This window comes from Melanerpes formicivorus, unplaced genomic scaffold (assembly GCF_026170545.1).
Source record: "Melanerpes formicivorus ecotype bairdi unplaced genomic scaffold, bMelFor1.0.p_v2 SCAF_21, whole genome shotgun sequence".
Lineage (NCBI taxonomy): Eukaryota > Metazoa > Chordata > Aves > Piciformes > Picidae > Melanerpes > Melanerpes formicivorus.
The window spans coordinates 41,101-110,847 of NW_027142373.1; the positions used below are offsets into that span (position 1 = coordinate 41,101).

Below are 69,747 nucleotides of genomic sequence, written 5' to 3' on the forward strand. Positions count from 1 at the left end.
GCAAGTGAAACTCAAGTCACTCTCCACAGAACTGACACTAAACCAGAATAAGACAGAGAGTCTGGGACCTGCAGAATGCCCTCATATTGCTCTTGTCATTGAGAAGCCTTTAAACTCGGTTGAAATTCTCCAAGCACCGCTCTGTGTGCAGGACTCTGTCTCCTAAGCTCTTTTCCACTCTTGGCACCTTTGAATCTGGAAGGGCAAAGCTCCATGGTGATGCTCAGTCAGCTCAGAGCCCTGTGTAGCTGATGAGGCTTCTGCTCCTTTGTCCTTACAGGTGTCCAGACCCTTGTGAGGACTCTTTGGTGCATGCAGCACGCTCCTCAGGCAGCCCTGTGCTCAGCCTCCTGGCACCACCACTGAAATTCCTCATAGTCAGCAGAAAGCAGAGATTTACAACAGCTGATGTGGCGATCTGGGGGCAAAGGGGGAGAATGAATCTCCCAGAGGAAGCTTCACTTGACAACGTCTCCTTCCTACACTTCCTAACAGGGACTCGCCGCGGGATGACCAAGGGTGGAAAAATGTTGCTAACGTCCCAGGACAAGAGTTATGCTTATTTGCTGGGCTTCCATCCACCCTGGGGAGTTCTGGCTCGTGACATCACCCCATTGTTCCTGCTGGTGCCAAGAACAGGCTGGGGTCCCGTCCCCTCAATGGTTAAAGCACTTTTCCTGTTTGCGCCTTCCTCGCTTGCGAGCAGCGCGGGGCAGGAACGCCGCACGGACGTCTCCTCGCTGGAGCTGCTTTGTCCCTTTCGTCATGTCTGCCTGGAACTCCTGACAATGAGGTGAACAATGTCCTCCTAGGGGCAGAAACAAAAGGGAAAAAATAACTGCAGGAGGCAAAGCCCATCTTTGGCATCTAGGACCCTGCGTCCGCCTTTGTTCCTGCCCTGGAAGCTGTGTTTGTGCAGCACGGGGCCCGGCCCTCTGCTCCCAGCCTGCTGTTTTGCTTTGTGATTTTTATTGTGCTGATAGTGCCAGGAGGGTTGGCCCTGGGAAGCAGTGGCCCCTGCTCCTTATCAGGGGAGCAGGGACACTTGCAGGAGCTGAGCAGCTTCTCGGCGTCCATAAAGTCAAGTTGCACCACTGCTGCCAGGTCAAGTCGAGCCACCACTCCTAGTCCAACTGCAGTCCCCCAGGCCATGGTGTGAAGGAGGATTGAACATTCCGGGGAACAGGGCTGGGGAGGAGCAGCTGAGGGAACTCAGGATTTTAGTGTGGAGAAAAGGAGGCTGAAAGGAGAACTTCTGGCTCTCTACAGTTCTCTGAAAGGAGATTGTCAAGAGGTGCAGGTGGTTCTCTGGGGCTAGCTCAAATTGAAGCACTGCTGCCAGGTCAAGGTGAGCCACTACTCCTAGCCCAAGTGCAGTCCTCCAGCACATGGTGTGAAGGAGGATTGAACATTCTGGAGAACAGGGCTGGGGAGGAGCAGCTGAGGGAGTTGGGGTTGTTCAGCCTGGAGAAGAGGAGGCTGAGGGGAGACCTCCTTGCTCTCTACAGCACCCTGAAAGGAGGCTGTAGCCTGATGGGGGTCGGACTCTTCTTCCAAGGAACAAATGACAGGATGAGAGGAAATGGGTTCAAGGTGCACCAGGGGAGGGTCAGGTTGGAAATTAGAAGAAGTTTCTCCACTGAAAGGGTTCTCCAAGCCTGGCACAGGCTGCCCAAGCAGGTGGTTGAATCCCCATCCCTGGAAGTGTTTCAAAGAGGCAGAGAAGTGGTGCTGAGGCCCATGGTTCTGCACCAGCCTTGGTAGAGCTACATAATGGTTGGACTCCATGATCTTAAAGGTCTTTCCCAACCAAAACAAGTCTTTGATTCTAGGACTCTAAGCAGCTGCTCTTGAACCCACCATAGTCAGAGATCAGAAGAACAGTGTGGGGATGGCTGGTGCTGAGGCAGCCGCTTCACCCTGTGTCTGGACGCTCTTCTTCACAAGCCTGAAGGCAAATGACTTTTTAGTAAGCCATTGTTGTGCTCACAGAGCATTTCTGCAGCTCTGGGCAAGGCTCTCAGAGCATGATCAGTCCAAAGCAGCTCTGGTCAATGCAATCCCAACCTCACCTCTTAGAATCATAGAATCATAGAATTGTCAGGGTTGGAAGGGACCTCAAGGATCAGCCAGTTCCAATCCCCCTGCCATGGGCAGGGACACCTCACACTACAGCAGGTTGCTCACAGCCACATCCAGCCTGGCTGCAAACACCTCCAGGGATGAGGCTTCCACCACCTCCCTGGGCAACCTGTGCCAGGCTCTCACCACCCTCATGGGGAACAACTTCTTCCTAACATCCAATCTGAATCTACCCTCCTCCAGCTTGGATCCATTCCCCTCCAGTCCTCTCACTCCCTGACACCCTCAAAATTCCCTCCCCAGCTTTCTTGTAGCCTCCTTCAGATACTGCAAGGCCACCATTAGGTCTCCTGGGAGCCTTCTCCTCTCCAGACTGAACAGCCCCAACTCCCTCAGTCTACACTCATAGCAGAGCAGCTCCAGCCCTCTGCTCATCCTCGTGGCCCTTCTCTGGACACCTTCCAGCACCTCCAGATCCTTCCTGGAACAGAAGTTCCAGAACTGGCCCCAGAGCTCCAGCTGTGGTCTCAGCAGAGCAGAGCAGAGGGGGAGAACTCTTCTCTGCAGGGTTCCTACATCCCTGCTACAAATGGAGACTTTTGTCCAATCCTTTAAGATCTTTGAGACACTGGTGCCAAACATCCATACCTGTGCTGGTCAGGTTTGTGCCTGCCCAACACAGAAGGGTATTTCCTGGAGGAAAAAAACTTAGCTTCAGCAGGCATCTGTGAACAAGAGGGTGTAACACTTGCTCCATTTTCCGTGAGAGTGAAAATCTCTGTGGGATTTATGAGCAGTGAAGAAAACAAGTGAGAAACCTAGGAGGAAAGGTCTGGTTTGTAGAGATGGTTTTGCAGCTGCCATTAAAGGCAGGCAGGGTTGGGATTGCATTGACCAGGTCTGCTTTCAACTGCTCATGCTCTGATAGCTTTGCCCCTAGCTGGTATCTGAGCACTTGGCTTCCTCTAGCAGTGCACCAAAACTTTACAAACAGTCAGGAGTAGCTTCAGGCACTTCTTGGAAATAGAAGCTAGGTGACAAAGCTGTGGCCACAAAAGCAGCCTGGTAAAGGAAACAGCTTGAACCCAAATCCCCAAACCCTCACATTAACCTGAGACACTTCTTCCTTCCTGGAGACATGAGAGGTCTTCAGATGACAAAGTTCTCTGCTTGATCCTTTCAGCCAGTGAACCCTGGAAAGCCATACAGCTGTGGCTCTGCCTCATCACTCATGCAGGTAACTGCAGACACCTTTGCTGAGAGGGAGCCTCTGCTTTATGCCAAGTGATGCCATTGATTCCCCAGCCCTCCCTCTGGGCAGGAGGCGCTTGCTGCGTTACCTTCCCCACGTCGAGGATATCTTCTTTCAGCCTGCAGTGACCAGAGCGAGGGTCACAGAAACAGGAGCTGAGGGAGGGTAATGATATCATCGAGCTGGCATCTGGAATGTCACACAGGATCCCAGCTCTGACATAACTCTGAAACTTGGCACAGCTGGAGCATGGGCTGGGACAGGTAATGCTGCTCTTGTACTTCCCCATGCTCCTCAGGGTGATTGTTGCATCAGTGCAGAGGTTAAAGCCTTCCCTCTGCTTGTTTGCCTTGCACACTGCAGCTTCATTTTATCACTTGCATCACTGATTTTATTGTTTTAAAAGACAACTTTCACAGTTGCTGATTTTCTCTGCCAAACAGCCTCTACACTGCAATTTTAGCTCCAGGCCCACTTGTACTTTTTCCATCTCCTGTGGCCTCCTGTGCCCCCTTGCTTCACACAGCTCTGGACACTACCTGTGCTCTCATAGAGGTCTATTCTAACCCAAACAATTCTATGACTCTAAGATCACCCAGTCCAACCTTCAACCCAACCCCACCATGGCCATCAAACCCTGTCCCCAAGGGCCATGGCCACAGGTTTCTTGAACACCTCCAGGGATGGGGACTCCACACCTCCCTAGGCAGCCTTTATTATTAGAATAAACCAAACCAGGTTGGAAGAGACCTTCAAGATCATCGTGTCCAACCCATCAACCAATCCAACCCACCCAAACAGCTAACCCATGGCACCAAGCACCCCATCAAGTCTCCTTCTGAACACCTTCAATGACGGCGACTCCACCACCTCCCCTGTGCCAATCCCTGACCACCTTTGCAGCCAAGAAATCTTTCCTCATCTCCAATCTAATAGGTGGAGTCCCTGTCCCTGGAGATGTTCAGTAAAGGCTTGGATGTGGCTCTTGGAGCCATGGTTTAGTTGTCAGGAGGTGTTAGGTATTAGGTAATAGGTTGGACTTGATGATCTCTGAGGTCTTTTCCACCTCCCTGGGCAGCACATTGCAGTTGCCAATTACCCTTTCTGTGAAGAACTTTCTCCTCACCTCCAGCCTAAACTTCCCCTGGTGCATCTTGAGACTGTGTCCTCTTGTTCTGGTGCTGGGTGCCTGGGAGAAGAGACCAACCCCCACCTGGCTACAACCTCCCTTCAGGTAGTTGTAGAGGGCAAGAAGGTCTCTCCTGAGCCTCCTCTTCTCCAGGCTAAACACCCCCAGATGGGTGAGATGAAGCTGCTTCGCCTCCTGCACACCAGGAGGTGACTTCTGTGTTTCACACACTTTGCACACTAAAAGAAGTGCAGGTTTTGTTGACTGTGCCAGCAGTGACGTTGAAGCAAAGCCAGACAGCTTTAATGCAAGACATTTTAATTGCTCAATCTGTCAAAAAAAACAACCCTTTGGAATTATTTGATAAAAATATAAGGGGGTGAGGGTGGGGGTGGGGAGGAGAGCAAGCAGCAACTTTCTTTTGACATTTGTACTTTCTTGACTTGAGTGAAAATGTTACTGAAATGTAACCTGCCTTGAATTCGACCCAGGTTGCCCAGCTTAAATCAGCCTTCCCGTGCAGTTCACCTTCACCTGCTGAACTGCAGCTTCATCCATCCTTTTTTCACCGTGCCTGGAACAGCAGCCTGGGGGATGTGCCCGGGTCTGGGACTGATCCCCACGCGTGGAGCCTGCGGGGCTCCCGCGGCCGCAGACGCTGCCTGCACCCCTCCCGCTCCATCTGCCGGCAGCCACCGCAAACTGCCTCCCAAACCGGCTCCGGGTTTGGGTCCTTTGCTCCGAGAAGGACGTTGAGGGGATGGAGCAGATCCAGAGAAGGGCAACAAGGCTGGCGAAGGGGCTGGAAAACAGGGCTGGGGAGGAGCAGCTGAGGGACCTGGGGGCGTTTAGTGTGGAGAAGAGGTGGTGAGGGGAGACCTCATTGCTCTCTACAGCTCCCTGAAAGTTTGCAGTGCAATGGGGCTTGGTCTTTTTTCCCCTAGGAATGAGAGTTAGAATGAGAGGAAATGGCCTAAAGTTGCTGGAGGTGATTAAGGTTGGACAGCAGAAAAAATTTCTTCCCCAAAAGCATTGTCAACCCCTGGATCAGGCTGCCCAGGGCAGTGGTGGAGTCCTCATCCCTGGAAGGTTTCAGAGCCATGGAGACATGGTGCTGAGGGACATGGATTGGTGGTGACCTGGCAGTGATGGGCTATTGGTTGGACTGGATGATCTTAAAGTCTTTTCCAACCTAAATGATTCTGTGATTCCACACCTTCTGCCTTCACCTGTTGCTGGAAGGCTCTGAGCCTGGCCCCAGCCATGCAGCAGCCCCCACTCAAGACCCCCAGGAAAGAGACCACCTGCCCTCCTGGAGCATCTCATGCACCATACCCCTGCCCATGCTGCATCCACTCCCTGACACCTCCTGGCAACGCCATCCCCAGCCTCACTCCATGCTCCCTGCCCCTTCCCAGGGGGTGGAAGTGCCCAGTGTTCCCTGCGGGATGGGTGGCAGCAGGGCCAGGGAGGAAGGCTTGCTCCAGAGTGGGGGTCTGCCTGGGGTGGAGGTCTGCTCTGCCCTGAGGAGGGGGAGATCTCCCCGGAGGGGTGAAGTCTGCTCGGGCCCAGGGATAAGATGATCTGCCCCGGGGGGGTGAGGTCTTCTCTGCTCCAGGAGAAAAGGTTTGCCCTGGAGGGGTTGTTCTGCCCGGGGAAGGGTAGACCTGCCCGGAGAAGGTCAGCCGGGGGCCAGGAGCTCTGCCCCGAAGTATGAAGGTTTTGGGCCGGGGCTGGGGGTATGCGAGCACCTCCCCGCCGTGCCCGTGCCCGTGCCCGGTTGTTTCCCCGCTGCACGCTGCGGGGCGGAGCGGGGCCGTGACGCGGCGGCTCCGGGGCTATAAAGCACCTGCCAGGAGCCCGCCGGCTCCAGAGGCACCGCGGCGGCGGCTGGGGAAGCACCGCGCAGAGCTCAGAGGCGGCAGAACAGGGCGAAAGAAAAGAGAAAAAGCCAAACAGCCCAAGCCCCCAACTCCCGCAGCTCCAGCCGCCACCATGCCCAGCCCTGCCACCGGCACCGTGCTGCTGGCGCTCGCCCTCTGCGTCCTCCTGGGAGATGGTGAGCCCCGGGCTGGCAGCGCCTTCGGACTCCAGGGGAGGGTCTGTCCCGGCCGAGGATCCCCCTCTGCTGGAGGTTTGGGGGCTGCGTGGAGTTGCCCACGGGATGCCCCTAAGGCTGGCTGCGGGTTGGGGCTTTGCACGGTGCTCGTGCACCGGGAGCAGCCCCGGGGCTGTGCGAGTCCCCCATGAGCCACAATCAGCAGCTCCTGGAGTGCTGCTGCCCTGCTGAAATCATTGGAGGGCTCCCCGGGAGTGCCCTCATAGGTGACGGACCGACGGGCACTGCAGAGCCCTGCACCGACCCTCGACTCATCCCTTCCTCCTTCTGCTGCAGGTATGGGACATCATCCCTTGGAGACCCACCTGGCTGCCCACCCCAGGACCAAACGATGCTCCTGCAACAGCTGGCTGGATAAGGAATGCATTTACTTCTGTCACCTGGACATCATCTGGGTCAACACACCAGGGTGAGCATGGATGGAGCTTTCTGGAGGGGTGGGGGGGGCTCTGTGGGTGAGTAAATGACTCTGCTTTCTGCTGGAGGATGGGCTGAGGTTAGAGAAAGGTGCAAAAAGGTCCCAGTCCTGTGAAGCTCTTGCAGCACTTGCTCTGAAGAGTGTTGCAAGTTCACTCCTTCCCAGGGTCCAGCAAGGGACAAGCTGTGCCCCTGCTCGGGACATTCAGTGTAACCCACACGAGGAGCAGGGTGAAGGCTCAGGGTGCTGCTTCCTTTGTGCTTGGCTGAGGTTTGTATCTCTCTGCAAGCCAAAAGCAACACCAAGATGTTATAGCTGCAAGTCAGAAAGTTCCTTTAGCCGCTTGCAAACTGTAACCCAGGCTGCTGGGTGCCAGTATTGTTAATGAGACAGTGGTGGGCTGGCACTAACCTCCTGTGGCTGCCAAGTCCTGCCCTCAAGAATGCTGGAGCAGCTCTGGGAGCAGTTTCAGACCAATGGCCATCACAGTGCAGCACAGCACATGCACTCAGGTGTGGTTATAATCACGCTTCCCAACGTGCAATTACAACTCGCTGCTTGCTCAGAGAAGAGTTTGCTGCCAGTTGCTGCCAATCCCAAACCCTCTGGGAGAGTAGATTGTGATCAAAGATGGAGTGGGAATGTGCTAATGGCTCCCAGAGCCTGCTGTGATCAGAAGAACCTGTTATGGCCCCGGGACATCTTGATTTGTGCCATGTCCTGTGTGCTGGGTGGGGAGGGAGACTCCTGACATCTCTGTGCTCCACAAACTGCTGCTGGTGGCAGACTGGGGCAGCTGCGCTCCTCCTGCTCTTTGCCAGGCAGCTGAAGTGCCAGCTCACCCAGCCCATCTGGCGACCCTTGCACGGGCACCTGGGCTGCTGTGAGGAGAGGAAATTCCACTTGCAAGCCAGCACACCGTGGCAATCTCCCTGGGAGGGGTAGGGTGGGGAAAACAGGAGGTGGGAGAGGAGCTGGGGTTTAAAGGCTTAGATGTATCAGTGGCCTTTTCACCTTATAGCTATAGATGAGTCTTTTATTATCCTGGCACCGGCTTGGCCGCCTCCCAGGGCTGTGTTGTAAAGCTGTGGGCCAATAAAAAGTTAGCTGCAGAGCTGATTTCTTTTGTTTTGAGCAGGCACACCGCTCCCTACGGCCTGGGAAGTCCACCGAGGCGGCGCAGGAGAGCGCTCGGCAGGTGCGAGTGCTCGCACTCCAGGGACAGCATCTGTGCCACCTTCTGCCAGGCACAGCCTGGGTAAGTCCAGGGAGGGTCCTGGGGATGTCCTCTGGGGGTGTGAGCAGACAGAGCTGAGGAGCTGGAGTGATCCACAGCCTCCCTGGGGGTGGCTGCGCAGCTATTTGCCAACAGCTGGAACTTGTCTAGTGGCTTTTGTACCCCTCCCAGGAGGCCCTGGCAAAGTGTCACTGGGGTGGTTTTGTTGTACAATAGACTCTTTACAGCTGATATGAAGCAATGTTACCTTCACCCCTCCTGCTGCCAGGAGGCTTAGCAAGAGCTGAGTGCACTGGTGGGAAGGGAGGAGTTGGCAGCACGCTGGGAGAGGGACAAGTGGGGGGTGTGAAGCTTTGGGACACCAGTGTCTCCTGTGTGGCACAGGTAGGAGAGGCTGCAGGGGAGTAGGATGGCTGTGAGCTGGAACTTGGATGGCCTGTATCTTCTGCATAAGCTCTTTCAAGTGCCTGTGGGCTCCCAGCTGCCTCACTTCACCCAGTGGCACAGAGGACCTGTGGGGATATGGGAGCAATGGCCCTGCAGGGACCTGTCATTGGTTTCATAGCAGGGCAGTAGTTACAATCCCCAGTCATTAAATGTGTCTGTGAATAGAGCCAGGTCTGACAAAAGAGGGGAACAGCAGAAGTGAGCTATGAATAGCTCTCAAATAGCTGCAATTAACCCTTCAAAACCCCACATTCAACTGTCATAGTCTGTCACTGGTGACATTAGAGCAGCACTCCCCCTGCTACCTACCACAGCATGGCTGGATGTGAGTTGTTCATGCATCTCCTCTTGCTCATTAGGTACCTCCAAAATCTGAGGCTCCCAGTGAGCTCTGGAGCATCAATGAAGTCTCCACAGAGCAGTGGTGTGAGGCCTTCCCATCACGGGCTGCTGAGAGCTCTCAGGTGAGTGCCACCTAAACCACCTCGGAATGTCCTTCATCAGCACTTCATAGTCTGTGGTTGTGACCCCAGTTGCTACTTGGATTTGACCTGCCTTGCCCCTCTTATCTTGCTTTAATCTAGCAGACTTGACTCTTTCTGCTCTCTGTAGAATAGAAAGCTGAGAGCTGAGGGAATCAGAGCTGCTCAGAAGCCTGCTGTCCTTCCAAAACCAGAGGATTATTACATAGAATGGAACTCCTGATTGGAGTGGGAAGTTCCTCTGGTGCAGGGCAGACAGATAGGTGTTATGAAAGGAGGTGAAGGTCAGCAGCATGTAGGAAAATGCCTGATCAGAACACCCATCCAGGTGGGTTTTGAATGTCTCCAGAGAAACTTTGGACCAACGGGAATAACTTTTCTCCAATCACATTGCTGGGTTGTGGAACTCATTGATGGAAGAAGCCATGGGCTCCAAGAGTGTAAATGAAACCATGGGCTCCAAGAATGTAAATGAATTAGAGCTGGCAACCTGAAGGGGTTTCTTCTCCTGATGGCAGTTAAATCAGATGCAGTGACAACACTTTCTGAAAGGCACATCTGGGGAAGCATCACTTGGGCCATGCTCTGCTGCAGGACTCCTCGAATCCTGCTGGTGGAAAGGGGACACTGGGGCTGGACAGACATCTGCTGTGGCTGCACAGACATCTGCTGTGGCTGCAGCTAGAAATCCCCCTTCTTCCTTCCTCCATAACTCATGGAGTGGTGGATAGATAGCTTGGCAAGGGGTAGGTAAATATCATGCTATGGGCTGTGACTGAGTAGTGGGAAGGTGGCCTGGAGAATGACCACCTCCTGTTGCCTCTCCTGTTGACAGGGACCTTGCTGTCTCCAGCCTGCGGCTCAGCAAGCGCCAGCACCGTTCCCGGGGGAGCACACAGCCAACGGTTCTGCCCTGGGAGAAGAACATCTGGAAGAAGAAGAGATAAAGGAGCAGGTGCACACCAAGTTCACCAGAAGGATCTGGAGTCCCGTGGGTGCCACTGACGCCGCTGTCAGTAGTTAGAGCTGAAGGAAAGGCCACGAGTGGAAGGGGGAAGGAGTGGAAGTCTCCATGCTCCTGGCGTGAAGCAGTGCTGCAGGCACTCCAGAGACTGATGTAAAGGGAAACCTCTCTCTATACAGTCACAGATGTGCTGTGGAGCTGAGTTGTGCCTTCTTGGATCAGGCAAGGGGCTTGCTGGAGGAGCATGAGCTGAGCTCTGCACCAGAGTGCTAGGCAGAGGGGGCAGCCTGTGCTGGGGGCTTGTTTCATGTACAAACTGGTTGGCTCCACACAGTTCTGGACCTGGCAGTCTGGAGTCCATGTCACTGGCCTGGGCTGCTCTGCCTTGGAGTCATCTTTGAGTATGTTCCCAGCTTGGCCCCAGTCAGAAGTGGCTTGGCTGATGGTTGTAGAGGTGGGGGGAAAGATGCCTTCAGTGTGAGCCACCTTGGCATTTTGTTCTCTCCCTTGTCAGACAGTGCAATGGGAGTGTGAATGAGATTCCCCTGGTCAAACAGCTCCCAGCTTCTATTAAAAGGTAGACATCACCTAGAAGCTTGAAAGCCAGCTGAGTAGACAGTGGCATTCTCTGACTGAGACACTGACTGAGGAGCCAGGCTGAAGTGGCTCTTGCTCAGGTGGAGGACCACTTGCTCACCCTGGAGCTTGCATCAGAGCTAAGCACGACCTGGCCATCAGGGCAGGGGTTGGGAGGTTGGAGTGGAGCTGTGTATCTGCAGGAACTCTGTGCATACAGCTCCATGTAGTCCAGGTCAGGGACCCCCACTGCCTCTGATGCAAGGCTGAGCTGCTTGTCTGGGTGAGCTCAGTGCTGTGAACCTGTCTCATCTCCTTGGCCATACCCTTTGCAGGGTAGAGCACTTCCAGCTCTTAGCCTAATATCCCAGCTTGCTTCCAGCTCTGCCAGAAAGGAGAGGCCATGGGCAGAGAAGATGGGTGGTGGTCATATAGCACACAAAGGCTTGCTTGCTGCTGTGCTTCGATCAGGTCTCTGGGATCATAAATGACAATGGACAGCATCTCACTATGAGAAGTGAAACCTGAGCAGATGTTGGATTAGGCAAGGAGCAGCCAGGTGGGATTGCTGTGGAGGAAAGGGTTGGTGAGAGGAGAGTACAGCACTGTCTGCACAGCTGTAGGAGAAGGGCTTGGATTGAATTCCAGTGCCGGATTCCTGACTGCTTCCCCAGGCAGGGAGCAGCAGGGAGCTGCTGGCCCGGAGGAGGGAAGGTGTAAATGGATAAAACACTGAGCCCAGGAACTGCTCTTGCAGGCAAACACAAACTCAAGGCTCTGGAGCTGTAGGAGCTGTATGAGAAATGCACTTTTATTTGCCTGGGCGGATAAACTTCTGTTGTCAGCCGTGGCTGCAGCTGTCATCTGGTTAGTGCAGGCAGATCGTTGCTCTCCTGGAGCCGCTGCTGGGTCCCTCTTGCTGCCCAAGCCAGTATTACACAGGAGCGTTTAAAAAGGCTGCTTGAAGTCGGTGGTGGACCAAAAACCTGTGGCTGTTGCCAGTGTAGTCCCATCGGACACACAAAACACCTCCTGGGGGTTCTTTGCTTTAAGCCCTAGGAGGGTGCAGAATGAGACCAGTCGATTGTATGGTAGATGAAAGGGCAGACTGAGCATTTGGTCCCCAAAGCTGCAGAGAATAGATAGATAGATATATATTAATGTCACCTATATAGAGATTTGACCTTCTGAAGGTTGGAGTCATTCTCAAAACCCAAAAAGGGAACGAAAATCTTGAGGAGGGAAAGAAACTTTGCACATGGTTTAATGTGAGCCTAGCAACTGAAACCAGAACTACTGCTGTAAAGTACAAAGTGTATCTCCTTGTGTGGACAACCTCCCTCTTCAAGTGACTTTCTGCACACCATGCCATATGTAGCATCCTGAAATCTGTGTATTTATTTAAATCTATTGATTATTGGTTGGTTGGTTTTGCTTTTGTTCTCAGACTAAGGTGCAAGATTTAATTTGTAATAAATAATGACAAAAGTCAATGCCCTTCCTCTGTTTTTTCTGTCTTATGGGGGGTGGTGGTGGTGGTGGTGCATGAAGAGAAAGCAATCCAGCTGGCCAGAAGCACTCTGAAAGGGAGATGGACAGCAGAGCTGGGGGAGGGGAGGGGGGGAGGGGGGAGGCAGTAGGGACTGAATTGAAATTTGCTGAAGGACTGAAGTGAATCCTCAGAGGATCACAGAATGGTTTGAGTTGGAAGGGAGCAGGTGAGGGTCTGTGGTTGCTCTGTCCCTGTGATGCTGACACTCGCTCACAGAGCTGTGAAGAGAATTTGGGGTAAAGGATCAACCACAAGAAGACTCCAACAAGATCCTTTGGACAAGGGCTCAGGCTGGCCTGAGCATCATAGAATGGGTTGGGTTGGAAGGGACCTCAAAGGTCAACTAGTTCCAACCCCCTGCCATGGGCAAGGACACCTCCCACCAGCCCAGGTTGCTCAAGGCCTCATCCAGCCTGGCCCTGAGCACCTCCAGGGAGGGGACAGCCACAGCCTGCCTGGGCAACCTGTGCCAGTGTCTCCCCACCCTCACTCTAAACAATTTCTTCCTCATCTCTACTCTGTCTGCTGCCTTCAAGCTTCAATCCATTTCCTCTTGTCCTATCACTTCTGGGGAGCCTAATCTCCCCTCTCCCAGATCAAAGCCCTTGTCCCTCACCTTGTCAATCCAAGCCTTTGTCAGAAGTCCCTCCCTAGCTCTCCTGCAGCCCCTTCAACTACTGGCAGGCAGTTAGAAGATATCTCACCTGACTTAAACATTCCTTCACTTAGAATATTATTATTAGGTTATTAACTTTGCACTGCCCTTTTAGTTGTTCCTGTATAGAGGAGCAATACCTTGGTTCCCTTCTAGATGTCTGTGGGAGCACAGATAAGGAATTAACCCCACCTTGTACTTAGGGTGGGGAGACACTGGCACAGGTTGCCCAGGGAGCCTGTGGCTGCCCTCTCCCTGGAGGTGTTCAAAGCCAGGCTGGATGAGGCCTTGAGCAACCTGGGCTGGTGGGAGGTGTCCCTGCCCATGGCAGGGGGATTGGAACTGGATGAGCTTTAAGATCCCTTCCAACCCAACCCATTCTATGATGCTCAGGCCAGCCTGAGCCCTTGTCCAAAGGATCTTGTTGAAGTTTTCTCGTGGTTGATCCTTCACCTCAAATTCTCTGCACAGCTCTGTGACTGAGTGTCAGCATCACAGGGACAGAGCAACCACAGACCCTCACCTGCATCCCCCAACTTACAGATCTGAGGTTTGCTGAGCGCTTTTAATCCCTTTGAATTACAGTTCCAAAGCCATCACCCATTTGAAGGTGGCCATTTCATGAAGACCACACCATGGATAATTCTGGTGCAGTCAACTCAGTGGATCTCATGGTGCAGCTGTGAGAAGGGAGTGAAAAAGAAAGCTGAGTGGTAAAGCTGGCGCCATGCTTGCTGCACACCCAGAAACCACAGCACTTCTTTATGGCTTCCTGAGAACAGCAGCCCAGAGAGCAGCAGCCCCAACCCTTCCCATTGCCCAGCTTGGCTGAGCTATGCCTCCCATGGTCAAGTCTCCACCCTGTGATCTGATGCTAGAGGTGAGAATTGGATTCCTTGAGATGTTTCTATGCCAGTCAGTCATAGTTTCTATGGCATTAATGATAAAGGTCTGTGATAAAATGACCTTGAATCACAGGTACAAGGGGAAAAAAGATGCCCTGAAACACTGCAGGTTTTCTTTGTGCCATGTCCAAGGTACAGGTCCCCTCTTTCCTGCTCACCCTTCCTCCAGATGAGGTCTGGAAATGTTACCTGTTTGGGGCAATCTCCATGGTGTCCAGCCTGGATTGGTTTCAGGTGGGGTGGATGAGGAAGCTGAGGGCTGTTAGAAATTCATACAATTTCCCAGGGAAGATTTCCCCATTGTCTGGAATGTCTGTTGAGCTAGCCTTGGGCCCAGCCTCTTATTTGTCTTTCTTAAGTCACAGAACAACTATGGCCTTAGTCAGAGCTTGGGCTCAGAGAACAAAGCATCCTTGCCCTGGGCAGCTTGATTACCCCGGAAAACAGCACAAAGGGAGCATCACATCTGCTGGAGGTGGGACCAGCAGAAATCTTCTCCAGCCCTGCCACAGCGTGTGGGATGGAAGCCAGACATCATAAAATCACAGAATCATTTTGGTTGGAAAAGACTGTTAAGACCATGGAGCCCAACCACTCTCTACCTCTACCAAGGCTGGGGCTAAGCCATGGCCCTCAGCACCACATCTCTGCCTCATTGAAACGCCTCCAGGGATGGGGATTCAGCCACCTCCCTGGGCAACCTGTGCCAGACTTTGAGAACCCTTTCAGGGAAGAAGTTTCTTCTAATGTCCAACCTAACCCTCCCCTGGAGCAGCTTCAGGACATTTCTTCTCATCCTATCACCTCCCCTAGGGAGAAGAGACCAACCCCCAACATCCAAACAGAGAGAGAGAAAAACTTTGAGCCCTTTGGGGGTGGGTTGATAATTGATTAGGTATTTTTCCAAGCTTAAGATCAATGAGCAGAGGAAAACTTGACCTGAATGATGGAAGATCTTCCAAGGCACTCGAGTCACATTCCCCTGGAGAAACATTGGGCTCACCAGTAGGTAGGTCAAGAAGGCCAATGGGATCCCACTTGGTGCACCCAATGGGTTCTCCTCCCCCTCTGCTCTGCCCTAGTGAGGCCCCACCTGGAATACTTCATCCAGTTCTGGGCTCCTCAATTCAGGAGGGACAGGGATCTGCTGGAGAGAGTCCAAGGGAAGGCTACAAGGATGCTGAAGGGACTGGAGCCCTGCCTGGGGAGGAGAGGCTGAGAGCCCTGGGGCTTCTTAGCCAGGAAAGGAGAATATCTGAGGGCTGGGGGTCAGGAGGGAGGGGACAGCCTCTGTTCAGTTGTGCCCTGGGATAGGACAAGGGGCAATGGGTATTATCTACAGCACAGGAGGTTCCACCTCAACATGAGGAGGAACTTCTTCACTTCCAGTATTTCCTTCTGTAGTACTCACAGGATCAGAGGATGTCAGGAGTTAGAAGGGACCCAAGGAAATCATCCAATCCAACCCCCTTCCAGAGCAGAACCATAGAATCCAACTCAGGTCACCCAGGAACACATCCAGATGGGGCTGGAAAGGCTCCAGAGAAGGAGACTCCACAGCTTCTCTGGGCAGCCTGCTCCAGGGCTCTGTCACCCTCACTGTAGAGAAGTTTCTCCTCATGTTGAGGTGAAATGTTCTATGTTCAAGCTTGAACCTGTTGCTCCTTGTCTTATTATTGCTGTGCACCACCAAAAAGAGCTTGGCCCCCTCCATTTGACCCCCACCCCTCAGATATTGATAGACATTCATTATATCTCTTCTCAACCTTCTCCAGACTAAACAGCCCCAGGGCTCTCAGTCTCTCTTCACAGGGGAGGTGCTCAAGTCCCCTAATCACCCTTGTGACTCTCCCTTGGACCCTCCAGCAGGTCCCTGTCCCTCTGGAACTGGGGAGCCCAAAACTGGACACAGTATTCCAGGTGTGGTCTCAGCAGGGCAGAGCAGAGGGAGAAAAGAACTTTCCTAGCCCTGCTGGACACACTGGAATCCATCCTGTGGGAATCAAGCCTCAGGTTTAGCCCCTAATCACTTCCTTTAAAAGATGAGGCAGGCAGAGGTGGCATGTAGGGTGAAGGACGTCTCCATCCGTCACACCTTCCTCTGGCACTCAGCAGGAGCATTATACAGCCCATGAGAATGCTTGAATTCCTTTTCTCAAGCCCACATATTCTCACTGATGAGTAACTGGGTGTCTCTCACTCATTTAACTCCTGGAAGGCCTTTGAGGAGCCCTCTCAGCCGTTCCCTCCTCAAAAGGCAGCAGCATGCCTCTCTGTGAAGCACTGCTCCACCAGGGTGCCCTGCAAAGCCCTCCCTGGCCTCCCTTGGGGACAGTGCTAGAGTTGATTTAACAACCTGCAAAAGACAAACTCTGCCCCCTTTGGTCCTCATCCCACCTCTCCCCTCTGGCACTGGCTGGTGCTGGAGTAAACCCTGGTGAGAAAACTGAACTGGGAGAAATCCAGCTGAGGAGATGTGAGGGAGGAGGTGTCTGGTGGTGTAGTGACTTAAAGATGAAGCCCTGTGAACAGCTCAACATCAGTCTGAGACTGAAATGTGGGAGGCCACCAGGACCATTTAGCCTTTCCCATAGAAATGGCTCTCAGTGACTTTGATTTCCCATCTCAGGTGGCAGCAGGAGGCTTGTGAGGGGGTGGAAGCTGCAGCAGAACCTTTGAATGGGCACAGTCAGGTGAAGTCATCACTTCAAAGCTGTGCTCAGTAGCTGTCCAGATGCCCCACCCTGGCAATGAGCTCCAGGTAAGTACATCCTTGATCGCACAAGGAGCTTGGGGAAGCATGGGAGGTGTGAGCACCCTCATCAGCACACTGTAAGAGAGGAGCTGAAGCCTTCAACTCACCCTGCAGCCAAACCAGGCAGCCCAGCACAGCCATGTCCCACCATGAGGTACACCTTCTCCAGGAGCATGAGGCTGGTGGTTGCTTTGCCAGGCTCCTGGTGTAGGTCTGATGGAAGCAGTGCAGTGGAGAGGTGTCCTCCCTTTTGCCCTCTGCTGTGATCTCAGAGGGTGCTGCTGAGGTGAGGAGCACAGAGGGCATGACTACCTGTGCTCTGATTTCTTTCTCCAGTTGTGGTGGTGAATCACAGAACCACAGAATGGTTTGGGTTGGAAGGGACCCTAAAGATCCTCCAGTGCCAACCCCCTGTCATGGGCAGGGACACCTCCCACCAGCACAGGGTGCTCAAGCCCTCATCCAGCCTGGCCCTGAGCACCTCCAGGGAGGGGACATCCACAGTGTCCCTGGGCAACCTGTGCCAGTGTCTTCCCAGCCTCACTCTAAAGAATTTCTTCCTCATCTCCAGTCTCAATCTCCTCTCTCCCAGATCAAAGCCATTGTCCTTTGTCCTGGCATTCTCAGTCCTTGTCAGAAGTCCCTCCCCATCTCTCCTGGAGCCCTTCAGGTACTGGAAGGCTGCTCTGAGGTCTCCCTGGAGCCTTCTCTTCTCCAGGCTGAACAGCCCCAACTGTCTCAGGAGGTCAGGGAGGTTTCCACTGACTGAGTTACAAAGTCTGCACTGGGAGTCACTTTCCCCTGGCACTTAGGGAGCCATCAAGAGGTACAGCTCAGTGTGCAGCTGCTGTGGTGTGGAGGACAGGGGATGAACACCTTGCTGAGCAGCTCTGCCTCAGGTTTTGACAGGACAACACCTGGAATGCTGCATTCCAAAGGGAAGAATGACAAAGCAGTTGAGGAAGACTTGCACAAACTCTTGTCTGTGATGGGGTTGTTCTGGCAGCATACCTCAGAGCGCTGAGAGTCCACCAGAGGCTAGAAAATCCCTGTCCTTTGCCTTTCAAAGGCTTGGAACCTCCCTTCAGCACATCCAGGCTTTAATTTTATGGTGCTCCTTATAGAAGATTATTTGCACTATTTGTTAAGCACTCCCATAAGTCACCCTGATGGCTTTTGTTGTTGTTGCTTTTGTTGCTGGGGTGGTGGTTGTTGTTGTTGCCATTTTCAGTGCATCCCATGAAAAAACCTCCAAGACTTCATTTCAGGAGCAAGACCCATAACAGTTTAGACCCAATCTGAACTGGTGAGGAAGCCTCTCCCTGGAGCTTTGATGGCAAATATGAGGAATGCCTCTGCCACTTTGTTATTAAAACAGAACCATCTCCCTCCAGCTCCATCCCAGGGGGAGGAGGAGGAGGAGGAGGAGGGAGCACACATGGAGCAATTAAGAAAAATGTCTTTGACCTTCAGCAACTTAATCAGCTGCCAGTGTTCCTCCTAATAGTGTGCTAATGGTTAAGTTCTTCTGGCTGCCATAAAAAGTGCTATAACTGGAGGCTACAATAAAGTGCTGATCAACCCATCAAGTGAGTCAATCCAAAAGCAATATCTGTCTTTGTAATGACTATAATAAAAGCTCTGCCAAAGCCAGGGGATGACGTGAATCAGAAAGGCTGCTTAATTATGCTGGGCTGCAGGGCTGCCTGAATGTGCCACACTTCTGCAGGCCTGCTCCTGGGGGGACATTCCTGCTCCTGGGGGACATTCCTGCTCCTGGGGGACATTCCTGCTCCTGCCCAGGAAAGGCCAACTTCAACTGCATCGGGGCCAGCGCTCCAAGGAAATGCCCAAAGAGGCTCAGGCAGGTGACATCTCCCCCCCAAACCATCCTGCCCTTTTAGAATCACAGAGCCAGAGAATTGTTTGGGTTGGAAAAGCTCTCTGAGAGCATCCAGGCCAACCATCCACCCAGTCCCACCATGGCCTCCAAACCCTGGCCCCAAGCGCCATGGCTGCAGGTTTCTGGAGCACCTCCAGGGATGGAGACTCCACCACCTCCCTGGGCAGCCTCTGACAATCCCTGAGCGCTCTTGTAGCAGAGAAAGTTTTCCTCCTCTCCAACCTAAGCCACCCCTGGCAAAATTTCAGGCCATTTCCTCTCCTTCTATCACTTGATACTGGGGAGAAGAGCCCAACCCCCAGCTCACTGCAGCCTCCTTTCAGAGAGGCAGAAGGTCTCCCTTCAGTCTCCTTTTCTCCAGGTGAACCACCCCAGCTCCCTCAGCTGCTCCTCCCCAGTCCTGGTCTCCAGACCCTTCCCCAGCTTTGTTGCCCTTCTCTGGACCTGCTCCAGCCTCTCAATGTTCTTTTTGTTGTGAGGGCCCAAAACTGAACCCAGGCTTTGAGGTGTGGCCTCACAGGTGCCCAGTCCAGGGGCATGATCCTTTCTCTGCTCCTGCTGGCCACACCATTGCTGATGCAGGCCAGGATGCTTTTTGGCCTTTTGGCCACCTGGGCACATCTTGACTCATCTTCAGCTCTCCAAAGTCTTTTTTTTTTTTTGCTGGGCAACTTTTCAGGCACTCTGCTCCAAGCCTGGAGCATTCATGGGGTGCAGAGCATTTGGTTCAGAGCAGGCTGTTGAATTTGGACTGGGGTTGTTCATCTCAGCAGTAACTGCACCGACAAAAAGCAGGGTGGAGGCATCACTGCCATTCCCTTTTCAAAAGGTTGGGGCTGGGAAGAGGAGGAAAGGTGAAGGGAGGGGCTGTGAGGGCTCCTCATAGAGTTTAGATGGGTGAGAGACACCCAATTACTCCTACAAAACTGTGATGGATCCTGGTGTTAAAGATGCTCTAATGAATGTCATGGGGTTGGAACAGGGAGGAGATTCACTGAAGCACCCAACACAGCATCATGGGATGAGTTGTTTCAAGTGATGCAGTAAGCAAAGGGATAGATGTAAAGGAGCAGAGAGCACCTTGGGAGAGGGGAAAGGACTGGATGAATCAGAGAGACCCTCCCTGGAGCTGAGGAGCTGACAGAGGTTGGAGAGCATCTCAGAGTATCTACCACGAAGGGGGCAATGATCAGGTGCCCTTCAGTGGTACCTCACAGGGTAAAGGAGCAGAGGGACTGGAACAGCCTCCCACATATGCTGCCTTTCCTTCATCTCCCAGAGAGCTGAGGGCACTCAGAACCTACAGGCATCTCTTGCAGGGTGGAGCACGACCCACACTGGGCTTTCTCTCTGCCCTCCATGGCCTATACAAAGGCACAAGTGAATAATGGAGTGAGCAGGCAGTGGGTAATCCACCATCAGGATCTCAAAGGTCCTTACTTTGGGAATTTAGATTAGAGATGAGGAAAAATTTCTTTGCTGCAAGAGTGCTCAGGGATTGGCACAGGCTGCCCAGGGAGGTGGTGGAGTCCCCATCCTTGGAGGTGTTCCAGAAACCTTGAGGTGTTCCAGAAACCTTGAGGTGTTCCTCGAGGTCTCTTCCAACCTTGGCTATACTGTGATACTGTGAAACCTCTGGCCATGGCACCTGGGGAGAGGGTTTGATGGCCATGGCGGTGTTGGGTTGATGTTTGGACTGGGTGATCTCAGAGGGTCTTATCAACCAACCCAATTCCATGAGTCCATGATTCTATGATTTCTTTGTCCACTGACAGGCATAGTGGCTTCCAGGAGCTGAGGCACCTGCTGCTGTGGCTGGAAGGAGGGCAGCTCCTTTCCTCCCGAACACAGGCGGTGTTGTGGGATCCCTTTGAGCACAAAGCTGCTCTCCAGGATGCGAAGGGGCAGGAACCCAGCTGACAAACCCAGCGTGGAGCTGCTGGAAAACACACCACAGCCTTTCAAGGAACGGGGGAGCAGATTCCTCCTCCAGCAGCAAGGAAAACAGGATGCAGGCCACATTCCTCCGCACATAGACAAGGCTCTCCGCAGCAGCACAAACACATTTGCTCAGGCCCAATTAAACCCTGGCTTTATATCACCTTGCTGCTGATAAGGGGCTGATTAATGAAAGAATTGTCTTTTCATTTTGATGGGTTTTTTTCCTTTCAATTTTCACTCAGGTCTCTGTTGCCTAATTGTTTGGGGGTGGGGGGGGGAGGGCTGGGTTTATTTTTCCTTCTTCCCCTTCTCCCCTCTCTGGTTTCCAAGGCGCTTTCGAGGAGGGCTGCTGATTGTGCTGGAAGCTGCATGGGAACACTTAGTCTTTTCCTGGTTTTGTTTTGTTGGGGGCTAACTGCTGCCACTGGGACCAGCAGGTCCACCAGACAAATCACCTCTGAGGATAAGAGGCACAATCCTGCCCCGGTGCCTGGCGATAAACAAGCGCAGCTCCCTGTGTTTGCTCAGGACGCAGCGAGCAGCAGAACAATGATTCGGTGCCTTTTGAGCCGCTGTTGTTTCCTCCGGAGCGCAGACTTCCCTGGCCCGGCCTCAGGTGCTGCATAGCAACAGCTCAGCAAAACAAAAGCCAACCACGGGCAAGGCAGGAGAAAAAATATGCTCCTGGTGGGCAGGGAGCGGCTCAGCAGCTTCCCAGCGGCGGCGGTGCTGGGGGTGCTGGCACCGCTGCCCAAGCTTCCCGCGCTGCGCCTGCCTGCGTGCCAGGGGAACTGGCCAAACATCCTTGGAAGTGATGGAATCACGGAGGCATACAGGTTGGAAAAGTCCTCTAGGAGCCTCGAGTCCAACCTCCTACCCAACACCTCCGTGGTCACAAGCCCAGGTCTTCAACAGCTCCAGGGACAGGGACTCCACCACCTCCCTGGTGCCAGTGCCACCTCCTCCCGTTCCAGTCCCTGACCACTCTTGCAGCAAAGAAATCTTTCCTAGCATCAAACCTAAATCATCTCTGATTCTATGATTCTATACCTCCCCTGATGCAGCTTGAGTCCATTTCCTCTTCTCCTGTTACTTCCTTGGGAGAAGAGACCAACAGTGTCTTCACTGCAACCTCCCTTCAGGAAGAGCAATGAGGACTCCTCTCAGCCTCCTCTTCCCCAGACTAAACACCCCCCAGCTCCCTCAGCCTCTCCTCACCACTCCTGCTCTCCAAACCCCTCACCTCAGCAGTAGTTTACTTGCCCTTCTACTCCCAGGTAAAGCTGTACAAGAGGTAACTTCTGCTCCAAGCCCATGGGGGACAGTGGGATGATGTCCAGATGTCAGAGTGTAAATGAAGAGATGGAGACTCGATTTAAAAGTGTGGGGATTTTGGCCATCAAAATGCTTTGGTTCTCTGTCCCCCGTGGGGCAGTGTCAGGTGGGAATGGCTCCATCACCATGTTTGTTGTCACAGGATCAACACAGTCCCAGAGGGCTGGAAAACCTCTCTATGGAGACGGGCTGGGAGAGATGAGGATGTTCAGCCTGGAGAAGGCTCCAGGAAGGTCTTAGAGCTGCATTTCAATATCTGCAGGGGACCTTCAGGAAGGGTAGGTAGGGACTGTTCAGAAGGGGCTGTGGGGATAGGATGAGAGGCAGTGGTTTGAAACTGAAGCAGGGCAGAGTTAGGTTGGAGCTCAGGAGGAAGTTCTTTTCTATGAGTTAGTGAAATACTGGAACAGGTAGCCCAGGGATGTGGCTGAGGTCCAGTCCCTGGAGACTTTCAAGGTCGAACTTGATGTGGCCCTGAGCAACCTGCTCCAGGTGGAGAGGTCCCTGCTGACTGAGCAGGGTTGGACAGGTAACCTTCAAGGGTCCCTTCCAACCTAATGCATTCTGTGATTCCTTTCTATGATTCTGTAAGGGTGGGGGTTGGAAGGGACCCCTGGAAATCATCCAGTCCAACCCCATTGCAGGCTCACCTAGAGCAGGTTGCCCAGGACTGTGTCCAGGTATCCAGAGAATAGGACTCCACAACCTCTCAGGGCAGCCTGCTCCAGGGCTCCATCCTCTAAGATGCAGAGCCCTGCAGAGAGGCCATCAGGGAGCCACTCTTCTGCTCCTGCCTCAGGGCTGGTGCACACAAGAGGTCAGACTCTGCAGACCCTGTCTCCTACAGGGCTGACACCAACACCTAGCAAGGACAATGGTACTCAGCATCTTGAGCATCTCTCCTGCCTGTTCTGGAGCAGTTCAGCTCTGCCTTGTCCCTGGGGAAGCTCTGGAGGAGGTGGTGTTGAAATGACTGATAGAGCAGGACTGCCTGAGACCATGAGCTCCTCTCCTAGACATGCCAGCAGAGGGGAAGCAGAGCCAAGGAGCTTGGAGGGACAGGATGTGAAGGAGCCCAGCAAAATCAGCAGCTGATAAAGCAAATGGAAATTGTGAACAAAGAAGGAATCAGCCAGTCTGGGCTGGTGGGGCTGAAGATGTCTGAGGTAAGAGGGGAAATGCTCTGCTGAGAGGTCCTGTCCAGCTCAGGGCAGGCTGCCTCACAATCTGGTCTCTCTGGAGGAAACTTCCAGACCTCCCCACGTCCCTGTGCCCACCAGGGCACCTACTGCTTGGTGAAGCATCAGTTCTGTACCTGCTGTGTGCAGGGGGTGTGTGACCAGCCCAGAGCACCACAGTTTCTCAGTGGTGTGATGCTGCCCTGCTGATTGCTCCCCCGTGGTCACTGGGGGATGGCTGCCCTCCTCCAGTTCCAAATCAGAGAATGATTAAGAGTTGGAAGGGACCTCCAGAGATCATCCAGTCCACCTTCCCTGCCAGAGCAGGATCACACATGAACACATCCAGGGAGGTCTTGAAGGTCTCCAGAGAAAGGGACTTCACAACCTCTCTGGACAGCCTGCTCCAAGGCTCCACCACCTTTATAGGAACGAAGTTTCTCCTCAGAAAGGGGCTTGAGTCCACCCAAAGCTCTCCTTCCCTCCCTTTGCTGTCACTAACACAAACCAAGGGTGCAGGAGACCACGAGAAAGCAGCACAAACAGCAAAGCAGTTTGATGGCTGTTTGCCCTTCCCTGAGCATCTGCATGGAGCTGCTCAGATTCCCTCATCCAGGGGAATGCAGGCATCTGATGGTGCTTGCAAGAGAAAAAGGAGACAGAGAGCCAGAGAATGCAGAGATGGAGCTGGGAACCTTGCACTGATTGTGGAGCAAAGCAGGAGTCACTGCAAGGTGTAGACCTGGGGAAGGTTCTCACCAGACCTCAGAGATGCTAGGGAGTGGGGGGTGCTCAGAGATGATCAGAGAGATCATATCTCCCATGAAGACAGGCTGGCAGAGTTGGGGCTGTTCAGCCTGGAGAAGAGAAGGCTCCAGGGAGACCTTAGAGCTGCATTTCAGTATTTGCAGGGGACCTCCAGGTGGGCTGGGGAGGGACTGTTCAGAAGGGGCTGTGGGGATGGGACAAAGGGCAATGGTTTGAAACTGGAGCAGGACAGAGATAGGTTGGGCATCAGGAGGAAGTTCTGCACAGTGAGGGGAACAGGTTGCCCAGAGACTGCATCCCTGGAGACATTCAAGGGCAGACTTGAGGTGGCCATGAGCAACCTGATTTATTTGGAGGTTTCCCTGCTGACTGTAGGGAGCTTGGACTAGATGACCTTTGAGAGTCCCTTCCAACCCAATGCATTCTCTGATTCTCTGATGCTAAGATGATGTTCTGGGCTGCCCCCCATTTCCAAGGGGTTCTGCAGAGAGACAGCTGCAGAGGTATCCATTCAGGTGATCAAGTGCTGCAAGCAGCATCTCCAAGAGCACTGAACAACTCCAATGGGTAGCAAACATTTAGCTGTAGAATCAAAGCAGCACAGAACTGCTGAGGTTGGAAGAGACCTTTGAGCTCATCCAGTCCAACCACTCACCCTGAGCTCACATCCCACCACAGCTGCTGAGCCACCACCACTAACCCACATCCCTCAGCACCACTAACCCACATCCCTCAGCACCACATCCACACAGCTTTTAAATACCTGCAGGGCAGGTGACTCCATCCTGCTCTCCAGTCCCTGCTGCACCTACTCCTCTCTGGATGACAAGTGTTATTCCCAGCCTGCAGGCAAGCTATAAATATCAAAACACAGGCAGCCTACCTGCACATTAGCAACAACATTTAAATCTCACTCTAGAGGCTAATTGGCTGCAATTCAAAGGTGACACAGAGAGAGCTGCCCTTGAAGAAAGCACCAGATGCTGAGGTGTTGTTCCAACTTGCCCACACTCTCCTGCTCTCTGCTCTCTGCTCCCCCTAACCTAAGATCCACCACAGCTCAGGCAGCAGGGCTTTGGGCACTCAGCACACCCAGACTGCCAAGGCTGAAGGTCTTCACCAGTGGTGTTTCTTTTCACAGGATCAGAGGGTGTTAGGGGTTGGAAGGGACCTCTGGAGGTCATCCAGACCAACTCCCCTGCCAGAGCAGGACCACAGAATCCAGCACAGGTCACACAGGAACACATCCAGACAGGGCTGGAAAGCCTCCAGAGGAGACCCCACAACCTCTCTGGGCAGCCTGCTCCAGGGCTCTGTGACCCTCACAGTGAAGAAGTTCCTCCTCATCTTGAGGTGGAACCTCCTGTGCTGGAGTTTATATCCATTGCTTCTTGTCCTATCCCAGGGTACAACTGAGCAGAGCCTGTGCCCTCCCTCTTGACCCCCAGCCATCAGATATTGATAGATATTGATCAGATCCTTCTCAGCCTTCTCCTCTCCAGACTAAGCAGCCCCAGGGCTCTCAGCCTCTCCCCATAGGGCACGTTTGCATGCTGCATGCAAGCAGATGTCCAGCTGGACCAGAGCTGCAGGTTCCTCCCTGGGAAGTGGGATCCCTCCCCAAGCCCAGGATGCAGCACTCAGTGTTACAACTTGTATTTGACATCTCCCTTAGATGCCCAGTTCCTGGAGTCATGATGTGACGCGAGGCTCCATTCCTTTCAGAGAGATGAAAGCTTGCTGCTAGCTCCTCTGTTGAAAAGCAGACTTCAAACATGACAATTCCTGGCTCAGCATCAAAAAAGCAATTAAAGAAGACCTACACAGCCAGAGGTTGAAGTCAGTGTTACACTGAAGTCATTTTCATGCAGAATTGGCATCCTTTACGTTTCTAAACTCGGTGAGAAAGTGCTGGGCTCACCCCTCCAGGGCTGTGACCAGGAAAGAGGAGCTGAGCTGCACTTAGCACCTGAAACTTCTGCTGTCTCCTTCACCTGACTGCAATTCATTTCTCCCCTGCCCCCAGAAGTCCATAACTGTCCTCAAGTTTTATGGCTGTGTGTTGTGGAGTCACAGCCCCCAGGACTCTCCATTTGTTCCCTGCTGCAGCCCTCCAGCTCATCTCTCAAGCTCTGAGGAACAGCTGGAGGAACTGGCAGAGTTTAGTGTGGGGAAGAGGAGGCTGAGGGAGACCTCATTGCTCTCTGCAGCTCCCTGAGAGGAGGCTGCAGGGAGGTGTGGGTTGGGCTCTTCTCACATGCAACAAGTGCCAGGACGAGAGGAAACAGCCTCAAGATCAAGGGGAGCTTCATGCTGGAGATTAGGAGAAATTTCTTCCCCACAAGGGTTCTCAGGCACTGTCCCAGGCTGCCCAGGGAGGTGCTGGAGTCACCTGGAGGTGTTTAGAAGCAGTGTGGATGTGGGTTAGTGGCGGTGGCTCAGCAGCAGTGGTGGAACTCTGTGAGCTCAGGTGAGCATTTGGACTGGATGAGCTCAAAGGTCTCTTCCAGCCTCAACAGTTCTGTGACTACAGGCAAATGATTTGTAGCCATTGGAGCTGTTCAGTGCTCTCTGACATCCTGCTTGCAGCACTTAATCACCTGAATGGATAACTCTGCAGCTGCCTCTCTGCAGAACCCCTTGGAAATGGGGGGCAGCCCAGAACATCATCTTAGCATCAGAGAATGCATTAGGTTGGAAGGGACTCTCAAAGGTCATCTAGTCCAAGCTCCCTGCAGTCAGCAGGGACACCTCCAACTAAATCAGGTTGCTCATGACCTTGAATGTTTGCAGGGATGGAGCCTCCATCACCTTGCTAGGCAGCCTGGGAATTCTTGTACTCTCTGGGGTGTACTTCAAATGTGTCCTGAGGTAGCCTCTGCTAGCAGAGAGAGCAAGGGAGGCCCTGTGGGTTCTGCTGCCCTGGTCCTTGAAGAAGCCACCTGTGGCTGGCATCCAGAAGGTGATTTGTTCAGGTCCTTCCACCCTCTTCAGCTCCAAGTCAAAGGTTTAAATGAACCTCCAGACCCAGCATGTTAAAAGAGCTTTCCCTGGCTTGGCTGGGGTGGCCTGGGGATGGGGGCTGATAGTGGAGCCTGCAGCACAGGCAGTGTGAGTTCCCTGAGCTGATGGTGGAGTCTGCAGCACGGGCAGTGTGAGTTCCCTGAGCTGATGGTGGAGCCTGCAGCACAGGCAGTGTGAGTTCCCTGAGCTGATGGTGGAGCCTGCAGCACAGGCAGTGTGAGTTCCCTGAGCTGATGGTGGAGCCTGCAGCACAGGCAGTGTGAGTTCCCTGAGCTGATGGTGGAGCCTGCAGCACAGGCAGTGTGAGTTCCCTGAGCTGTCTGTGGCTCCTGGCACTGCTCCAGCAGAAGGCATATGTGAGGTTCAGTGCTGCACTGCTGCATGGGAGGTGGGGGTGGAAATCCTGAGCCCTGTTTGGCACTTTGGCCCCTGACTCAGCAAAGTGGAGAGAGGCACCTTGGGTGGGACTGATGACCCTCTGTGATTTGATGACCTGGGTGCAGAGCTCATAGAATCATTAAGGTTGGAAGAGACCTCTAAGATCATCCAGTCCAAGCACAAACCCCACACCACCATGCCCTCTAAAGCATGCCCTGAAGTGCCACGGCCACAGGTTTTGAACACTTCTAGGGGTGGTGACTCCACCACTTCCCTGGACAGCTTGTTCCAATCCCTGAGCAATGCTCAGTCTGTAGGAGATGCCCAGATGGAGACAGTGTGAGTGTTCTGCATGGGCCAGGTTTGAGGCCACTTGCTGGATCTGGACCCTGAAATGTCTGTCTGTGGTTCTTTACCCAGCCTATGCCTTTCACTGCTGAACTGGGCTCCTCCTTGTGTCTTCTCTAGCATCACAAGACCCTGGTTAGATCATTGACTGACTGAAGGAGCTGGGAGCCCTGAGCTTCCAGACAATCCTCCACTTAAAGGTCTTCAAACTTCCCTCTCTGAAGGGCTTAGCCATGCAAAGGGAAATGTTCTAGGTGGGAGGGTTTTCTGCTTCTCCTGTTGAGCTGAGACTCTTCTTGGATTCAAGTCCTGAGCTGTAATGACTGAAGGCTGCCACAGGCTGGAGAACCAGGGCCAGAGCTGCCTTTTTTCTGCAGCCCAGATGGCCTTGGGTTGTGAAGACCTGGGGAAAGCTGCTGATCACAGGCAGGAGGTGTGTAGGGAGATTTCCACCTGAAGCCTTTATCCTCTGGGATATCTCAGGGCCCTGAGATCAAGCAAAGCCTTCCATGATCACATTCTATAGTCCCCTACCTATTACCACCCATCACTATTTGCCAACCTTCAGGATTTAACTGCTTGTCTTTACCAGGAGCACAGAGGTTGGTCAAGGCTGGCTGGACACACTAAACCTGAACCCCCTCCTCCTCCTCAGCCTCACAGACAGATCCATCAGCTGCTTTGTGCTCACCTGGCTCTTGGGTCCATGTCTTCAGAAGCAGAAGAGGGCTGCTGCTGCTGGCAGGGTGGGGAAGCCTGGTGCTACTGTGCTGGAGGTGCTTCTGAAACTGATGAAAGGGCAGTTTGAAACCAGGCCTTGGTTAGGAGTGCAATCAGCCAGGAATGAGGTGAGAGCAGGAGATCCTTCTGCTGACCTACCTGTGACACTGCCTGAGAAAGCTGTCTGGAATTTGGAGCAATTCTGCAAGCAAGGGATGGTGTTTCAAGGAAACTTATTATGGTTTACTATCAGCCAAGCTCTGTAACTCTTGTCCTGCTTCGAGACTGTGAATCATTAACCTGCTTTGCCTTGAAGCAGCATGGAGCAGGTTGATGCCTTTGCATTTGGTACTTCAAAAGCCAAGCAACCTGCTCCATAGGGTGAAGTCAGCCTGCTGCTGCTGCTGGCAGCTCACTGAAATGGGCCTCAGCAGAACAAGGTCCTTGAGGTTTGCATTTCTTGCAGATCTCAGTTTGAACATCATTTGCAAGCAGTAATGAACTGCTCGTGGTGGAAAATGAACCAATCATGGCTGGGAAGGGCTGAGAGCAGCCTTGAGGAGAAGGCCTTGGGGGTGTCAGGTGGTGACAAACTCCCCAGCAGCCAGCAATGGTCACTGGCAGCCCAGCAGGCAGCTGTGTGCTGAGCTGCAGCCAGAGCAGGGAGAGCAGCAGCACAGGGAGGGGATTCTGCCTCTCTGCTCTGCTCAGCCCCCACCTGCAGCACTGCCTCCAGCTCTGGGGCCCCCAGCACAAGAAGGACCTGGAGCTGCTGGAGAGGATCCAGAGGAGGCCACAAAGATGATCAGAGGATGGAGAATGTCTTCTATGGGGACAGGCTGAGAGAGTTGAGGCTGTTCAGCCTGGAGAAGAGAAGGCTCCAGGGAGACCTCAGAGCAGCCTTCCAGGACCTGAAGGGCTCCGGGAGAGCTGGGGAGGGACTTTTGCCAATGGCTGGGAGTGCCAGGATGAGGGACAATGGCTTTGAGCTGGGAGAGGGGAGATTGAGACTGGAGATGAGGAAGAAATTATTGAGCCTGAGGGTGGGGAAACCCTGGAACAGGTTGTCTGGGGAAGTTGTGGATGTCTCCTCCCTGGAGTTTTTCAAGGTCTTGAGCACCCTGGGCTGGTGGGAGGTGTCCCTGCCCACAGTAGGGCATTGGAACTAGATGGATTCTAAGGCCCCTTCCAACTCAAGCCATTCTGATTCTATGTGTCAGCTGTGGAGTAAAGAGCAAGGTTCTGAGTTACCCATTTGGAGAAGAGGAGGGATCTGAAGAGCCCCCTTTGGTAATCCATTAGTTTGCTCAGGCAAGTCCTTGTGACCTGCTGAAGTCTGAGATTTCAGGAGCAGTCTCCACAGTGCTGAGGGCTCTGATGCCAGCAAAGCAGTCTGAGGTCAAACAAGAACAGCTGTGGCTTTGGAACAGACCCACTTGACTGGCAAGGTTTGTCTGTAGGAAGGAAATGAGCTTTGGGAAAAGGAGTTTGCTCTTTGATGGTCTGAGAGCTGAAGAGCTGACTTGGTGCCACGAGGAGCTCCTTGAGCACAAGGAGATGTTTTACAAGAGCTGCTCCTCACCCTTGTTGACAAAACACACTGGGGCTGTGCCTTGGGTTTTTGTGTGGGACAGGGTGGAGGTAGGCAGCCCCTCCTGGAGGAGCTGACACAGTGCTGTTGAGCTAATCTCCTGCTTCAGGGCTGATCTCCAGCTTGACTTTCACTCCTGGGTTATGAGTCCTGCTTGTGGGTTATGAATTCTGCTTTATTCCCCCTAAAGCATCCCAGGTGAGAGAAGGCTTTGCATGGGAGACCCTCCAGCACCTGCTCACAGGCACAGGGTCCCATCTTCTCCCCAGTTAGGGGCAAGGAAACATTTCCAGGATCAAACTGGCAGGCTGCCGGCGCTCCTGTTCTCACACAACCACAGAAAACATCCGGTTGGAGGAGACCTCAAAGCTCTTCCAGTCCAACCTTCGACCCAGCACTAAACCATGGCCCAACGTGCCAGGTCCACAGCTGCTTGAACACCTCCAGGGATGGAGACTCCAGCAGTGCCCTGAAACATGACACAGGAGCTTCTGAGACCGTCTCTCACCCAAGCAATGTCCTGCTGCCAGAGAGGTTCAATCCAGACTGGGGATTGAGGAGATTGAGAGCAGCCCTGCAGAGAAGGACTTAGGTGTGCTGGGGGTGAGAAGCTGGGCAGGAGCCAGCAGTGGGCACTGGCAGCACAGAAGGCCAAGGGCAGCCTGGGCTGCATCCAAAGCAGAGTGGCCAGAGATGGAGAGAGGGATCCTGCCCCTCTGCTCTGCTCTGGGGAGACCTCACCTGCAGTGCTGGGTCCAGCTGTGGGACCCCAACACAAGAAGGACATGGACCTGGTGGAGAGGGTCCAGGGGAGGCCACAAAGATGATCAGGGGGTGGAGAACCTCCCCTGTGGGGACAGGCTGGGAGAGGTGGGGCTGTTCAGCCTGGAGAAGAGAAGGCTCCAGGGAGACCTCAGAGCTGCATGTGAAGGGGACCTACAAGGAGAGCTGGGGAGGGACTGTTCAGAAGGGCCTGTGGGGACAGGACAAGAGGCAATGGCTTGGAACTGGATCAGGGCAGAGTTAGGTTGGACCTCAGGAGGAAGTTCTGCACAGGGAGGCTGGGGAGACACTGGAACAGGCTGCCCAGGGAGGTGGCTGAGATCCCATTCCTGGAAACATTCAAAGTCAGACTTGATGTTGCCCTGGGCAGCCTGATCCAGTTGGGGATGTCCTTGCTGACTCTAAGGGTGCTGGGCAAGATGACCTTTGAGGGTTTCTTCCAACCCAGTGCAGTCTGTGAACCTGTCCCTCAGTCTTCCTACTCGTTTCTGGGTCAGACATGCTCAGCACAGATCCCTGCCTAGCTGGAGCCTTCAGCTTTGCTGGGTGTCCTTATTTAGGAGATGTTGCTTTAACCCTCTCAGGAATTAGCATTCCTCAGGGCAGTGCTGCTTTGAAGTGGTTAGCAGCCCAGGGAGCAGCGAGGGCTGGGTGTGGAGTGCATCTGCCAGGCAGTGCTGGCATTGTTTCTCCTGGGGACTGAACCCTTAAGAAGTGGAGGTTCCCTTCTTGCAGGGGGCAGGGGGGAAGCAGCTGCTCTTTTGGGGAGCCAGAGTTTGGAGGGCATGGTCCAATACAGCCTTCTGGGAAGGTCACTGGCACAAAGCTGAGGGACCCTTGCAGCTCAGTAGGAGACAACAAGGTTGAGTGATTCAAGCAGAAGTTTCCTGTTACTGTTTGGTGCTGAACAGTGCTTGCAGACCCATCCCTGGGTGCTGTCTGTAAGTGGCCTGCAGTGGTGCTCACCTGCGTGATGCTCACTTGCAGCCCAGAGGGCAAATGGCAGCCTGGGCTGCATCCAAAGCAGGGTGGCCAGAGATGGAGAGAGGGATCCTGCCCCTCTGCTCTGCTCTGGGGAGACCTCACCTGCAGTGCTGGGTCCAGCTGTGGAACTCCCAACACAAGAAGGACATAGACCTCATGGAGAGGGTCCAGAGGAGGTCACAGAGATGATCAGAGGGCAGAGAACCTCCCCTATGGGGTCAGGCTGAGAGAGTTGGGGCTGTTCAGCCTGGAGAAGGCTCCAGGGAGACCTTAGAGCTGCATTTCAATACCTGAAGGGAGCTACAGGAAGGCTGAGGAGGGATTGTTCAGAAGGGGCTGTGGGGATAGGACAAAGGGCAATGGTTTGAAACTGGAGCAGAGGAGTCCTAGGTTGGACCTCAGGAGGAAGTTCTGCAGAGTGAGGCTGGGGAGACACAGGAACAGACTGCCCAGGGATATGGCTGAGCCTCCATCCCTGGGGACATTCAAGGTCAGATTTGCCATGGCCCTGGGCAGCCTGATCTAGTTGGGGGTTGGACAAGATGACCTTTGAGGACCCTTTCCAACCCAAGGCAATCTGTGAAGCTGTGTCTCTAAGGTCTCCAAGGGTCCTGTGATGTGTGACAGTGAGTTGTGCACAGAGACATTCCTAACCCCATGGACCAAGCCCTCCCCTAGGAACACAGGAATATTCCTGATTTTTCTCCCACCAGTCCTGTATTTGGTAAACCAATTTCCACTGGAGGCTGAGCTCCAACTCATCCCAGTTGCAAAATGCCCTGCTGGGAATGTCTAAGAGATGCTCTCACTCTGTTCTGGAGGGGCTGCTTACTCATTTCCTTGAGAGCAGAGCTGGTCCCTGGGCATCTGTGTTGGCAGCCCTGGCTGTACCACCTTGCCTCTTGGCATTGGTTGTGTAAGGATCTAAATATGCTGCTGTGACTCAGCCTGGCTGGCTGAGCAGAGCTGTTCCAACAGGAACAATGCAGTCAGTTACCCCAGCTTAGGGGTGCACAGCAGCCCCAGGAGTTGTGGCCCACAGCAGCACCCCCTTGGTGGCTGCTCCTGTTGAAGACCTTGATGGAAATCATCTTCCCTCTGCTTCCTCCCTGCTATTTGCCACATGATACAACCACAGAATTGTGTCAGGTGGAAAAGCCCTCACAGTTCAGCAGGTCTAGCCAGCAACCCAACCCCACCATGGCCACCAGCCCCAAGTGCCATGGCCACAGCTTTCCTGAACACCTCCAGTGATGGTGACTCCACCACCTCCTCGGATTGGTGCCTACCTTGCTCAAGGGAAGCTGCAGCTTCACAGAGCTGAACTCAGCAGTGTCCAAATAGCTGCAGATTTGGGCTGTAGGCCTGGGAATTAATTTTACCTTGTAAGGACAAGGGAAGGATCTAGAGCACAGCTTCTGTGAGGAGCAGCTGAGGGACCTGGGGGTGTTCAGTCTGGAGGACGCTGAGAGGAGAGCTCATTGCTCTCCACAGCTCCCTGAAAGGAAGCTGCAGTCAGGTGGGAAGTGATCTCTTCTCCCTAGTCTCAGGTGACAGAAGGAGAGGAAATGGCCTGAAATTGTGCCAGGGGAAGGTCAGGTTGGAGAGGAGGAAAAACTTCTTTGCTGCTAAGAGTGGTCAGGGGCTGGCACAGGCTGCCCAGGGAGGTGGTGGAGTCCCCATCCCTGGAGGAGCTCCAGAAACCTGTGGCCACAGCACTGGGGGACAGGGTTTTGTGGCCATGGCGGGGTTGAGTTGCTGGCTGGAGTTGGTGTTAGAGCTGTTTTCCAACCTTCCTGATTCTCTGACTGAACGACCAAAGCAGGAGCAGTGTCTGCCCTGTAGAGGCACGGATTACTCTGAAGAAAAGCATAAAAACCCAACCCAAGCACCCTCCTGAATTGCTGGTTATAGATTAAAGAGAGAAGGAGGTGGCTTGGAGGAAAGGTCAGGCACAGTGGATTGGGGGAAGAAAGAAGAAGGGAAAAAAAAGGAAGCACTAAACAGGAAAAACACAAAGCAAAAAAGTCTGAGAGGCAAACTTGGAAACTCTCCTGAGAGTGGAGGCATTTGACTCACCTCAGAACAAAGGCTGCTGGCAGGCAGGAGAGAAAGTCTTGCTTCTGGACCCCAAAAAGCTTGATGAGGAATAGTTTTCTGCTTTGTTGATTCGTTGGAAGCTTAAAAAAAAAAAAAAAAAAAGAGCTGCAGCAGACCCTGGGGAGTGAAGGAAACTTCCAGGCTGGGCAAAGGGAATGGACGAAGCTTCCGTTTGTACCAACTGCTGCAAAGTGTTTTCGCTCTGCGCTGCCGGGGTTGGGGCAATCCCGAGCACAAACCCAGGCTGGGTGAGGAGTGGCTCAAGAGCAGCCTTGAGGAGAAAGCCTTGGGGGTGTCAGGTGGTGACAAACTCCCCAGCAGCCAGCAATAGTCACTGGCAGCCCAGCAGGCAGCTGTGTGCTGAGCTGCAGCCAGAGCAGGGAGAGCAGCAGCACAGGGAGGGGATTCTGCCCCTCTGCTCTGCTCTGCTCACACCCCACATGCAGCACTGCCTCCAGTTCTGGGGCTCCCAGAACAAGACAGACCTGGAGCTGCTGGAGAGGGTCCAGAGGAGGCCACAAAGATGATCAGAGGATGGAGAACCTCCCCTGTGGGGCCAGTCTGGGAGAGTTGAGGCTGTTCAGCCTGGAGAAGAGAAGGCTCCAGGGAGACCTCAGAGCTGCATTTCAATATCTGCAGGGGACCTCCAGGCAGGCTGGGGAGGGACTGTTCAGAAGGGCCTGTGGGGACAGGTTGAGAGGCAATGGTTTGAAACTGGAGCAGGGCAGAGTTAGGTTGGACCTCAGGAGGAAGTTCTGCACAGTGAAGCTGGGGAGACACTGGAACAGGCTGTCCAGGGATGTGGTTGAGGCCCCATCCCTGGAGACATTCAAGCTCAAGCTCAGTGTGGGCCTGGGCAGCCTGATCTGCTTGGAGCTGTCCCTGTTGCCTGCAGGGTGGTTGAACAAGATGCCCTTGGAGGGTCCCTTCTAACCCAATGCATTCTGTGACCCTGTGAGGAGTAAGTTCTTCATGGAGAGAGTCATTCATCATTGGAATGTGCTGCCCAGGGAGGTGGTGGAGTCACCATCCCTGGAGGTGTTCAAGAGGGGATTGGATGTGGCACTTGGTGCCATGGGTTGGTCATGAGGTCTGTGGTGACAGGTTGGACTTGATGATCTTTGAGGTCTCTTCCAACCTTAGTGATACTGTGAGACTGTCATACTGTTTAGTAGTCATGAGATCTTGGGTGGCAGGCAAAGGATGGCAGGATACAGATCTATTGCCATGCAGATAGGCATCTAAGGTAGAAAGGAGGTCTCTGAATGCTCTAGGTGAGGGGAAGCTTTGGGTTGAAGAGAAATGTGCACAGGAGAGAAAGGCTTTGCTGAAGGTAGAAGCAGCATCTGGTCAGTGAGCTCTGATCTTAGCAGTGGAGTCACCATCACTGGAGGTGTTTAAGAAGAGAGTGGATGAGGTGCTTGGTGCCACAGTTTAGTTGATTAGATGGTGTTGGGTGATGGGCTGGACTTGATCTCAAAGGTCTTTTCCAACCTGGTTAATTCTATTTCATTCCATACCATTCCATTCCATTCACAGTATCACAGTACCAGAACAGATCCTGTCAATGCCACCTGTCTAACCTGGTGCACATGGCATGGAACATGGGGCTGAGGGCACTCTCCTCCACTGGTTAAAAGGACAGAGGTGATCAGAGATGCCTTTTCTGTGCCAGGGGAAGCTTAGGCTGGAGGTGAGGAGAAAGTTCTTCCCAGAAAGAGTAATTGGCCATTGGAATGTGCTGCCCAGGGAGGTGGTGGAGTCACTGTCCCTGGAGGATGTGGCACCTGGAGCCATGGTTTTGTTGTCAGGAGGTGTTAGGTATTAGGTAATAGGTTGGACTTGGTGGTCTCTGAGGTCTTTTCCAACCTGGCTGATTCTGTGATTCTGTGATTCTAGTGGTCAGGGATTGGCACAGGCTGCCCAGGGAGGTGGTGGCATCACCATCCCTGAAGGCTTTCAAGAGGTGTGTGGCCATGGCACTTGGGGCTGTGGTTTAGAGGCCATGGTGGGGGTGGATTGATGGTTGGACTCAAAGGTCTTAGAAGGCTTTTTCAGCTGGAACAATTCAATGATTCTATGACAATGATGGAAATGGCTCAAGGACACCACAGCAAGGACATCCCTCCGTGGATGTGCTGACTCTGCCCTTCCCTGGCAGTGTGTCACCTCTGCCTCAGTCTCTGCAGCTCCATTAATGTCATCTTAATGCTCCTCTTTCGTATGCTGCAGCTCTGGAGGGGAAGAGGAGCCATTAACCGAGGGACCCCTACAGAATTGATCAAATGCAGGATGACTCTTCTCTTATTCAAACAGCCTCTGGATTTTTTAAGCTTCCCCTGCTGGGGACAGAAATTCACCTTTTGGGTGGATGCCACCTTGCATTTAACTCCAGAGCTGGACGGCAAGGGCGGCGAGGCGGCACCGCCTGTGATCTTGAGAGGAAAGGGAACAATGGAAGATCTCACAGAGGCTGAGGGCAGCCAAGACCTTAGGAGAATGGGAAAGGCTCCAGGTGGACCTGAAAAAGGCAAGGTGAATGAATAGGCTGGTGCTGGAGGAAATGGAAGACAGATAAGCAGCAGATGAGGAGGGATGACTTTGAGGTTGTACTGGATATGGACAGGCCAGAGAAAGCTGTGTGTGGTCAGCTGTAGGACAGCCCAAGTGAAAGCTTGGTGGAAGCAGGTAAGGGAAGAGGGATGTGATGATGGACTGTGTGAAGAATGGGACAGGAGAGGGATGCTGAAAATATGCTAATAGGATCACAGAATTGTCAGGGCTGGAAGGGACCTCAAGGATCAGCCAGTTCCAACCCCCCTGCCACTGCCAGGGACACCTCACACTACAGCAGGTTGCCCACAGCCACATCCAGCCTGGCTGCAAACACCTCCAGGGATGAGGCTTCTACTACTTCCCTGGGCAACCTGTGCCAGGCTCTCACCACCCTCATGGGGAACAACTTCTTCCTAGCATCCAATCTGAATCTACCCTCCTCCAGCTTGGATCCATTCCCCCCCAGTCCTATCACTCCCTGATATCCTCAAAAGTCCCTCCCCGGCTTTCTTGTAGCCTCCTTCAGAAACTGGAAAGCCACAATTATGTCTCCTGGGAGCCTTCTCCTCTCCAGACTGCACAGCCCCAACTCTCTCAGTCTGTGCTCATAGCAGAGCAGCTCCAGCCCTCTGCTCATCCTTGTGGCCCTTCTCTGGACATCTCTTCCTCTGCCTCTGGTGAGCTGCCCCAATGTTTGCCGCAGGCAAGCATGAGATTAACAACCCTTCCCCCCTTCAAATCTGGTTTAAAGCCCTATCAATGAGCCCTGCCAACTCCTGCCCTAGAATCCCTGTTAGATAGATCACTGCTTCTCTCTTGCTGGAAATATGCTGGGCACTTTGTCACCTTATTTAAGGCGGGGGAGAAGAAAAAGTGGTGATTCTGGAGACAAGCAATGTAGATAAGTGACCTGAAGACATTTCTGTGAGAGGACAAGCTGCAAAGCCCCTTCCCTGCCTCTCTCTGATACGTGCCACAGATTCCATTTATCTTCCATCCTTTGCCTGCAAGTCACTTTGTTCCCTTCCTGCTTTCCATTATTTTGATGAAGCACTTTTGGGGGCTCTGATGTATGAAAGCCTCCATCTGAAGTGCACTGGAGCAGTGTTGCCCCTCCAGTTCCTGCTCTGCCTCGATTGTGCTCTTAGCCCTTTGTTTAGGTCTCCACTTATTTCATTTGTCAGGATGTTGGAAAGTGGCCTTTGCTTTGAACAGGTTTGGTGTGGTGGCTTTTTTTGTGTGTGTGTGTGTGTCCAACTAATTTTAGCTTGTTTTATTACATGCACATTGGCCAAGGAAGTGATTAATAATGCTGCAGTGCCTCCAAGGCTTGATGGAAAGCCTTGGCTGAAGCTTGAGGGGGGGTTGAGAAAATAATGAGGCTGAGTTTGTGGAGCCTCTCCCACTAGGAGCAGCTTTCTTCAACACTCTGAGAGATTTATTCATGGATTCATTCACAGAATGGATTGGGTTGGAAGGGACCCCAAAGATCATCCATGGGCCATGGGCAGGGACACCTCCCACCAGCCCAGCTTGCTCAAGGCTTCATCCAGCCTGGTCTTGAGCACCTCCAAGGAAGGGAACATCCACAACTTCCCTGGGCAACCTGTTCCAGTGTATCCTCACCCACACTCTCAATAATTTCTTCCTCATCTCCTCAGTCTCCCCTCTCCCAGCTCAAAGCCACTGTACCTCATCCTGGCACTCCCAACCTATGGCAAAAGTCCCTCCCCAGCTCTCCTGGAGCCCCTTCAGGCACTGGAAGGCTGCTCTAAGGTCTCCCTGGAGCCTTCTCTTCTCCAGGCTGAACAGCCCCAGCTCTTATATTTTTATGATTAATATTATTAGTATTAGTATTAATTTTACATTCAAATTCAAAGTGTCTGAAACCTGCAGGTTTTCCTTTCATTTGGAAATCATTGTTTTGCTGCCTTAAGGGTAATTCCTTTGTTATTCCCTAAGGAAACTCTAACCTGACCTTCTCGTGTCTCTGATGTCGTCAGTGTGGGCTTCCCCAGAGAGGTTTTTGCATCCCATACAGTTAAGCATCATCTTTGACTAATCCAAGCCATTTGCAGCTACCTCCAGCCACTGCAGCCCTGCAGTGACAGATCTTCAACTTTCTCAGTCTGTCCTCATAGCAGAGCAGCTCCATCCTCGTGGCCCTTGTTGGACACACTGTAGTCGTTTCCCTGCTTCCCACCACTGAGTGGCTCAAGGTGAGGGAGGGCCAGCAGCGGAGCCAGCAGGCTGGATGGACACAGGCATTTATGACTTTCCTCACTAAACTCTTAGAGGCTCTGAAAGGAGGTTAAAAGATCCGAGGTCAGACCCAGAAAGCAGCTCCCTGTGGCGAGAAGGGGCTGGAGAAGGAGGCTGCTGCATGGGGAGCAGAGTAGGATCCATGTTTGTTTACAGTCACTCATCTGGGAGGTCAGCTCCCTCCCTGCTGGTGTTTCACTTTGCCTTTCTACACAAACGCCAAGGAGGGTGATAGTGAGGGAAACAATTGCATCATAAACACTGACCTGGGGCCAGGCACACTGCAAGCAGGGACAAAGTCCATTTATTGCTTCCCCTAAGGGCCGTTTTGATCTTTCATCATCTTCATTGCCTAGGAGCTTGAGATGACCTCTGCTGGCCCTGGTTGTGGTGCTGCCTACCTTCAGCTTTTGATCTGAGCTTGGATCTTCCTGGAGAAGAGCTGCACACCCACCGTGGCCTGCCTGCTGCCTATGGGATGTGCTACAGCTGGCTACCGGCTCAGGGAGTGCAGAGCGTGTCTGATGCTGTGTCCCAAACTCAACCTGCCCTGGGGTTTGTTTCTTTGGCACTTGCCCCAGCTGTGGCATTGCAATTCTTTTAACACAGAGGCATGGAGTGGATGGGGTGGGGAGATCTGCACACAAGATCTCTGCAGGCAAGAGGGAAAACACTCGGGGGGGAAAAAAATTGCTAGAAAATGCAGAGGTCCTGCAGAAGGAATCAGCTCCACAAAGCTTCCTCTGCTCTCCCTTGTCCTGGGACTCAGCACCCCAGCTGTGACAGCAGCCAGCATCAGATGCATAGAAAGGCCAAAGAACTGCTCAGAAGAAGACAATCCGCTCCCCTTGTCCTTGCATCCATATGAATGGTCCAGACATCCAAACCTGACAGCAGGTTTTAGCCTTAGGTGAGCTACCAGGGCAAGTCAGTGGAACACTGGAACAGGAACAGGCTGCCCCATCCCTGGAGGTCACAGAGACATTCAGGTTGGAAAAGACCTTCAGGACCATAAAGTCCAACCATTATCCTCACTCTGCAAGGGTCACCCCTAAACCATAGCCCCAAGCACCACATCCAAATGACCTTTAAACACATCCAGGCCTGCTGACCACCACCTCCCTGTGCAGCCATTCCAGTGCCTGACCACTCTTGCTGGGAAATCTCTTCAGAGGCAGCTTGAGGCTGTTCCCTCTTGTTCCATCACTAATTACCTGTGAGGAGAGACCAGCACCAACCTCTCCACAATGTCCTTTCAGGTAGCTGTAGGGAGCCATGAGGTGAGGCTCAACAGGGCTCTGGGCAACCTGATCCAGTGGAGGATGTTCCTGCTGACTGCAGAGGGGTTTGGACTGGGTCACCTTTGCATGTCCCTTCCAACCCAGGCCATTCTATGATCCTATGATCAGTTCCTTCAGCAGCAGCCCCTACCCCAAAAGAAGGAAGCTGCAGTCAAGCCAACAACAGTTTTTTACAGCACTGTTTGTCCTCTGCCAGCAGGTGAAGAGTCTCTGACTCTGGCCTCACAGGGACAAGCCTTGGCCAAGCCTGGTTGGGCAGGTGACCTGCATGCCCTTCTGTTGGGGGTAGGCTGTAATGCCACCCCAGCACACATGCCTGCCACAGCCTGGGGTGTGCCTGCCTTGCAAAGTGTCTTTCTACTGACTCCATCCAACCTGCAAGGGGACAGCCCTGAGCCTGGCTTTGGTCTTGTAGCTTGACCCAATATAGTCAACAGCTTCAGGGTGCTCCAAACTGACCCTAGGTGTCCAAGGAAGCATTGCCTCCAAAGAGGTTAAGCTAATCCACATTTCACAGCATCACCTAGACTTGCCTTTAATACCAGACATGCTTCAGGGTGAAAATGAGTTTATTCTGGCAAAACAAGAGTTCAAATTCCTAATTGTGAAGGTTGAAAGAAGAGTCAAAATTGAAAAACAAACCAAAACACCAAAGTAAATAAAAGACAATCCCAGATGCTATGGAACAACAGGATTGCTTCTCACCTCTGCTATCTCTCACCTGGGATCTCTTGGCTGGGCTGCAGCTGTTGGCATGATTGGAGCAAGTGTGCACAGGGCAGAGTGGCTGTGGCTGTTGGAAGGGGGTTGGGAGAGGTGTGGGGCTGAGGCTGGCTGACAGCAGAGGCTACAGGGGGGTGAAAAGTGGAGGCTTGGCAGGCTGGCACCTCCCTGGGGACAATCAGCAGCAGCACTGCAGAGGCCAGGGGGGGTATAATCAATGAACCTTTGTGTTGGGCTGAGGGGGGATAGACAAGAGGAACTTGAAGTCAAAAGCAGCACAGTGCCTGGGCTGAAATCCAAGGCAGTGAGAGCTCAGAAGTCTGGAGTGGTGGCAAGGAGCACAACAGCTTGCTTGGGAAGGGCAGATGAGGAGGACAGCAGAAGTCTTTGGCAATAGACTTGATCAAAAGCCAAGGGAAGCTAAAGACAGGTTTGAATAATGTGTTTGGGTGGAAATCAGAGACAAACAAAAAGAAACTCTTTGCAAGCACTTGGGGTGCCAGGACAAGGGACAATGGCTTTAAGCTGGGAGAGGGGAGATTGAGAGTGGAGATGAGGAAGAAATTTTTGAGAGTGAGGGTGGGGAGACACTGGCACAGGTCTGAGTCTATGAACAGCAGGGACACGGAAGCCAGCTTGCAGGAACACAAATTAATGAGGAGTTTAGGAGTGTCTGAGCAGATAGCAGAAGGAAGAAACTTAGAAACAAAGGGCAATAGTCCTGCTGCAGAAGAAGACAGAAGCAGCAGGATTATCACTATGGAGTCCTTTAACCAGACATGAAAGCAAAATATATTGAGAGAGGCAAATGATTAACAAGCAATGAGTGTAAAGCACAGGGTGATAATGCCAGAAACCCTCAGGCCAAGGTGAGATATGGTCAGCAGAAGGTGAGTGGTCTCCTTCCTGCTTTAGCACAATCTCTTATCTGGAGAAAAGATAAGTTGGGTAGGTGTCAGCCTTCACTTCTTCCTTGCTCCTGCCTTCATGAGCGCCCAGCTGACACAATTAACTGTTAGAGCAGATCAGAACAGGGAAGAAAGGAGCTTGGGAATACCGAGGAAAATGGTGACTCAGGACACTGAGATGTGATGAGGTCTAGCACAGCGTGCAGCAGGAACTAGGTCATGGCAATCCCTGAAACCAAACCTCTGCAAGCAGTGGTGGAGGATGCTTGAGGTCCAAGAGGACTGAAAAATGGCAAGCAGAGAAGTACCACCTTGCAGAGCAGGCAAGGAGGGCCTCAAGAGCTGCAGAGGACAATAACCCAACCTGAGCAGCAAAAGGATGAAAGAACAAATTGTGGAATAATCACTTTAAAGGTGCCAAGAGGACAATAAGGTGACAAAGAAGCAAGGCCATGGATTTAATCATGGGCTCACAGAGTGCCAGCTTGGAAGGGACCCCAAGGTTGTCTGCTCCAACCTCTCCAGGTGATGGTGCAGTTGCCATGAGCTGGCTCAGCACCCTGGCAAGCTGAGTCTGAAGCTGCCCAGTGCAGGAGACTCCACTGCTGCCCTTGGGAGATGATTCCAGTCTCTGCCTGCTCTCATGGCAAACATTTCCTTCTGGAGTCCAATGGGGAATTTTGGGACAATATTTACTGGGAATAAAACATAAACGGAGAATAAAACCTGTCTAAACACTTTAGTGCATTTCTTTCACCTAGTGGCCATGGGACTTAGAGCAGCCTGCCAGTACCTGAAGGGGGAGTACAAGAAAGCTGGGGAGGGACTTTGTAGAGTGCCAGGGAGTGACAGGTCTGGGGGGAAAAGGATCCAAGCTGGAGGAAGGGAGAGATTGGATGTTAGGAAGAAGTTCTTTGCCATGAGGGTGGTGAGAGACTGGCACAGGTTACCCAGGGAGGTGGTGGAAACCTCATCCCTGGAGGTGTTTGCAGCCAGGCTGGATGTGGCTGTGAGCAATCTGCTGTAGTGTGAGGTGTCCCTGGCTGTGGCAGGGGGGTTGGCACTGGCTGATCCTCGAGGTCCCTTCCAGCCCTGACAATACTGTGATTCTGTGAAATGTGAGGCCATGGCACTTGGGGACATGGTTTAGTGGCCATGATGATGTTGGCTCAGGGCTTGTCTGGATGATCTTAGAGCGCTTTGCCAGCTGAAACAACTCTATGATTCCATAGTTCGTGTAAGATCTGCATGGACTCAGCTGTCCCTGGCTGGGAGTTGGCAGGAGCTCATCAGGACTTTCAGCCATTCAAGACCAGCTCACCAGGTACTGAAGTGGCCAACCAGACATCCTCTGTTCCATTTTTAACTGGTTAATGGCAGCAGTTCCATTGGAGAGCAGCCACTGCAAGCCAATCCCAGAGAGGTTTGTTCTGGAGGCCATGCACCTGCTGCACTCTCTCCCTGGGAGACTTCATTGTCTTGCATGTTTGTTCCTCTCCTTTGAAGCAAGGTTCTGCCTCAGCCCTGAAAGCTGTGTGTGGTGTGTCTGCAGTTCCTTATCTTACCAGTGAGGTCTAGTGAAGACTGGAGCTCTCTACCACTTTGTCTTTTATAGACAAAGAGTGAGGCTGGGTTAGACATTGAGCATGTGCCTCAACCCAGCCTCACTGCTGGGCTCACTTTGGCCCAGAAAGACCTAAGTCAGGGACTCCACAGGATCACAGAAACCCAGTGTGGTGGGAATTGGAAGGCACCTCTGGAGATCATCCAGTCCAAACCCCCTGTTAAAGCAGGGCACCCACAGCAGCTTGCCCAGGATCACAATGGCCAAGGGGATGTCAGAAGCTCTCCAGAGAAGGAGACTCCACTACCTCTCTGGGCAGCCTGCTCCAGGCCTCCAGAACACTCACACCAAAGAAGTGTCTCTTCACGCTGAGGTGGAATCTCTTGTGTTCCAGTTTGTGTCCATTGTTCCTTGTCCTCTCACTGAGCACCACTGAATAGAGCCTGGCACCCTCATCCTGACACCTCAGATAGAGATAAACATTGATCAGATCCCCTCTCTGCCTTCCCTTCTCCACAATAAACAGCCCCAGGGCTCTCAGTCTTGCTTCACAGCAGAGATGTTCACAGAATCACAGAAGCATTCAGGTTGGAAAAGAACCTCAGGATCACTAAGTCCAACCATTAACCCTACTCTACAGTGGTCATCCCTATAGCCCCAAGCACCACATCCGAATGACCTTTAAACACATCCAGGGCTGGTGACTCCACCACCTCCCTGGGCAGCACATTCCAGTCCCTGACCACTCTTGCTGAGAAAAAAACATTCCTGCTGTCCAGCCTAAACCTCCCCAGTGGCAGCCTGAGGCTGTTCCTTCTTGTTCCATCACTAATTACCTGTGAGGCGAGACCAGCACCAACCTCTCCACAACCTCCTTTCAGGTAGCTGTAGAGAGTAGTTCCAGTCCCTTCATCATCCTTGTTGCTCTCCTTTGGACCCTCTCCAGCAGGTCTCTGTCTCTCTTGAACTGGGGAGCCCAAAACTGGACACAGCATTCCAGCTGTGGTCTCAGCAGGGTAGAGCAGAGGCAGGGGAGAACCTGCTGGCCACACTCTCCTTGGTGCACAGACTGCTCTGGGTGCAAAGGCAGAAGAAACTCTCTGTGGGCTTTCTTTTGCTGCTGGCTTCTACCTGCAGACACCTCTGCACTTATGGATTAGCATTTCCTCTTTGATCACATTCAGTAGGTGTGTGCCTGACTCATGCCATGCAGAAGAGCTCTGGTGGGCACAGTGCTGGTTTGGCAGCCAGCCAAGAGGGGCATTTCATCAACAGGCAATAGCCTTGCTGGAAGCAGGAGGAGAGGAACCAATGCATAAAGCTGCTTGTTTTCTGAATCATGCTCCTGTCCTATCTTTCCTGGGAGATTTATGAGCCTCCAAATGTTGGACAAGCACCAAGAATAGTTAGACATTTTTAGCATCTGAATGCTTTGCTTTGCCTGGCTTCATAGGGAGAGACAAGTCCAGACAAGGTGGTCCTCCAGAAAATGGTTTACTGGGACAGCATTCTGGCCTGCAGCCATGGCCCCTTGGGCAGTGATCTTATCAGACCTCCTAAACAGAGCAGGGTTGGGCCTGTTTGTTACTTCAGTGGAAGACCTCCGAGGAGAACCTGGGTGTTGCAAGAGGTGGTATCAGTTGTCCTCTGGGCAGTGCTGTCCCTGGAGACCAACGAACCCAAACTGCAGGACAACTGTGCTGCTGACATGGCACTGCTGCAGGGACAGGCAGAGCCCAGCTGAAGTGAGGATGGAAAAGCAGAGGGAATGAACAAAGCCAGATCTGTGGTGTTCAGGGAAGGGAGGGAGGAACTGGCCACTGATTTCCAAGGAGAGCTGGGTTCTAAGTGCCGAGGGCTCCTTTGGGAACGGCAGCCCAGCTGTGTGCCTTTGGCGTGTGCAGTGCGTGATTTGGCAGAGATGCCAAGGAAGATTTGCTTGTTTCTTATTTTAGCCACCTTTGATATGTGGGCTGAACTCTACCTTAACTTACAGTCCTCTGGAAGTGCTCTCATTCCATTTTCTCCTGAGTTCTGACTTGCCTGGCAGGTTCGATGTGATTGCAGATAACCTTCTGCCGAAAACAACCACATCCATAATGATGACACTTCTGGCTTTGGCATGGCTGTGCCTTGGGGCTTGCTTAAGGTGCCTAAATATAGACTTCTGGTGACCTTTGAGACCCTTTGGGCATCTGAGACATCTACATAGGCTGGCAGATAGGATGGGTCTAGAGAAGACCCAGTGTGTGCTTAGCTGGCAGCTGCTGGACAGCTGGGCTGCTGCTGTCCTCCTGATAAAATCATAGAATTATAGAATGGTTTGGGTTGGAAAAGACCTTCAAGACCAGCTTAGGTCCAATCACCCTGCCAAGTGGGGGGCTCTCAGCCTTTCCTCCTCACAGAGATGCTCCAGGCCCCTCAGCATCTTTGCAGCCTCTATCGGACTCTCTCCTGTAGTTCTCTGTCTCACTTTAGCTGGGGAGCTCAGAACTGGACCCAGTACTCCAGAAGTGTCCTTCTTAGGGCAGAGTAGAGGAACAGGAGAACCTTCCTCAACCTACTGACCACACTCTTCTCCATGCACCTTCCAACCCAAACCATTCTATGATTCAATGATTCTGTGACTCTGTGATTAGCGCTCCTGTAGCATCCCTTAGATGAAAAGGCAGACAAAGGAACTAGAAGGAAAAGCAGCTTGCTAGAAGGATGTCTGGTGTAAAGGATCCTGCAAGACAGAGATGCTGTGAGGAGGTTTTCCTTACTCTTTTCTTCCTTCTTTGAGTGTAAAGGTTTGGGGTAAGGACTTTTCTTACCACTCACAAGTACAGACTTCACTAGAACCATAGATTCGTGCAGTGGGTTGGAAAGGAACTTAAAGCTCATCCAGTTCCACGGGGAGGGACACCTCCCACCAGCCCAGGTTGTTCAAGGCCTCAGCCAGCCTGTCCTTGGATACCTTCAGGGAGGGGACAGCCACAACCTCCCTGGGCAACCTGTGCCAGTGTCTCCCCACCCTCACTGCAAAGAATTTCTTCCTCATCTCCAGTCTCACTCTCCCCTCTCCCAGCTCAAAGCCATTGTCCCTCATCCTTGTCTAAAGTCCCTCCCCAGCTTTCCTGTATCCCCCTTCAGGTATCAGAAGGCTGCTCCAAGGTCTCCCCCTGTTAGCTGGAAGTGGCCTCACTTGGGAGGTGGTACAACTACCAAACACTGATCTTTGCTGTGTCTTTTCCAGCTCACCACATAAAAGCCTCAACTGTTGGTTCTTTCTGCCACTTCCCTGAGGAGAGTACTGCACATTCCCTTTGCTTTCATGGGAGGGAGAATTCTGGCTGCTTATCCTCAATGGCATTGTGTGACTAATTTCCAGTATCATAATTTGTGTTCTGGCCTCACACCATTGAAAGAAATTGGTGTCTTTGGTGCCTTTGCATCTGCTGACAAGCCATCACTGCCCCAAGAAATGACCCTTTCAGTAGAGGAGGATGTAAGGAGACAGAGAGGAAAGTTTTACTTTCTGGTGGTTACCATCAGGTTTGTTTCTTATAGAGTCACAGAATGATGAAGGCTGTAAAAGCCCCACAGGATTGAGTCCAACCATCAACCCAACCCCACCCTGGCCACCAAACCCTGTCCCCAAATGCCATGGCCACATGTTTCTAGAACACCTCCAGGGATGGGGACTCCACCACCTCCCTGGGCAGCCTGTCCCAATCCCTGACCACTCTTGCAGCAAAGAAATTGTTCCTCATCTCCTACCTAAACCTCCCCTGGTGCAGCTTGAGGCTATTTCCTCTTGTCCTATCACTTGTTCCTGAGGAGAAGACACTGCCCTCCACCTGGCTCCAACCTCCTTTCAGGCAGCTGTGAAGAGTGACAGTGACAAGGCACTGAAAGAATGGTACAGATGAAGAGCAGTGTGGTAAGGAGCTAATCAGTGACAGTGTTTGGCTGGTCCCAGTCATTGCTGCTAAGTCTTAGCCACATTTTGGGGGTGGATGAATGAGACCTGAGTCTAAAGTGAGTCCTTCTGGACCTCTAAATGACAAACTGTGCTTGGAAATGCTTCTCTTGCACTGAGGCTTTCCACCTCCTGCTGTTCACCTCGTTCCACACCTTGCTAGACATTCATGTGTCTGTTATGAGAAGTGTGTGAAATGTACCAAAAAATATCTTCAGGGCAATTCTGGTTGGTTAAAAGGAAGAGCAGCAGCACTATTTCCTAGAAGGCATCTGGAACAAATGCTGTCTACACCAACCCTGCCAGGGAATTTCAGTTATCAAAGGTATGAGTGTTGAGGGAAGTTCTTCTCTGCATCTACTCTGACCTAGTGAGTATTAGGTACAGTTCTGGCCTCCCCCCCTTCCAGAAGCACAGGGAACTGCTGGGGAGAGTCCAGCAGAGGCTGTGAGGCTGCTGAGGGGCTTGGAGCAGCTCTGTGAAGAGCAAAGGCTGAGAGCCCTGGGGCTGAAAGCCTGGAGAAGAGCAGCCCCAGAGGAGATCTGAGCAATGCTCAGCAAGAGCTGAAAGGTTGTGGGAGAGAGGCTGGGGCCAGGCTCTTGTCAGCGGTGCCCAGGGACAGCACAAGGGGCAGTGGACACAAACTGGAAGCCAAGAGGTTCCACCTCAGCACGAGGAGAAAATTCTTTGTTGTGAGAGTGCTGGAACCTGGAGCAGGCTTCCCAGAGAGGTTGTGGAGTCTGCTTGTGTGGAGAGCTTCCAACCCCCCCTGGCCATTGTGATCCTGAGCAAGCTGTCGTGGGTGCCCTGCTGGAGCAGGGGGGTTGGACTGAACGATTTCCAGAGGTCCCTTCCAATTTCCACCATGCTGGGATTTGGAGACTCTGTGAAAGATTTCCCTTGCTCCTACTTTTCCTCAAGGCCACCTTTCAGAATCCATCCCTTTCCTGTTTGCTTCTATGCTGGGTTGTTGTTTTTTTTCATCTAGACACCAAATGATTTCCCAGCCCCTGCCTTTGCCAGCATCCTGCACAAATGCTTCATGCTGCTCAGATCCCACCATGCAGTTAGGGATCCCCTTCTCTCCATCTCCTTGTATTGATCCCCACGAAAAGAGGGGGTGATGAGGCCATTGCTTTAACTTGATCTTTGATCAGTGATAACTGAGCCATCTTCTGGCCCAGCAGGGTGTAAATATGAGAACAGATGAGTCAATTTGCAGTGGAATCTAAGCTATGATCACTGTTGTTCAAACCTCTTCCATCAAGACTCCTGCTTAGAGTCATTGAGGTAATGCTAGACCTTAAAGACAGGTAAGAAATATCACCTGGAAGCTAAGGAGGAGGGCTAGCAAGAGGCTGTAGGCTGAGGGGATGTTCTTTATGCCATTCTATCAAGACTGATATGAGCAGCTTCTGTGTTGTCCTTAAAATAACCCTTCATCATCAGGAGGTAGCTCAAATAATCACCATGAAAAATAGGGCTACCCTGGGCAGAAATGAGCAGTGTGTGCTGTGTGCTTTGAAGGGGCATTTGTCTGCTTTATTGCAAGGTCACAGGAAAGTTCAGAGCATTTCCCTGATAAAGCAGAAAGCCTTGGAGAAAGCAATTGGATGATCTTCATTTAAGCCTCAGCACAGCCCACGGTGTGCCCTCTGTGGTCACTCTCCCTGCATCTCAACATCTCAGGCCCTTCTTGCTCCAGTCTTCTGGTTGGGTGTGGAGAGTTGTATAAATCCATTTCCATGAGCAGGTCCTGAATGCTTTTATGACCAGGTGGCCACCTGGTGGATGTGGGGCAGGATGTGGATGAAGTCTGCCTGGACCTCAGCAAGGCCTTTGACACCGTCCCCCACAGCCTGGACAGCAGCACTCTGAGCTGGGTTAGGAACTGGCTGATGCCTGTGCCCAGAGAGTGGTGGTGAATGGTGCCACATCCATCTGGCAGCCAGGCACCAGTGGTGTCCCCCAGGGATCAGTGCTGGGCCCCAGCCTGTTCAAGATCTTTACTGATGATCTGGGTGAGGGGATTGAATCCATCATCAGCAAATTTGCAGATGACACCAAGCTGGGGGCAGGAGTTGATCTGTTGGAGGGTAGGAGAGCTCTGCAGAGGGACCTTGCCAGGCTGGGCAGATGGGCAGAGTCCAACATGATGACATTCAACAAGTCCAAGTGCCGAGTTCTACACTTTGGTCACAACAACCCCAGGCAGTGCTACAGGCTGGGGTCAGAGTGGCTGGAGAGCTGCCAGGCAGAAAGGGACCTGGGGGTAGTGGCTGACAGCAGCAGAACATGGGCCAGTAGTGTGCCCAGGTGGCCAAGAGGGCCAATGGCATCCTGGTCTGCATCAGAAATAGTGTGGCCAGCATGAGCAGGGAAGTCATTGTGCCCCTGTACTCTGCATTGGTTGGGCCACACCTTGAGTCCTGTGTCCAGTTCTGGGCTCCTCAGTTTAGGGAGGACGTCGAGACACTTGAGCATGTCCAGAGAAGGGCAATGAGGCTAAGGAGGGGTCTGGAGCACAGCCCTGTGAAGAGAGGCTGAGGGAGCTGGGGTTGCTTAGCCTGGAGAAGAGGAGGCTCAGGGGAGAGCTTATTGCTGTCTACAACTCCCTGAAGGGAGGTTGTAGCCAGGAGGGGATTGGTCTCTTCTCCCATGCAACCAGCACCAGAACAAGAGGACATAGTCTCAAGCTGTGCAGGGGTAAGTTGAGGCTTGAGGTGAGGAGAAAATTCTTCCCAGAAAGAGTAATTGGCCATTGGGATGTGCTGCCCAGGGAGGTGGTGAAGTCCCTGTCCCTGGAGGTGTTCAACAAAAGTTTGGATGTGGCACGTGGAGCCATGGTTTAGCTGTCAGGAGGTGCTAGGTGTTAGGTAATAGGTTGGACTTGATGATCTCTGAGGTCTTTTCCAACCTGGTAGATTCTGTGATCATCTGCCTAGAGCCTCTTGGGAAGTTCTGGTCACCAAGGAATGATGTGGAGGCCTCATTCTTTGGAGCCTGATCTACTTGGAGGTGTCCCTGCTGACAGCAGAGGGGGGTGGACAAGATGACCTCAGAGAGTCCCGTCCAACCCGATGCAATCTGAATCATCAATGTCCATGGTCCTATTATTGCAGCTCTCACCTTGGCTGATGCCCACAGCTATCCTCACCAACCTTGTCTAGAGATCCCACGAAGCATTGCATTTTCACATGGGCTTGCAGTGCCAGGATGAGGAACAATGGCTTTGAGCTGGGAGAGGGGAGATGGAGGAGATGAGGAAGAAATTGTCGTGAGCGAGGGTGGGGAGACACTGGCACAGGTTGCCCAGGGAGGCTGTGGCTGTCCCCTCCCTGGAGGTGTTCCAGGCCAGGTTGGATGAGGCCTTGAGCAAGCTGGGCTGGTGGGAAGTGTCCCTGCCCATGGCAGGGGGATTGGAACTGGATGAGCTTTGGGGTCTATTCCAAACCAAACCATTCTCTGATCTGTCCATGGGTTGCAGGAGCTCTGTATCAGGGATGTCCTGGATTCCTATCCCTGGTTTCCTACCCCTTTTATTTTCTCCTTGAGGGGCAGTTATTATACCCAAACTAAAACCACTGCCAGGCTCTGGACAGTTTCTCTTTTGGGCTTTTTTTTCTCTTCAGGCTTTGAACTTGCTCTAGGAAAGAAGTGTGTGGGTAAGGAGCTAATTAGCAGAGGTAAGAAGGCAGGGCCAAAGCTGAAGGGATTGGATGCATCTGCAGGATGCAGAAAGCAAACAAAGCATGAGGGAATTGCAGCTTCACCAGATCAAAAACATGCTGATAGGGAAAGTTGGTTCCTTCTGCTAAAAAAGCCATGGATAGGAAATTAATGAATTACTGAAGGCTTTAACTGGGTCAGGGGGAGGAAGTTGTCCTGATAAGGAACTCCTCAAGCAGGAGGGTTTTGATGTTTGGAGACATCTGTTTATTTTCATTAGCCATCCAGATAAGATAACTTGAGGCTGTGTTGTGAAGCAGGTTAAAACAGTTTGGTAAACAGAGTCATTGATATGCATGAGCCTGCCTGCAGAGCAGCACACCTCTGGTTCCAGACATTTGCATAGCCTCAGCTCAGGAGGCTTTGCAATCGTGATTAGGCTCTTCCTCATCAGAGAAGTCTTTTATCACCAAAAGCCAAATTTTCCAGACAAATCACTGTAATTATGGCTCCAAGACAAAACCCTGAGGGGGGTCGGCCCAAGCAGGTCCCTCCACCTCGGTCTTGATGCTTTGAGGGAGTCCAGCAACCTGCCAAGGCAGCCAGAAGGCTCAACAGAAATTGGATGGGAAACCAAAGCAGAGAAACAGAGCATCACAGGGTGGTAAGGGTTGGAAGGAACCTCTGGAGATCATTCAGCCCAACCCCACTGCCAAAGCAGGATCACCCAGGACACCTCACACCAGAACACATCCAGATAGGTTTTGAAAGACTCCAGAGGAGGAGACTCCACAACCTCTCTGGGCAGCCTGCTCCAGGGCTCTGGCACCCTCACAGTGAAGAAGTTCCTCCTCATGTTGAGGTGGAACCTCCTGGGTCCCAGCTTCTACCCATTGTCTATCACAGGGCACTACCACAAGAGTCTAGCACATTCATCTGACACCCACCCCTCAGATATTGATAGATATTGATCAGATCCCCTCTCAGACTCCTCTTCTCCAGACTAACCAGCCCCAGGGCTCTCAGGCTTTCCTCATCACACAGATGTTCCAGTCCCATAATCATCCTCTTAGCTCTCACTGGACTCCCTCCAGCAGGTCTCTGTCTCCCTTGAGTTGGGGAGCCCAAACTGGACACAGCATTGCATGTGTGGTCTCACCAGAGCAGAGTAGAGAGGGAGGGCGGGCAACCTCCCTGCACCTGCTGGACACACTTTCCTTGATGCAGCACAGAATATCATGGTCCCTCTTGGCCACAAGGGCACATTGCTGTCCCATGGAGAACTTGCTGTCAGTGAGAGAAAACCTAGCAGGTTGTATCTGCATCACTCCTTCACTCCAGAGAGTCCCCCAGTGACTGGCTCAGCTTGCAGGGGGAGCAGCTCCAGCCTAGGATCCCAGGGGAGGGGGAGCAGAGGAGGGCTTTGAGGGAGAGCTGACTCTGCTTTAGGAGAAGTTGTGGGCACGACCTTGACTGTGTCATTCTGAAGTGAGGTGGTGAGCTGCACCTGCTTCAGCTGAGCTTTCAACCATCCAAGCAGCAGCCTTGGAAGGATGTTGCACGGCTGCCTGCAAGCTTATCTGAAGTTCTGCATGTTTGCATCTTTGCTTACTAACAGACTTCAGCACTGCTGGGCCAGGCTCTGCCTTCTGGGGCTGGTTGGTTGGTTGTGTTTTTCCTTTATACATTTCACTGACATCTTCTGGAAACCTCTTCCATCTCATTCTCTCTGAAAGGAGAATCAGTTAGCACAGAGCCCTTGGTCTCAGCATTGTAGAACCACAGAATTGTTTCAGTTGGAAAAGATCTCAGAAATCACCCAGTCCCACCTTCAACCCAACCCCACCATGGCCACTAAATCCTGTCCCCAAGTGCCATGGTCACAGGTTTCTGGAACACCTCCAGGGATGGGGACTCCACCACCTCCCTGGGCAGCCTGTGCCAGTCCCTGACCACTCTTGCAGCAAAAACATTTTTCCTCATCTCCAACCTAAGCCTCCCCTGACACAATTTCAGGCCATTATCTCGTTCTATCACCTGAGACTAGGGAGCAGAGCCCAACCCCTACCTCACTGCAGCCTCCTTTCAGGGAGCTGTAGAGAGCCAGAAAGTCTCCCTTCAGCCTCCTCTTCTCCACATTAAATACCCCCAGTTGCCTCAGGTGTTCCTCATAGGTCTTGTGCCCTTTCCCCAGGCACTCTGGAGGGTAAGAGGTACTTGCTAGTAAGCCCTAACCTAACAGCATATCATGAACTAGAGGATCTTACAAGAGCACAAAGCCCTTGCCCTCACCCTTGGGTGTGGGTGCTGTGTCCCCAGCCCCTGTGGGAAGGGAGCTGTAGGTTCAGGTCTTCATGGGCAGGTAGAAAGAACAACATCACTCCAAGCCTGGAAGAGTGCATGTGAAGGGGGTGTGGGCTGGGATCAGGAGACGTCAGCAGCTGCTCACGGAGCTGCTCGGGAGCACACCGCCTCTGACGGAGGTGGGGACCGCCGGCTGCACTGCCCTGCTCTCCCTGACCCTCTGTGGTTTCCTGCTGGCTTTCAGCAGCCTGGTACCTTCCCTCTGTTTGGGCGAGTGTTCTAGATCAGTGCTTCATGGCCATGCTTAGCTGCAGGCAGTGTAGAGCTGTTTGCACCTTGCTCTGCTAGCTTCTTCCCAGGCTCTGGAGTGTGGGAGGACTTCCCTGTGCTCACTGCCCGGTCTGTGGCGTGGGCTGCTGACTGCATTGCACAGAATCACTAAACTGTTTTGGTTGAAAATGACCTCAGAAATCACCCAGTCCAACCATCAGCCCAACCCCACCATGGCCACTAAATCATGGCCCCAAGTGCCATGGCCACAGGTTTCTGGAACACCTCCAGGGATGGGGACTTCACCACCTCCCTGGGCAGCCTGTGCCAGTCCCTGACCACTCTTGCAGCAAAGAAATTGTTCCTGATCTCCAACCTAAGCCTGTCCAGCACAATTTCAAGCAATTTCCTCTCCTTCTATCATCTGAGACTAGGCAGCAGAGCCCAACCCCCAGCTCACTGCAGCCTCCTCTCAGGGAGCTGTAGAGAGCAATGAGCTCTCCCTCAGCCTCCTCTTCTCCAGGCTGAACACCCCCAGCTCCCTCAGCTGCTCCTCCCCAGCCCTGTTCTCCAGACCCTTCCCCAGCCTTGTTGCCCTTCTCTGGACCTTCACCAGTCCCTTGATGTCCTTCTTGGAGGTGTGGCCTCAGCAGTGCTGTCCCCAGAAGGCAGAGCAGGCTCCTTGGCAGAGCTTGAAGGCCACCAACACTGTCAGTGCCAGGAAGTGTACGGAACAGACGTATTTCCCTGGACATGGCATTCAGGTAGTAGCAGAGCAAAGAGGGAACGTGTTCCTGTCTCTTTCACCCTGACAGAACATCTTGTTCCTCCTTTTCTCTTTAGCACAAAAATGAAACCAAAGAATCAGAGAATAGTAGAGGTTGGAAGGGACCTTCAGAGATCATTGAGTGCAACCCGCCTGCCACAGCAGGGTCACCCAGGGCAGGGCACACAGGAACACAGCCAGAGGGGATTTGAAAGCCTCCACAGAAGCAGACTCCACAACCTCTCTGGGCAGCCTGCTTCAGGCTCCAGCACCCTCACACCAAAGAACTTTCTCCTCCTGTTCAGGTGGAACCTCCTGGGTTCCAGTTTGTGTCCATTGCCCCTTGGCTTATCCCAGGACTCCACTGGCATGAGCCTGGCCCCTTCTTGCCCTCTACCCTTCAGCTATTTGTTACCATTGCTCAGATCCCCTCTGGGGCTACTCCTCTCCAGGCTAACCAGCCCCAGGCTCTCAGCCTTTCCTCACAGCCTCCATTGGACACTCTCTAGCGTACCTCTGTTCCTCTTGTACTGGGGAGCCAAGAACTGGACAGCAAAGCTCTGCCCAGTGTCACCCTTCTGCTGCAGCAGAGGTGTGCTGAGGATCTGTGTTCCCTGAGCCTCCTGCCCTGCACTCCAACAGTTAAGGCTCCGCGGTGCTTTCAAAGGTTTCCTCTATTTCCTGCCTGACAGACAGGGGGGAGGAACTCGGTCTGCCAGTGAAGGAGAAAGATGTTTTCCTACAGTGCTGCAATCCAGCTCCATCCACACCCTCTGCTCAGAAGGACAATTGTTTCCAAGAGCAGTACAAAAACACAGCACTCACATGAAAATAAGGAAAACTCTTTTCCAGCTTCTCTCCAGCAGCAGAAGACAGCAAGGAAACCCTTGTGCTGTGCTCCAGAGGAGAAGCCTGCAGGCAGGCTTGGTGCCAGGAGATGTTTCCACTGGAGAGGTCACCTTTAGCATCACTGCAGTGACCCCCTCAGAGCAACCTGCCCGTGGCCACCGTGCTGAGCTCAGGAGAGCTCTCCCTTGAGGAAGCCTCTGCTCCCTGGCTTCCCCCCAGCATGGCAGGAGGAAGGTTGGACTGGATGGGTCTCCTGGCTGGGTGCCTGTCACCTTTGGCTTCCCCAGAGCAGAAACAACAGGAGGTCATCGCCCCACAGCCAGAATGCTCAGCCAAAACCAGCAAGCTGCTCCTGATACCTTCAAAGTACTTTCTGCTGCTGCTTTCAGCCTCACGTTCCTTGTCCGCAGCTTGCCAGCCCCTTCTGCTGTTCCTCGGGGCAGAGGGCAGCCTGCTGGCTGCAGTGCTTTTCATTTCCTAAGGTTTCACTCACATCTGCCCTTCCATTTCCAAGAACTGATAAAAACTGGAAGCATTTTGTGGACAAACTACAGGACAGAGACACAGCTCTGCAGGGTGCTGGAGCTTAGGGCCCTGGCTTGCAGTAGGCAATGATGAGTTCCAGCAGATTCAAGCTCCAACCTTCTCCAGTTGTTGGCTGTTTGCCCTCCAGTGCTTGCTGCCCTCTCCTCTGTAAGAGCTCAGACAGGTTTCTCCTTTGGTCATCACCTAGGAACATAGCCAAGTGTGACCATCAGGTTCATCTCACAGCCAAGGTTGGCTCAGCTGCCATCAGCTCAGGGGAGGGTGCAGAGCTGCCCTTGTCCTGACAGGAGCTTTGCCACCACGATGGTGCCTCCTGAAACACATCCAGGGCTTGCACTACAGAGTCTGGACACAACCTAGCTAACTGTGAGCCTTGCTGGCATCTAGCAATGCAGCCCCCAGCATAAAAGGGACATGCAGATGCTGGAGAGGGTCCAGGGGAGGCCACAGAGATGATCGGAGGGATGGAGATCCTCCCCTGTGGGACAGGATGAGGGAGTTGGGGCTGTTCAGTCTGGAGAGGAGAAGACTCCAGGGAGACCTCAGAGCAGCCTTCCAGTACCTGAAGGGCTCCAGGACAGGTGGGGAGATTGAAACTGGAGATGAGGAAGAAAATCATGAGAGAGTGGGGAGACACTGGCACAGGTTGCCCAGGGAGGCTGTGGCTGTCCATTCCCTGGAGGTGTTCCAGGCCAGGCTGGATGAGGCCTTGAGCAACCTGTGCTGGTGAGAGGTGTCCCTGCTCATGGCAAGGGTTTGGAACTGGATGGTCCCTTCCAACCTAAACCATTCTATGACTCGCTGAGTCAGAGCAGAGGTACAGCCCCTCTGCAGTGGTCAGTCCCTGTGGTGTCTGAAGACAGTCAGAAGGATGTGTAGGCAAAATGTGCATTGGCATCTTCCACAGGACAGCAAGTGGGGAAGGAAGGATCCAGGCATCCTCCAGCTTTGCAAGCTTTGGTGGAATCTCCTTCAGAGGTGTGCTAATGCCTGGGGGCAGACACTGCAAATCCCTGGAGTCAGGGCTTTGGGAAGCAGTGGTGCAAGGCAACCTACTGCTGCCTGCTCTGGACCTGTTGGCCAGCTGCCTTGGCCACGGAGGCAAGCAGCCTGCCCATCCCTGCCAGAGAGCATAAGCCCTGCGTGCTTGTGACCCAGGAGTAACATCCAGGCTGCCAGGGGCTCGCTCAGGAGCCCTTTCTGAAAGCAGAAAAACAAACCAATGTTTGCCTCGTGTTTTCTTTGGAGCTCCTGGCCAGGCAGCGCCGCTAGCAGCACAAGCAGCGGCTGGCAGCCTGCTCAGCCTCCTCTGCCCCCCCAGCAGCAGCCTGAGTCATGGCTGTGGTCACAGACAGTGACACACTGCCATTGTCATCCCAAGAATGCTGCCTTTTCCTGCTCTGCACAAATATTTTGTACAGGGCATTTTCCCTGCTCTCCAGAGGAGACACTCTCTGGGCTCCTGCTGTAAGTGCCCCTGGGAGCTGTGCTGAGTAATCCTCCCTCTGCTCTCCTCCTGCTGCCCCAAGGTCCCCCAGTGATTGATGCTCAGCACAAAGAGCTGGGAGTCAAGGCAGCTGAGTGGATTTCCTGCGAGCAGCACAGGCAGGGAAGTGTGAACTCAGTCTCTCAACTGTGCACTGAGGTCACAGCACAGGAGCCAGCTCAGGGTCTAGGGTCTGGCTCGGTGGAGTTAGCTTGGACATGCAGCCTGGATCAGGAACTCTGTGGCCAGCAGGAGCAGGGAAGTGATTGCCTCCTGCACTGGGCACTGCTGAGGCCACACCTTCAGTACTGGATCCTGCTTAGGGCACTGCAGTAAGAAAGACATTGAGGTCATGGAGCAGGCCCAGAGAAGGGCAATGAAGCTGGAGGGGGGTTCAGAGAGCAGATTCTTATGAGGAGAGGCTGAGGGAGCTGAGATTGTTCAGCTGGAAGGAGAGGAAGCCACAATGAGACCTCATTGCTCTCTACAGCTACCTGAAAGGAGGTTGCAGTGAGGCTCTTCTGACAAGTAACTAATGACAGGACAAGAGGAAATGGCCTGAAATTGTGGCAGGGGAGGGTTAGGTTGGAGGTGAGAAAAATGTCTTTGCTGCAAGAGTGGTCAGGGATTGGCACAGGCTGCCCAGGGAGGTGGTGGAGTCCCCATCCCTGGAGGTGTTCCAGAGACCTGTGACCACGGCACTTGGGGACATGGCCTATTGGTCATGGAGCTGTTGGGTTGAAGGTTGGACTGGGTGATCATAGAGGTCTTTTCCAACCTTAATGATTCTGTGATTCTCTGTATAGATCTGGAGGAGACCACAAAGATGATCAGAGGGCTGGAGAACCTCCCCTATGGGGACTGACTGAGAGAGCTGGGGCTGTTCAGCCTGGAGAAGAGAAGGCTCCAGGGGGAACTTAGAACTGCATTTCAGTGTCTGCATGGGACAGTTTAGTGACTGAGTTCAGCTGAGCTTTTGTTAATGAAGGTGGGTTAAACCATCACACTGCAGGGGAACTCCAGGCAGCCTGGGGAGGGACTGTGCAGAAGGAGCTGTGGGGATGGGACAAGAGGCAATGGTTTGAAACTGGAGCAGGGCAGAGTTAGGTCGGACATCAGGGAAGAGTTAGGTTGTATATTAGACTACAGTTAGGTTGGACCTCAGGAGGAAGTTCTGCACAGTGAGGGTGGGAAGACACTGTAACAGGTTGCCCAGGGATGTGGTCGTGGCTCCATCCCTGGAGACATTCAAGGTCAGACTTGATGTGGCCCTGGGCAGCCTGATTTAGCTGGAGGTGTCCCTGCAGACTGCAGGGGAATTGGACAAGATGACCTTGGAGCATCCCTTCCAACCTAATCCATCCTCCAGTTCTGTGGGGGACAGATGGCTGTGGCCATGACAGTGCCTGTGATGGTTGCTCTGCATGAAGCTGATGTAAACTTCCTCTGTGTCTTTGTGGGAGATGTTTGTGAGAGGAGTTAATGAGTCAATGTGAAAAAGGAGGTGATTGGGTTTGCAGAGGTGTGCTGGCTACCGTTTGGGTTTCCTCAACTATACTTAAACCAGGATCAAAGGAAGAGTCAATGTTACTCATACCATAATAACCTGGACAAGGAGTATTTCCTCCCCACATGGAGCATTTGTATCACTGACAGCCTGGCAGGGAAAGCCAGGCTGGGGCTGGGCAGTCAGCTGGTGAAAAGCTACTGGTGGATCATAGAATCATGCAATGGCTTGGGTTGGAAGGGACCTCCAGAGCTCATCCAGTCCAACCCCCTGCACTCAGCAGGGACATCCTCCACTAGATCAGGTTACCCACGGCCCTGTCAAGCCTCACCTTGAATTTCTCCAGGGATGGAGCCTCAACCACCTCCCTGGGCAACCTGTTCCAGTGCTCTAGCACCTTCCTAGTGCACAACTTGTTCCTCACATCCAATCTCAGTCTGCTGTGCTCTGGTCCTGTCACTGCAGGTCTTTGCAAACAGTCTCTCTCCATACTTCTTGCAGAAGCCCTTCAGGAACTGGAAGGCTGCTCTAAGGTCTCCCTGGAGCCTTGTCTTCTCCAGGCTGAACAGCCCCAGCTCCCTCATCCTGTCCTTGCAGCTGAGGATGCTGCTGAACTGGGAGGCTGCTGTAGGCAGTGGAAGAGCTGCAGGCTGCACATGGGCAGTTGTGAGGGAGCAGACAGGATGTTTTGGAGCAGAAAGGTGATGCAGAAGACTTCCTGCCTCAGCTCAGAAGGCAAATAATTTGCATCCTGATTACAAATTATGAGGGTTTGTAGATTTCAAGGTCAGGAGGGACCATTACAATTCTGACAGCTGAGCTGCCCAAACACTGCAGCCTTGGGATGACTCAGGGGGATTCCCATGCCCAGGCCAGGGGCTCATGGCTGGCCTACAGCAGCTCCTTGATAAAGACTCAGAAACAGAGTTCCTGTCCCTGACTCCGTGGCCTGAGAGAACCTCCCCTTTGGAGACAGCTTGGGGCAGTTGGGGCTGTTCAGCCTGGAGAAGAGAAGGCTCCAGAGAGACCTCAGAGCAACCTTCCAGAGCCTGAAGGGCTCCAGGAAAGCTGGGGAGCGACTTCTGCCAAGGGCTGGGAGTGCCAGGATGAGGGACAATGGCTTTGAGCTGGGAGAGGGGAGATTGAGAGTGGAGATGAGGAAGAAATTGTTGAGAGTGAAAGTGGGGAGCAAAGGACAAAGGCAGCAGCTCTGTGTCCAGATGTCAGTGCAGAATGTTCAGCAGCAGTGGTTTGACTGTGGGCTCTGGGCCAGCAGATGGACTTCATGATCTGGAGAACAGGGCTGGGGAAGAGCAGCTGAGGGACCTGGGATTATTCATCCTGTAGAAGTGGAGTCTGAGGAGAGACCTCATTGCTCTCTACACCTCCCTGTAAGGATGCTGCAGTGAGGTGGGGGTTGGGCTCTTCTCCCTAGTCTCAGGTGATAGAAGGAGAGGAAGTGGCCTCAAATTGTGCCAGGGGAGGTGCAGGTTGGAGGTGAGGAAAAATGTCTTTGCTGCAAGAGTGGTCAGGGAGTAGCACAGGCTGCCCAGGGAGGTGGTGGAGTCTCCATCCCTGGAGGTATTTAAAAGCTGTGTGGATGTGGTGCTGAGCAATGTGGTTTAGTGGCAGTGCCTTAGCAGCAGTGGTGGAACTCTGAGCTCAGGGTGAGTGGTTGGACTTGATGATCTCAAAGGTCTCTTTCATCCTCTGCAGTTCCCTGACTGTTTGATAGCCACCTGGCACTGGCACTGTGCTGGGACAGGTCCCAGCAGCACTGCAGCTCAGGGTGCCTTGCATGCTTGGCTGCAGCCTGCAGTTGCTGCCTGTGCCTTGCATGACCAGGTTTATGCAGCTCCTGAGCTCTGCACATGCTGGCAGCCTCAGCCCTGCTGACTCAGACAATATTTCCACATGAGGACAGTCCAGGGTGGAGAGAAGAAAACAAAGCAAAGCAGCCATGCCCTGGGGCTGAGCTAGCAAAGGGTGGTGAGCAGATAGCGCTGGGCCAAGGGTGAGTGAGTCAAGCCGCAGGGGCCAGCAGAGATAAGCCTGCACGAGGAGCTTCTGCCTCCTGCTCCTGGCTCTCCAGGCTGCTGACAGCCTTCTTACATCAGCCCTTGGCTGGTCAGTCCCCAGGCTCCTCAGGTGCACCCAGCCCAGGCCAGGCCGTTAGGTGTGCAGGGATCCTCCCACCCCGTGCACAGGAGCTGCCTCCTAGGCTCAGCCTGGGTCCTTCCCAAGCTGGTGGCGAGTGGCACCTCTGGCACCTCTGGCACCTCTTCAACCTGGGACACAATGAGGATTAATCAGGACCTGTCAGAGGCTGCTGTGTTTTTCCTCCGTCCTTATTTGCGTGCTAGAGGCTGGAAAACAGGATGGCGACGCTTTCCTGCCCCGCATTCCCCGAGACTAAACAAAGGAGGTTGGATTTCCAGCCTCCCCCCTGCTGCCTGAGAGCTGCCCAGCCGGCAGGACTCCCGTGGGGAGAGCAGCAGCCTGGAGAGGAGCGCTGGAAGAGCGGCTGCAGAGGAGGGGGTGGCCACAGGTGTGACATCTCTGCCAAGGGGGAAGGTTTCACAGCTCATTTGTGGGGAATAACCCCCCAAAGCCAGGCCTGGGGAGCCCAGCCTGCCAGGCTTGCAATGGCCATGCTGGTTTGCTCTCATTAAGGTGGAAGAGGGGAGAGTGAGAGTGGAGATGAGGAAGAAATTGTTGAGAGTGAGGGTGGGGAGACACTGGCACAGGTTGCCCAGGGAGCCTGTGGATGCCTCCTCACTGGAGGTGTACAAGGCCAGGCTGGATGAGCCCTTGAGCAGCCTGGGCTGGTGGGAGGTGTCCCTGCCCATGGCAGGGGGTTGGCACTGGATGAGCTTTGAGGTCCCTTCCAACCCAACCTATTCCATGATTCTCTGACAGTTTGTTACGACCTCAGCAGTTTCCAGCCTAACCATGCTAAGTGCTTCACAGTGCAGAACAAAACTGAAGCCAAGCTGCTGCAGTCTGCAGAGGGAGGAGGTGTTCCCTCCAAACAGAGTAAGCATCAGCACCACCCAGGCACGAGTTATGCCAACACCTAGCACGGGAGCTGAGCTCAGCTGGGAAGGAAGCTTCAGACACTTCGAGAGCCCAGACTCAGACTTCACCTCAGACTTCACAGGGAAACCTTTTCCACACATGGAGCATCCTTCTCACTTATTCCCACAAATGGGAACAGCGTCGTGGCTGGGCACTTGTGCTGATTTAGAGGCACTGGGAACACCACCTGGGCTTGTCTAGCTCCAGGGAAGTGCCCACACTCTAGGCTGGATTCCTGTTTTTCAGATATGATTTCTCTGGTCAAATCCCAGAGCCCCAGCATGACAGAGGTTGGAAAGAACTCCTAGAGATCATCCAGTCCAACCCCTCTGCTAAAGCAGGGCACCCACAGCAGCTTGCCCAGGATCAAAATGGCCAGGAGGGCTTAGGAATCTCTGCAGAGGAGACTCCACAACCTCTCTGGGCAGCCTGCTCCAGGCTTCCAGCACCCTCACACCAAAGAAGTTTCTCCTCCTGTTCAGATGGAACCTCCTGGGTTCCAGTTTGTGCCCTCTGCCCCTTGTTCTGTCCCTGGGCATCACTGCCAAGAGTCCCAGCCTTCTGCCCCCCACAGGTCCTTTATCTCTTGTTGAGATCCTCTCTGGGGCTGCTCTTCTCCAGGCTCTCAGCCCCAGGGCTCTCAGCCTTTGCTCCTCATAGAGCTGCTCCAGGCTCCTCCTCATTATCTTCTCAGCCTCCCCTAGACTATCTCCAGGAGTTTCCTGTCCCTTTTGAATTGAGGAGCCCAGAACTGGACACAGCACTCCAGATGAGGCCTCTCTAGGGGTGAGTAAAGGCAGGGGAGAACCTCCCTGGACTCTTCTTGCTTCAGCCCAGGAGTCTATTGGCTTTCTTGGCTAGGAAGACAAATTACTGCTTTGTGGTGAACTTGTCCACCAGCACTCCCAGGTCCTTTCCAGCTGCTTCCCAGCAGGTCACCCCTCACCTGTAGAGGAGCAGAGGGTTGTCCCACCCCAGGTGCAGGACCCTACACTTGGCCTTGCTGAACCTCATGAAGTTCCTCTGCCCAACTCTACAGCCTGTCCAGGTCTCACTGGATGGCAGCACAGCCTGGTGTGGTGTCAGCCACTCCTCCCAGGTTTTAGCATTAGTGAACTTGTTGAGGGTCCAGAGCTGAGCTGCCTCTTCTTCTGCCAACTCCTTTCTCAAGCAGAATTGCCATAGATTTGTTGTTAAAAGAGCTGCCTGGGGAAGCTGCACAGCTTGGGGAAAATGCTGAGGTCATAGAACCATAGAATCACCTGGGTTGGAAGGGGCCTCTAAATGTCATCCAACATCCCTGCAGTGAGCAGGGACATCTGCAGCTAGAACAGAGCCCAGGGATGGGCAATGCAGGTCAGACTCTTGATCATAAAACCAAAGAACCACAGAACTGTTTGGGTTGGAAAAGCTCTCTCAGACCATCCAGTCCAACCATCACCCAGCACCACCCTGGCCTCCAAACCCTGGCCCCAAGTGCCATGGCCACAGGTTTCTGGAACACCTCCAGGGATGGGGACTCCACCACCTCCCTGGGCAGCCTGTGCCAGTCCCTGAGCACTCTTGCAGCAAAGACATTTTTCCTCACCTCCAACCTAACCCTCTCCTGCCACTATTTCAGGCCCTTTCCTCTTGTCCTGTCATTAGTTACTTGTCAGAAGAGGCCAGCACCAGCCTCACTGCATCCTCCTTTCAGGTAGCTGTAGAGAGCAATGAGGTCTCCTTGAACAATCTCAGCTCCCTCAGCCTCTCCTCGTAAGAATCTGCTCTCCAAACCCCATTTTTTTCTAATATCCAGACCTCCAATGTATGCCACAGGCACTGTGCTTGCTCCTCCCGGAGTGGCTGTTGGAGCAGAGCCAGCACAGGGAGCTGCTCCTGACTCCAGCTGGGCTGTGAGGGTCATGGGAGGCCAGGAGAGTGGATTCAGTCCTCTCTGCAGAGTGGCTTCAGTCCTCTCCGCTCTGCAGCTCCGTTTTAATCACTGCATTTATCTCTGGGCTTGGCCCTGGATGTTCTGTCCCTGGGGTACTGAAAGACTAAAGAAATCACAGCCCCTCCAACTTAATCTCACTGGATCAGGGTCTGAAACCTTATTATAGCTTCCCAGATAAGAGCTTATTAAACAGTGTGAAAGCAGCCTTGGGAAGGGGGATTTCAAAATCTGCCCAGCAAGGGCCTGGGATTTGAAGGCTGGGGAAATCTGCTTGGGTTACTTCATCTTTCCTTGCTGATGCTTATCTCCATCATCCCCCCCCTCCCCCCCAAGCTAATTGTCACCCTGCAGCCTCACTCCATCGAGGACCTGATGTTACCAGGAAAAACAAAATGGGAAGGGCTGGCGAAATCGCTGGCATGGCTCTGCCTCTGCCTGCCTGACTCAAGCCAGGAAGAAACTGCACTATCTGTGAAGTTATCTGCGAGATCTGGAGGTGGGGATGGTATCTGAGGAGCACTCTTCGCAGCCAAAACAAATCCTCCCTCCTTCCCCCACCCCAGCCCCGTGCATCCTGCGGAGCCCTGGCACACCGCAGACCGCAGCTTCTGCCAGCAGCCAAGCCGCAGAGCACCTGCGCCGTGCGAGGCAGCGGCCCGGCGAGCGGGGAGGGAGCAAAACTCACCTGGGTGCAACGGCAACAGCACAAATCCCAAACTTTCCCCCTCCTCCCCCTCGCCCCTCCCCAGCCCTGTTTCTCAGGCACACTTGTAAGCTCCGGCTTTCAGATGCTAGCGGTGAGCAAGAGCTGGCAGCAGCGCCCCGGGGACGGCAGCGGAGCACACGTGCTGTCGTGAGGAGAGCGCTCAGGGAGCCTGCTAATGACATCACAGCCCAGGAATTTGGCAGCACTCAGCCAGAAATAGGGCAAATAATCATCCTTCCCCCATCACCCCCTTCCCTGATTCTCCCTGTTTCACTTTTCCCTCACTGAAAGTTCACCTTCCCACACCTCTCCAGACAGCTCTGCGACCTGGCGAAAAAGAGGAGCAGCTTCCAGAAGGGCTTTGCCATACCTCAAGCAACTCCTTTGTGAGAAAGCAAGCTCAGCACTGAACATTCAGCAGCCTTTTGCTTCAGTGTGGGCTTCCAAACTCTGGCACAAACTGCTATCAGGCTTCCCTGGCCCCACTCTGCCTCTAGGCACAGGCTTGGCCCAGACTAATTGAACACTGCTGTCGCTGTGCTAATTCAGCCCTGACATTTGGTCTCTGTCACTCCTGTCAGCCAGGAAGCAATTTTTCATGGAATCACTGAATGATAGGGTTTTAAGGGACCTCCAGCAATCATCCAACCCCCCCTGCCAGAGCAGGATCACCCAGGTACAGGAAGACACCCTGGTAGGTCTTGGAAGTCTCCAGGGAAGACTCCACAACCTCTCTGGGCAGCCTGCTGCAGGGCTCCAGCACCCTCACAACAAAGAATTTTCTCCTCATGTTGAGATGGAACCTCCTGGATTCTAGTTTGTGTTCATTGCCACCACTGGCATGAGCCTGGCCCCTGCTTCTTGCCCCCTTATCCTTCAGCTGTTTGTAACCATTGCTCAGATCCCCTCTGGGGCTGCTCTTCTCCAAGCTCTCAGCCCCGGGGCTCTCAGCCTTTGCTCCACACTGAGCTGCTCCAGGCCCCTCAGGAGCTTTGAAGCCTCCCCTAGACTCTCTCCAGTAGTTCTCTGTCCCTCATGAACCGAGCAGCACAGAACTGGACCCAGCACTCCAGATGAGGCTGCTCTAGGGGTGAGTGAAATGGGAGGAGAACCTCCCTGGACTCTTCTTGCTTCACCCCAGGAGTCTATGGGCTTTCTTGGCCAGGAGGGCACATTAACTGCTTTATGGTGAACTTGTCCACCAGCACTCCCAGGTTCTTTCCAGCTGTGCTCCAGCAGCCCACCCCTGCTGGAAGTGAGGAGGAGGACACTTTTCCTATCTGCTGGATGAAAAAGTGGAGCCAGAAGCACCAACACTGCTCTCCAACCCTGTGTAAACAGATGCTGGCTCCTTCAGGCACGCTCCAGTGCACTTCCATGCACTCAGCCTCAACAGCTCAGTGACTTTTCACTCCCAGGTCAGAGGAGAAATTAATGGATCAAACACTGCTGGTGTGGAGCAGTGATGGGAGTGGGACATTCAAAGTCAAACTTGATGTGGCCCTGGGCAGCCTGCTGTAGTTGGAGATGTCCTTGTTCCCTGCATAGGCTTTGCACAAGATGACCTTTGGAGGTCCCTTCCAGCCCAATGTAATCTGTGAATCTGAGTTAGTTGCTCATAGCTGTGGGATCTCTCTTGCTAACCCATGCCCCACCTTTTATCCCTCCTCCTGTAAGCTGCATCCTCAGATCGTCTGCTGTCCCACCTGGCTTGTCTTTCTCTAGGCTCATTGTCTCAGAGCTATAAACACCTCGTTAAGGCCAGAAGCAGCAGTTGTTAGTGCTGGCTATAAACCCCTCTGACTGTAGGACACAAAGACAGCAGAAACCAACCCCAGGAGCCATAGACACCCACACACCTCACTAAGCTGACATCACTGCAAGCCTGGTGAAGTAAAGGCCCAAAAGGATCAGGCAAGGTTCAGATGAAGAGATTTTGACCAGTCTGAGCCCTGAGGTCCTGCAGGCAGTGCAAAGCTTGTGTGTCACTGCTAGCAACAGCAGTGCCCTGGTCCAGGGCTAACCTGTCACAATGAGCAGCACCTCAGCAAGGAGCTTACAGGACCCCAGTAAGGAAAGAGATTGCAGCTCAGCAAAGAGCTTACAGCAGCTCAGCAAAGAGCTTACAGTACCTCAGCATCGGTGACTGCCACTTTGCTTCTGCTGCTGCTGCTGGTGGTGGTTCAAGGAGACTGAGAGGGCCAGAGGCAGATCAAGCTCAGTGAAGAGCCCTCCACACGGTGCCCGAGTAGAGAGAAGGCTCTTTGTGGCTATCCCCTGAGAGATGTGATCTCTGAATGTGCACAGCAGAGGTAGAATCATAGAATGCTTTGGGTTGGAAGGGATCTCCAGAGGTCATCCAGTCCAACACCCCTGCAGTGAGCAGAGACAGAGGCTGAAGGAGCTGGGGTTGTTTAGCCTGGAGAAGAGGAGGCTCAGGGGAGGCCTTATTGCTCTCTACAACTACCTGAAGGGTGGTTGTGGCCAGGAGGGAGTTGGTCTCTTCTCCCAGGCAACCAGCACCAGAACAAGAGGACACAGTCTCAAGCTGTACCAGGGGAAGTTCAGGCTGGAGGTGAGGAGAAAGTTCTTCCCAGAGAGAGTTGTTGGCCATTGGAATGTGCTGCCCAGGGAGGTGGTGGAGTCACTGTCCCTGGAGGTGTTCAAGAGGGGATTGGATGTGGCACTTGGAGCCATGGTCTAGTAGTCATGAGGTGTTGGGTGACAGGTTGGACTTGATGATCTTTGAGGTCTTTTCCAACCTTGTTGATTCTATGATTCTATCCTCTCCCAGACCAGGTTGCTCAGAGCCTTGCTGAGCCCAGACAGATGGCTTCAGCTGCAGTGAAGGTGGAGAGAAAGTGGAGGGTAAGACCAAGCTGCCTCACATGAGCAAGAAGGGTTGGACTGAGCCCCAGGAGGGAAAGTGCTGCCTAGGATGCTTGCAAAAGGGATGGCTCTCTGCATTCTCCACCACTGGCATTTGGTTGAATCAAGATGACTCCTTTTATTTTCTGTTGTTCCCCCCAACATGAGTCTCTGCCACACTCAGGAATTAATTCTCTACTATCTTGAGGTCTTTATTACTCAGGAAGACAGATAAGATGCCACATCAGCTCCTCCTTCACAATCTTAGGAAACTCTAGGTACAATCCAATGCTTGAAATCGGTGTCAAGGGTGCTGCAGAGAGGAAATTGGCAGCTCCTCAAGGTCTCAGCCTGCCTTTAGACCTACTTACTGGCACAGCACCTTCCTTCAGCAGGTAGCAAAACCATCTCCTGCTGTGCTCCTCACCAGCCATGGGCTGGAATGTGTGGAGAGGAAGGGGATTCTCAGTGGGCAGAGTGGCATCCATCAGTGGAAGGCCAAAGAAGCCACTGCAGTGAGCTGCCAGAATGGCAGAGACTTCCCAGCTCCTCCATCCAACAGAGAGCTGCTTCACATCCAACACAGAGCTGCTGCACATCCAACACAGAGCTGCTGCACATCCAACAAAGAGCTGCTGCACATCCAACACAGAACTGCTTCACATCCAACACAGAACTGCTTCACATCCAACACAGAACTGCTTCACATCCAACACAGAGCTGCTTCACATCCAACACAGAACTGCTTCACATCCAACACAGAGCTGCTGCACATCCAACAAAGAGCTGCTGCACATCCAACACAGAGCTGCTGCACATCCAACACAGAACTGCTGCACATCCAACCCAGAACTGCTTCACATCCAACACAGAGCTGCTTCACATCCAACACAGAGCTGCTTCACATCCAACACAGAGCTGCTTCACATCCAACACAGAGCTGCTGCACATCCAACACAGAACTGCTTCACATCCAACACAGAGCTGCTGCACATCCAACACAGAACTGCTTCACATCCAACACAGAGCTGCTTCACATCCAACACAGAGCTGCTTCACATCCAACACAGAACTGCTTCACATCCAACACAGAGCTGCTGCACATCCAACACAGAACTGCTTCACATGCAACACAGAGCTGCTTCACATCCAACCCAGAACTGCTTCACATCCAACACAGAGCTGCTTCACATCCAACACAGAACTGCTGCACATCCAACACAGAACTGCTGCACATCCAACACAGAACTGCTTCACCAGCATGCTGGGCAACAGCTGTGCAGTGGGGCTCCATCCAGCAGAGAATTGGTTCACCAGCAGCCTGGGCACCTGGTGCAGTGGGGGCTCCATAGCCCTCACACTGATTTATTGGAGCTCCAGGTAAACTGAGGCCTTCAGCTGTTAGCTGAACAGTGGCTGTCTGCAGCCCCCCATCAGGTAGGTGAACTTCTCTGTGGTGAAGCATTCCTGGGGCATGTTCTGCCAGCTGGGAAGATTTGTCTGCGAGGAAGAGCAAACATTCAACCCACAACTATATCAGAAACCAAAGTAAAACCAAAGGAAACTTTTTGAAGGGGCAGAAATATGCTTTTTATTGTGGAGGAGTCTGCTTTCTTCTTTAAATCTCCCTAGTTGAAAGAAAGAATAATTCAAACCCAACCCCCAACATGGCCCAATGCTTCATCTGGCTTCCTAGACACCTCTGGCAATTTATCTTGGTTACTGCTGCGAGCTCAGCTGTCACTCTTGCTCCCGGTGGGGCTAACATTACAGTTGTTGTCCCTATGGAAGCATGGAATTCCAGACTGGGTTGGGTGGGAAGGGACCTTTAAAGCTCATTTAGTCAGCAGGGACATCCCCAACCAGAGCAGGTTGCTCAGAGCCACAGACAACCTGCCCTGGAATGCTTCCAGCCATAGGGCAGCTCCCACCTCTCTGGGCAGCCAGGGACAGGCTCTCACCACCCTCAGTGTCAAACATCTCTTCCTACTTTCCACTCTGAATCTCAGTTCAAACCATCCCCCCTTGTCCTGTCACCACAGGCCCTGCTCTGAAGTCTGTCCCCAGCTTTCTGCTCAGCCCTTTCAGCACTGGAAGGCCATCAGAAAGTCTCCCTGGAACCTTCTCTTCTCCAGGCTGAACAACCCCAACTCTCTCAGCCTGGCCTCACAGCAGGCAGGTTCCAGTCCCTGGCACCAGCACTGTCACTAAGTGTGTAGGCTTACAACAGGTTCCCTGCTCCCACAGGGAACAAATTCCTTGTGAAGTTGGCCTCTGCCCCTCATGGATTTTGGTGTCTGTATCTCAGGGGCATCAAGCACAGGCAGCACACAGGCTGAGGATGATGCCTTGCATGGGACCCAGCCATGAGCACTGCTTACCACATGCCAGCTTCATAACCACTGCAGATCATCTGCAGTCACCTGAACCTCAGCCTGCTCCCAGGGTGTAGGGCATCTCTTCAACCACTCTGTGTACCCACAAGGCAGGTGTGATGAAACCACCGCCCAAAATCACAGGGTCACAGGATGTTAGGGGTTGGAAGGGACCTCCAGAGATCATCCAGTCCAACCCCCCTGCCAGAGCAGGAGCAGAGAATCCAGCACAGGTCACACAGGAACACATCCAGACAGGGCTGGAAAGGCTCCAGAGAAGGAGACTCCACAACCTCTCTGGGCAGCCTGCTCCAGGGCTCTGTCACCCTCACAGTGAAGAAGTTCTTCCTCACATTGAGGTGGAACCTCCTGTGCTGGAGTTTCCATCCATTGCCTCTTGTCCTATCCCAGGGTGCAGCTGAGCAGAGCCTGTCCCTGTCCCTTCCTTCCTGACCCCCAGCCCTCAGCTATTGATAGACATTG

The 69,747-nt window shown here is 53.1% G+C and overlaps 1 protein-coding gene and 1 long non-coding RNA gene across 2 annotated transcripts; one reads left to right on the forward strand and one right to left on the reverse strand.

Moving 5' to 3' along the window:
• The first annotated feature begins 6,352 nt into the window (after positions 1–6,352).
• Positions 6,353–11,512, forward strand: LOC137447437 (endothelin-2-like). The gene is made up of 5 exons (XM_068150916.1): positions 6,353–6,522; positions 6,859–6,991; positions 8,139–8,258; positions 9,044–9,148; positions 10,002–11,512. Exons 1-5 carry the CDS (start codon positions 6,459–6,461, stop codon positions 10,111–10,113), a joined length of 534 nt encoding a protein of 177 aa, XP_068007017.1. The 5' UTR covers positions 6,353–6,458; the 3' UTR covers positions 10,114–11,512.
• A 242-nt stretch (positions 11,513–11,754) lies between these two features.
• Positions 11,755–33,802, reverse strand: LOC137447439 (uncharacterized). Its single transcript, XR_010988870.1, has 3 exons — positions 33,606–33,802; positions 28,140–28,236; positions 11,755–11,835 (listed from the first exon to the last, which is right to left on the reverse strand). It is a non-coding gene; the product is annotated as an uncharacterized lncRNA (long non-coding RNA).
• Between the last annotated feature and the right edge of the window lie 35,945 nt (positions 33,803–69,747).

Excerpts from the sequence above, each read along its gene's own strand:
- LOC137447437 (XM_068150916.1), top strand. The coding sequence starts at position 6,459 with ATGCCCAGCCCTGCCACCGGCACCGTGCTGCTGGCGCTCGCCCTCTGC. Across the intron at positions 6,523-6,858 it reads CTGCGTCCTCCTGGGAGATG|GTATGGGACATCATCCCTTG; the intron begins GTGAGCCCCGGG and ends CTTCTGCTGCAG. Across the intron at positions 9,149-10,001 it reads GGGCTGCTGAGAGCTCTCAG|GGACCTTGCTGTCTCCAGCC; the intron begins GTGAGTGCCACC and ends TCCTGTTGACAG.